Raw genomic sequence first — 72,089 nt, forward strand, 5'->3', positions numbered from 1 at the left:
GGTGGACACTTCGCTCTAGGTCCGTGAAGAGTTTTCGATGTACAATGACCACACAACACATCAGACGACACAATATGCTTTGGTTGGGTAACCACTTGGCACCCTTTTAGTGTTTTTAGCAATTGCAGTAGTGCACATGAAATTACAATATTAAACAATGGTACATTAGCCGGCATAAATGAACAATATTTGTTTTCTCCCGCCGTAGAGATGGTGACATTACATTAAGACAGGGGTTCTCAAACTGTTTAATACCACAACCCCATATTTTGAGGGATTTATTTTGGCGACCCCATCACCTCCCCCCCATTATTAATAATGATAATAATTATTATTATCATTATTGTTATTACTACAATTATTTGAAAACTCTAGTTACTAGTTACTTTGTAGATTTAGATTATTATAACAAAACTTATCACTTCACCCCTACATACATTTTGTCCATTCGAAAATAGGCGATCTACAAGCTCACAGATCTTGTAGATCTGCTATTTTCAAAAGGTGTCATACATTTGAAAACTTGTGAAATGGGACATTCTGCATAATGAGTAGCTATAGCCTACTTTCTAGTTTTTGTACTTTTACTTAAGTACATTTTCATTCCGGACTTTTACTTGTAACAGAGTATTTCTAGATTTTCTACATTGCAGTTGATACTTTTACTTGAGTAAAAAATGTGAACGCTTTTTCCACTGACTATGTCCATGTCCAACCACAAGTTTATTGTCAGGGACCACCATTTAATATTTGTGGTGTTAAAATGTTTGCAAAAACATTCCAAGTTTTTCACATTTTGTCAAAAGTTTTTGAAAATAGCAGATCTACAAGCTCACAACGCGTCATGATGCGACACGTTGTGAGCTTTTAGATCGGATATTTTCATAATAGCTGATGTAGGCTATATAGGGTTAAAGTGGTTGAACTGCTGGGGGCCCCCTGGAACACTCCCAAGGTGAAGGACCCCTGACAGTGATGCACTGGACGTACGCACAAATGTCCCTTATGTTGTAGTAGTAGGAGGTCACTCACTGTATCTATCTACGTTATCGTTTAATGTTCTCTCATGTAACACACACACTCACATTGGATAATATGTTATCCAATTCATTCTTGTTTTTCCTTTGCTGGTATAACGCACTGACTTTTTTCTTATATTGTGCTTTTTTTTTCTTTCTAAGAACCTTAACTAACGTCCATAAATATATCATGCACAGCATTGCTGCTATGCTCACACACCTTTTATATCTTATCTCAGGTACTAGTGTAAATATGTAGATCCCTTTTTTTCTCCTTTTCCACTTGCCCCCCTCCCCTCTTCTTCCCCACCTTCTTCTTTCTATGGAAATAACGTTACGATGGGAATTTTACCCACTTTTTTGCTTCTGTAAGCATGTGATGTGATGTGACAATAAACCTGATTCTGATTCTGATTCTGAAAATGTGATGAGTTTTAGTCTGGCAGAATAAGGATAACGACAAAACGAGTGCCTTCATTTGTGACAGGTAAATGCATGTAAAAACAGCTCAGTCAGTAATCCTCCTACTCTAATTGACGGCCAAACTCATGGAGGCTAAACTGTATGAAAGCACTCTCCAAGCACACACATGGCCCAACTAACTCCACATTTTCCCCCCAAATTCCTCAATATTCTGCCTGTAACACCAGCTGCTTCCCATACCGTTACTCTACTTGCACGATGTACAATTAATATGAAACGCATTATGCCCCAATACTATGCAAATCACTTCGCCAGCTCGCAATTTACTTCCGGATGGTTCGTTTCACCAAACTGAGCACCTTTGCCACATCAGTCAAACGGGAAAGAAACAAGCGCTGCCGTGGTCTATGCAAACGAGCCCAAATGCGCGCCCAAATAAGACCAAAATCGATTATACAAAAGGCAGACCTGGCAACGCAGGCTACGCCAATCATGTGACAGAGATCCACAAGCTATGGGGCAGAGACGTCATGTGCCATACACCGTATCTTAGCAACAACGAAAGCGCTCAATCTCATTGGTCGTGTCATCCTGAGGCCAGTTTCCAGACAATGGCATGGCATCGCAGAGAGCTTGCTTGCTGTCGCCACTCGCCATTACAGGCAGACGGCAGACGCAGCAACAACAGGGCTCAGTGAGAGTAGGGCGAGCTGAACTGGACAGTACAATCACCCTCATTTCTCTAATAAATCGCCCTGTCATTCATATTGTCAAGACTTTTATGTCACTGCAGCCTGCTACTAATGTAACCTTATGTCCACTACTGTGATAGCGTTCGTTGTATTTGAGTGATTAGTGGCTAACGCACTTTTACCGTAGCATGTAGCTAACGCTAACGTGGTTGTCGTGGCTGACGCAGATGTGAAATCACGTTGTCAACAATGACAGTTAGTGTGGTGAATGTTACTATTCCTGTTCAGTTAGTCCATTGTAGATGGTGCGCCCACATAAGCCCTAAATCGCCGTTAGTTGGGTTACATGACTATTAAAGCACTTTGAGCTGCATTTCATGTCATGAAAGGTGCTATACAAATAAAGTTTATTATTATTAGCCAAGCGCGGCTAACGCTAATGCACTTTCACCGTTAGCATGTAGCTAACGTGGTCAACGTGGCCTGATATACTTGGATTCTGTTGCTGCTGGTTGTTGCTAATAGTGTCTAAAGCATGTATGTGAATGCTTATGTCCATTACTGTGTTGGCGTTAGTTGGGTTCAAGGATTATTAGCCAAGAGCTGCCTATAATGGGCCGTTAGCGTGTAACTAAGCCAAGGCACTCAAACGGCTATGTGAAACATCTTATCAACAACCTGTATGAGTGGTCAATGTCATCAATGCTAACATTAGCCTGTTGAACAGTGTTATTTTGGTGTATTTTGTGGGTTTTTGTGACACAATGTCACGTCCAAGGTCCAAATGATCACCAGCCTTGGAGAGACACAGTGCGGCTGCAGAGTTCATGTGCAACCTCTAATAAGTCAACATGTTGAAAAATATTTAGAAAACAGCTGATCTACAAGCTCACAACAACTCGCAAAGCCACGCGTTGTGAGCGTGTACACCGGCTATTTTAAAATAGCCAAAGTATATAGGGATACAGTGGTTAATGCAGGTTTTGTAATAATTATATACATCTACAGTTTACAAAAGGACAATATTTGCCTCTGAGATGTAGTTGAGTAGAAGTACAAGTACTGAAAATTGAAGATAATCCAGTAAAGTTAAAACCCCTCAAATTTGTACAGTACTGAGTACAAACAAATGTACATTATCTATCTACTGTATCTATCTATCCATCAGCATAAAACGAAACGAATATTCTATCTATCTATCTATCTATCTATCTATCTAACTATATAACTATCTATATCTAGCCTGTCTGTCTCTCTGTGAACACATTACTTAATAAGATGTATGATGATTCATTATATTATTCTATGATTATTAGATAATGATTATACGTGCCCCATGATTATTATAAGATCATATATCTTAATCAAATATAATAATCATATGATATAGAGCTGAGGCCGCGCGCAGCGCGGCCGAAGTTCTAGTCTTTATTATAGGCTAAACCTAAGGGAAATATGTTCTGCAGTGACGCCCCCTAGTGTCCAGGTTTGTTCATCTTCTTACACATGCTACAAATACGTGCAATGGTTCAATTTGATATTTTGTTTTTAAAACAAAAAGGTTTTAGTGAAAATGTTAAAGCTCTAATCTCTGATAATCATTGCCATAGAGTGTGTGTTCAGTAACAGGGATCTATCTGTATCTCCAGCGGTTTAATAAACTGAAAATATGCCTTTAGGTTGACAATTTCATCCCATCAGGAGAGAGTATCCTGATTTGATGTAGGCCTACTCAGTGGTGGAAAAAGTACTCAAATGTTTTACTTAAGTAAAAGTATCAATACTGCACTGCAGAAGTACTCTGTTACAAGTAAAAGTCTGGAATTCTAAATTTACTTGAGTAAAAGTACAAAAGTATTGGCATCAAAATGTACTTAAAGCACCAAAAGTAAAAGTACAAAAATGTTTGAAAATAGCCGATCTACAAGCTCACAACGCGTCGCAAAGCGACGCGTTGTGAGCTTGTAGATCGGCTATTTTCAAATAGCCTCGGTATAAAATAGGGCTAAAGTGGTTAATGTATGTTTTGTAATATCATAATTTATATCTGAAAAGTAACTAGTAACTAAAGTTTCCAAGTAATTGTAGTGGATTAAAAGTACAATATTTGCCTCTGAGATGTAGTGGAGTAGAAGTAAAAGTATTGAAAATTGGAAATACTCAAGTAAAGTACAAATATCTCAAAATTGTACTTAAGTACAGTACTTAAGTAAATGTACTTAGTTACTTTCCACCACTGGGCCTACTGTTCAGTGTTCCAGTTCCAATGTTGTGTGCTCACTTGCTGTTTATCCAGTATCCTGTAGTTCTTCCTCTGGATATAAGTGGTATCGTGGATTATCTCTTTACTAAACAGCTTGAGATACAGTGAGACTCTCAAACAAGTACCAAGTATAAAATATCATGAATATATATATTTAACACTTATTTTAAAACCAACACACAACTACAGAACATACAATAATAATTATGTATTTTGATAAAAATCTGTTTATTGTGTTATCTCAAATATCTCCAGTACAGTATATTCAGTGGTGGAAAGTAACTAAGTACATTTACTCAAGCACTGTACTTAAGTACACTTTTCGGGAAGTTTACTTGTTTTCATTTTTCAATACTTGTAATTCTACTCCACTAAATCTCAGAGGCAACAACTGCACTTTAACTCCTCTACAATATTATTTGAGAACTTTACTAATTACTTAAATTTTGATTATTATTACAAAACATACATTAACCACTTCAGCCCATACATTTCAACCATTTGAAAATAGCCGATCTACAAGCTCACGATGCATCACGATGCGACGCATTGTGAGCTTGTAGATCGGCTATTTTCAAAAGAGTTTTATCCATTTATTTGAAAACTTGAAACATTGGGACATTCTGCACATACTTTCCACTTTTGGTACTTAAATACACCTCAAGTAATTTTTTTTGCAGTAGGCCTATTGACACTTTTAGAAATTGAGTACATTCTGTACCGAAGGACAGACAAAATCAATCATTAAAATTTAGAACAGAATATAAAAAGGAACGAATAGCCTTTGATCATGACAGTCATGTATCAGGGCTAGAACCGAGCTCCACAACGCAATATGAGATACACGATGTGTCCTAATTAGTATAGGCCTACGTTGGTTTGTGGTGATTTTCTTATCTGCAATATAAAATACATCAGTTATGTTTTGATATAGGAAGGTGGTACAGCATCCATGGCTGTCAAAAAAAGCCACTTCATCCTTCAGAAAACATAATTTAAACACAAACTGCCTTGTGCACGGTTCACAAAGCAAACCCCAGCTGTGCGCTCTTTTGCTCGTGCATGTATTCGCCCCGCCTGCAGTTCCAGCTTTGGCCAGTAGGGTTCTCACTCCTCCAAGTTCCACACCCAACTGAACAGGCCCCCTGCCCAACCTGGAGGACTAGTGCAGAGATAACCCTCCCCACCTGCCTTCCTGCAAACATGGCCAATTATTTTTGTTGGGCACCAGGCCCAGCTGGAGATCCCCATGGAGGATTTGAAACCCTAGTTAAAAGAGTTGTTCCTGCTAAGTCGTTGTCATGACTACTCCTTACAAGGCAAATCGTGTCAGTCGTCAATATGAATCAAAGAATCGAACTGCATGAAGAATACATTAGATCTACTACTTTAAACTTTGAAGAAATGTAAAAGATTATGAACCATTTGGGACTCATTGAGAAGTACATGGACATGATGCAAAAATTATGAATTAATTTTAATACATGAAACAACTGACTACATAAAAAGGCAAACTCAAATGCAGAGAACCTACATAACTAATGAAATGTGTCTGACCATTAGCACAATACAGTAGTAATACATGACAAGGTTTAGTGTACTCCACAGCCTGTCACTAATGAACTGTAATATGGTTATTACATTTAATGCAAAGAGTGGTTTTGCTGTTGACAACAACTCAATTCAAGACAAGCTCTCACTACAATCCATCAAACATCAACACGATGATGATTTCCTGTGTTTGCTGTTATCTTGTGATCTAACTATAGGTGATAGCAGTAGTTATTTTTTCCGTACGTGTTACAGATTATATATAGCTTTAGCTCTCTCTCTACCTCTCTCTACACACACACACACACACACACACACACACACACACACACACACACACACACACACACACACACACACACACACACACACACACACACACACGCACGTTATATTTCTCATAGATTATTATCAGGAAACTCACATGAGTTCTGCGGTTCTGCTGTTGAACTTGATGATTTACCAGCAGTCTGTGTGAAGAGGAAGGACGTGGTCCCATTTTAAACACATTCTGTCCTATTATTGTATCAACCTCGAAACAACCTATTTACAACTTAACCAGCATACTGTGTAAGTACTCTTTCATTAGACAACTAAACAGATAATTACACTTTTTATTTTAAATTCAAACACAATATTGCACTAAGACTGAGTACAATGACAAGGGTAAAGATAGAGAGCACTGCTGTTATGATCTGGTTAAATTATATTATAATATTTCCTCGTATGTACATTATCCACCAGTTAATGTGTTTTAGTTCCTCTGAAGCCTTCAACAGAAAGGAGAGGCCTAACTATGAATGTCAGAGGAGCAACAAGTGGATTTGTACTCTTCCTTTTGACTCTACCAGGTATTGTACATTTATATTTAATATCTATTTATTTATTTAGAGAATGGTGAACTGATAAAAGGCATGATTATCAGTGTGGCTTATTGTTAGATCACTGAAACCTTCTGAAGGGTGACTGTTATAAGATCTTAAATCAGGTCTCTTTATCTGTTTGTCTGTTTCTTTATGATTAAAAAGGATCCCTATTAGCTGATGCCATGTCAGACAGCTAGTTCTCCTGGGTTCCACCATACATGACACAATACTCCATCATTAGGAGTATTAAAAAGTAGAGGTCTAAAGGTTTCTGACTATTGTACCACTGCACTGCTATTTACAAAATAAATAACCTTTCTTTTTAACTGTTTGTGTACAGAACACAAATATTATGGGTATATCATAAAGCGACACAATTTGTATTTACTTTTACTTTACTTTATTTGTTTATTTGGACAGGACAATGCATATTAATGGACGTTACATGGGCGTAAATACACCAGATTTACATTACATAGGGAATACAGCATAAAAATAAACCTAAAACATGATCACAATGGTTGCAGCTTTGGTTTTCAAGCAACCATATTTTCAGATGGAATTTAAAAGATGGAAATGTAGCACAATCCCTTATATGCAGAGGAAGGCCATTCCATGCAACACAACCCTGTACTGAGAGGACGTTTTGACCGAATGTTGTTTGCCGGTGCGGCACTTCGCAATCCCCTCGAGTGGTTGCTCTGGTACTGATTCCCCTATCAGGCTTCCTTTTAATGAATTCACTTAGGGGGGGCGGGCACAGACCATGTAGGGTCTTGTATATGACCCCAACCTGTTCGAAATTTTTGAAGTTGTCAAAGCTAAAACAAATGAGCCTCCGGAGGATGTTACAATGATGATATGAGTGAGGCTTCCTGTCAAACACTTTGAGCGCACTTTTGTAGAGCTGTTCAATGGTTTTGAGAATCGTCACGCCTGTGCAAGACCAGTTTGTAAAACAGTATTCAATGTGTGATAGATACATACAGTGAAGATACGATCTGGCAGCACCAACTGTCAGGAAGGGTCTAATTTGTTTAAAATTTTGAAGGTTGAATTTAATCGTATTTGTGACTTTCTTCACATGTTTTTTAAAAGTTGGGTTGAGTCTAATATGGAACATATTATATATATATATATATATATATATATATATATATATATATATATATATATATATATATATATATATATATACAAATCAAAATTCATTTGATTTGGATTAAAAATAGCAGCTCTGCCTCAGGATCTTGGCTATCGAAGGTCAAGGTGGATAGAACACGGTCAAATATTAGCTTGTGAGCTAGCTCAGGCAGCTATAGTGGAGAGGTTTACTGTACATGCAAATGCTAATCACTATGTGGGTTATCTAACTGTGATGTGTCAAGCAGCTGAACTAACTGGTGGTTTATTTAAGCTCACCTCATTCTGGTGTTGCTCCTCTCGCTGTCACTGAAGGTTGATATGTGTTGCTTTGCTCCCTCCACCACCCCAGCACCACCAGTGGGCTCTGCTTCCTCTGTGGGTTCTGTCTCCACTGGAGTTGTCTTCTAATTTGCTGAGTAGGGAGTAATATGTAGCAGAGCCTGAATGTCACGATCAAATATAATATTTGCGTGTATTTATTTACATCACAATTGAAATGTTTTTCAATCTATTTTTCAATCTGACTGAACTTATACCTTTTTCTCTACTAGTGTTTGGTCTGTGTGTACAGTGTACAGTATAATGGTGAAAGTTCAATGACAGACAATGCTGCAGGTCAACACTTGGTGTCTTGTCTTGGTATTGGTATTAAGATCCTGTTTGTCTCATTGACTAATAATGGGGGGCACTAACAAGCAAAGAAACATCTCCAGTCCTCTAATAACTTTATGATTATGATTATGATATGTTCTGTGTTACAGTGATACAGGGTCAAGATGGCTGGAAAGCAACCTATAACCCTCATTATAGTATGTGCGCCATTAAGGGATCAACTGTGCAAATAAGCTGCACCTACAGTTACCCACCAAACGCAGGTTACGAAGTCACAGAAGGTTTCTGGTATACTAAACGAAACAAGAATAATGAACCTGTGGATCTCAAACGGGACTCTCAGTATGCAGATCGTGTGGAGGACCATTGTGACCAACAGCACAAATGCACACTGACCATTAGAGACATAAGAGACACTGATTCAACAAAATACATGTTCGGGTTAATAACAAACAACTCAGATGGGACATATAGGAGTACTCGTCACCATGGAGTCAAATTGACTGTCACAGGTAACTTTTTCACGGGGAGTAGCTTACCTGGTACAATTCTTACTGTCACAGGTAGTGTTGAACTTAAACAGAAACACACATCAGAGTAAATGTATTAATCTATTGTGACTATAATCATCATTTGGTTTATTTATTTATTCATGGCACCCTCTAGGCCTGCGGTTGACGATGACTCCTTCGACAGTTACAGAAGGACAGAAGGTGTCACTGAGCTGTGACACCAACTGTTATCTGGCTGGCTTCCCCACCTACATCTGGTATCAGAATGGACAGGTTCTAAGAGAGACTACATGGAGTTCTGAGACTCTAAACTCAGTCAGCAGTCAGCATGAAGGAGAATACTCCTGTGCTGTCAAAGGTCAAGAAGGTCTCAGAAGTCCCAAAAAAACTCTCACCCTCAGATGTGAGTAGATTTTTGTTAAATTATTTTTGTTTATGAATAAAATGTGTGGTATGGCCAGGATCTAAGATATTGAACGTCGAACAGTGTCACAAAATGGTAGCAAGAATAGCCGATCTACAAGCTCACAACGCGTCACGATGCAACACATTGTGAGCTTGTAGATTGGCCATTTTTTGCTATTTTCGTGTCTATGGGTTTTATAAATACTGAACCACCAATAAGAGCCTTTGACTAAATAATACAATACATTGAATCCAATGGAACGCAGATATTTTGTTCCATTTCCATTTCAACGCTTTTGGAAATACAAGGTTTCCACCCGTCAGCAATGATATTATAAATGATGCGTGGCTTGTGTGAGATAGTTCAGGCAGCTATTCTCGAGAGGTTCATACGCACTCGCACCACTATGTGGTTTATATACCTGTCTGTGAAGTGTCAATTAACACTTTTAGGGCCCTATTCTTCTCATCTTAAGTACCAGGTCTTATGACGTAAGACCTGGAGGCGTGGCCAATGCAGTTTCGCTATTTTGATTGGCCAAACAGCAGTTAAGTCATAAGACCTGGTACTTAACACCATCTTGGTACTAAGATCCTGTTTGTCTCATCATTGGCTAATAATGGAGGCATCTAGCACGCAAAGAAACATTACCTATCCTCTAATGACTTTATGATTATGATTATGTTCTGTGTGTTACAGCTGACTGGGGAGTAACCTACAACTCTGATGCTGTGTGTATCAGTAGGGGATCAACTGTGCACATTTACTGCACCTACAGTTACCCATCTGATAAGGATTATAAAGTCACACACAGATTCTGGTTTACTAAATCAGATGCTGGTGAACCTGCGGATCTGAAACAGGACTCTGAGTATGAAGGTCGTGTGCAGTACCATTGTGATGAACTGGACCGCAGCTGTACCCTGACCATTAGTGACCTGAAAGACACTGATTCAGCAGAATACATGTTTAGGTTAATAACAAACATACCAATAGGGAAAATGATTGGTCGACCTGGAGTTACATTAACTGTCAAAGGTAACTTGTACAGAAACACACATCAGAGTAGTAAGTTAATTCATCTACTGTGACTGGAATCATCATGATGATCTTTTATTTTATTTTTATGGTACCTTAGACTACTGTGAAGATACCAGAGCTTACGAAGAAACTCCCGCAGGCAATTGTGAGTATGTTTTTGTTAAGTATTGATGTTTATTTTTTGGATCTCATATCACACTTTTATTTGGTTTGTGACATGTGTCCTGATACTCAGCATACAAAATGTCTCAACTAGCCCCATCTGTGACCTCCCCCTTCACTGTAGCTCTGGAAGTCGGTCACATTGTATGTCCATCCAGAATTGGGGGTACCAGGCAAATTAGTTCCTATGGAAGTAGGCAAAATTGTAGGTCAACACTTAGTGTTCGAAGAAGTCCAATGTAATCTAACACCATCTTGGTACTAAGATCCTGTTTGTTGCATTGACTAATAAACATCTCCTGTAATCTAATAGCTTTATGATCATGATTATGATTATGATATGTTCTGTATTACAGATGAATGGGGAGTAACCTACACCTCTCGTCCTTTGTGCGTCATTAAGAGTTCAACTGTGCAAATAAGATGCACGTACACTTACCCGTCCAGTATCCAATACAATTCATATCATTCTTATCATTATCAAAATGTCAAGGATGTCAAAGTCAACATGATAAACAGTTTATGGTTCACTAAATCGGAGTCTGAAGGACCTGTGGATCTGTACCAGGACTCTCTGTATGCAGGTCGTGTGGGATACCATTGTGTCAAACAACGCAGCAGCTGTACCCTGACCATTAGAGACCTGAGAGAGACTGATTCAGCAGAATACATGTTCAGGTTCATAACCAACATACCAGATGGGAAATATTCTGGTCAACCTGTCACGTTGGTTGTCACAGGTAACCTTTTCATTGGTCGTTTGTTTTCATTTTCGTTTTAAATTATAGGAAATACACACATGAGAGCAGTACATTAATTAATCTATTGTGACTGCAATTTTTTATTTAAAATTATTCTTATTTATGGCACCCTCTAGGCCTGCGGGTGACGATGACTACTTCCACAGCGATAGAAGGACAGAATGTGACACTGACCTGTAAGACCAACTGTAATCTGAATGACAACCCCCTCTACATCTGGTACCAGAATGGACAGGTTCTAAACATCACAGAGAGACAACAGATGGTTGTAGGTCCAGTCTGCGGTCAGCATGTAGGAAGCTACTCCTGTGCTGTCAGAGGCAGAGAGGATGTCAGAGCTCCAGAAAAAACTCTCAAAGTCAGATGTGAGTAGAGTTTTGTTAAGTTGTGCTGTTCATGTATTGAATCTGAAATCATAGTTTTATTTGGCTTGTTGTGACTGTGTCCTGATACTTATATACTTACATACAAATGAATAAAGGCTGTGATTAGTTTATAGATAAACACAAAATTGGTCCTGCATGGGAAATACAGTCGCCAGAAGCAGCACAGCAGTTAAGATATACAGTTACAGGGTAAGAGAGGTAGTTACTGCAAGATACAGCAGGGTAAAAAACAAGCACACAGAAAAGAAACAGCATAACAATAGTATACAACAGTATTATGCACCCTCTACAAAAACCTGCATTATGCAGGAAAGAAATCATAAGAATACATACATTGATTGATTGCATATTTCATTAACTTCATTGAACATCTCATCAGTGACAAAATACAGCTGAAAAGTGAGTTTAGTTTATTAGTTCAACACATCCATCAGTCTGAAAGTTTTAAACATTTACAAAATACGTTTGTTATTGTTTTAGAACAATAATTAAAAATTAAATGTAACAAAGGTTATTTTGTGCTCAATACTAACTGCTTAGACGCCCATCCCGTTTAGTTTAACGCATTTGAATGTCTTGAACTTCAAGTCAAATTCCTCCCTTTGTTTGAGCTGAAGGCAGGCAGGTGTCTGCTGGACAACACATTTTAACATGAAGTTGATTATCAAATCCAACTGTTACTGTAACTGTCTAAAAAAATATTTGTGTCCTCCTCATATTCTTTGCATAGTCAAAAATGCAAGTGCTGTCAAAATATTAGTTTATTTCATAAACCTGTGCATTACTGGGTAACAGGATAGGTGGGCACCAAGGAAGAGTGGGCACCTCCGTGTTAAAGTGGCTATTTCTTTCAAAATGTAATAAAAAAAAAACCTGTATATCCAGTCCCCTTTTCCTACATGTGCACAACCCCAAAACATTGTCATCACATGTCCCAGACAGACAGAAAGATGGAGGCAGGTACAGTAGAGCATGCCTCCTGACAGTGATTTGTACGCTATTGACTGCACCTTTCTAGTTTCAAAATAAATATTCCACAGAACATTGTGACTATAATCATCATGATGTTTCTTTTTTTTTATTCATGGCACCTCATAGGCCTGCTGGTGACGATTACTCCTCCCACAGTGACAGAAGGACAGAATGTGACTCTGACCTGTAAGACCAACTGTTCTCTGCCTATCTACCCCGTCTACATCTGGTACCACAACGGACAGGCTCTAAACCTCACAGAGAGCCAACAGAACTATGTGGTTCTAGACACAGTCAGCAGGGAGGATGCAGGAGAATACTCCTGTGATGTCAAAGATGGTCGCAGAGACCAAGGTCAACGTCCCACAAAAACTCTCAAAATCAGTTGTGAGTAGAATTTGCATGTCTGTAATTACAATTAACCCGGGTGTAAACCTTGTAACCGTAACTTTTCAGGAAATGAAAAAAAAGAAAAGAAAACATAGACACCACTTTCACTTTCAGACATTTAAAAAAATAGCAAAAATGGCAGCAGGCTCACAACTCGTCTTGATACAACGCGTTGTGAGCTTGTAGATCAGCAATTTTTCAATACTTCTGCACAACACTTTTGAATGACTAAGTTGGGCATTAATTTACGAAGGAAAAAAAACACACGTTGATATATGGAGATAAAAGGTTTCTGCCCGACAACGGCAATATACTATGATGCAAGAAGAGATGAACGCTGGAGCAACACGGACAATTTAAGCCTTTTATTTTTCAGGTGCAAGTAATAATTGACTGACGTTTCGGTCTTTCAACGTCAGTCAATTATTACTTGCTCCTGAAAAATAAAAGGCTTAAATTGTCCGTGTTGCTCCAGCGTTCATCTCTTCTTGCATCTATTGTCCCTACCCTTGTGACGCACCGGACTGGCCGTTTAAGGCTGAGGTGCAACAGTAGAATCCCTTTGTTGGCAATATACTATGAGTCTGGTTAGCGGATGCATGTACAACCACAATGCAGCATTCTAGTTTTAACCACATGAACCTTAGTGTTCTGGACATGTCATATTAGCTGAACATTGGGCAAAAAAAGGTGAACATTCTGAAAAAGCATCATAACACAAAGAGTTGTGAGCTTGCAGATCAGATATTTTCACTATTTGACGTACAATCAAGTATACAGGTTTTAAGTGGTTAAAGTTAATCTGTTATGTCTGTTAATATGATGTTTTGCAGATGGTCCAAAGAAGGTTTCGTTATCAGTGAAACCCTCTGCTGTGATAAAGGAGGGTAGTACAGTGATTCTGACTTGTGAAAGTGATGCCAACCCGAAAAAAAATTATACCTGGTACAAGGAGAATGCAACACTGCAGGGGGGAAAAGAGAAAACGTATACATTCTCCTCCATCAGCTCTAATGACAGTGGGACGTACCATTGTCAATCTTCAAATGACTATGGAAACTTAAACTCATCCTTTGTTGTTATAGATGTCCAATGTAAGTACAACAAATATTTCCACTCTACCCAAGGGCCAGTAAATTCTATGCTGACACACTGTTTAACCAAATATAGGAGCAGTATTATGAACCTGTTAAGAATGTTCAGTCAACTATTTATGAGTTGTGTTTGTATATATACCTTGCTCTCCAGATGCCCCGAAGAACCTCTCAGTGTCTGTGAGTCTGTCTGGTGTAATAGAGCAGGGCAGTTCAGTGACTCTGACTTGCAGCAGCAGTGATGCCAACCCACCAGTGGTCAATTATACCTGGTACCACCAGAATGAAACCAAACCAAAATCTACCGGACGGAACTTCACCATCACTAGTATTCAACCTGACCAGAGTGGACATTACTATTGCTTAGTCCAAAACAAAATAGGTGTTACGAATTCCACCTCACTGTCTGTTGTTGTAGCAGGTAACAAATACCCAACTATTCATTCATTCACCCACTTACATACACTTGCTACTATATTTTCATCAGCAAATAGGTTGACTAAATGGGGTTTCTCAGACCATTTTTCAGTATTGTTAACATATTCATAAAGTGTTGTTTGAGTCAGGCTCTCATTTACTGTCAGTGTTTTAAACTGAGTACCTGATCCCCAGTGTCATGGATAAAAATAGCTGCAGCTGCAGGAATCCCCTTAGTCGTTCTCCTCATCGTAGCCGTCTTTGTCTTCCGGTGGGTCAGGTAATGAACTTTTGTTTTCCCATTACACTTGAATCCAAATTAATTTGTTAAATCACAGACCTAAAATGTACTCTTTCAACAATAGGCGAAAGAGGGCCTCCAGGCAGACACCTGACACTGGACCACCAGTACGACCACCGAAAACCACAGTCCAGGTAGGTTATAGCCCAGGAGAGACAAACTGTTTGACACTTACCCTAGAGGGTAGCATGGGTCTGCCCGGGACCGAAGACCCGAGCCCAGAACCAAGAACCGAGCCGGGTTGGATCCAAAATATTGACTTTTAACTGTGGAGCATGTTTATGGTCATTATCAGCGGGGACAGATGGTAGAGGCCTTAAGTTTGCGAAAATGTTCTCTGTCTGTCTGCAACACAGAGCAGAGCGCATGCCGCACTCCTGTCTCTGTGACTATCCTGTTGGGCGGGGGGAGGTGACCGACACACGACACAGCTAATCTGAATGCCATGGTGAAATTAGCATTACATGAGCATCGGGTCCATGTTCTCAAATTCGAATTTTAGGCCCGTTAGGAACTGGGTCCAGTTTTCCCCGCTCCCGCTTCGGCCCGGGTCCAGTTATCCACGGGTCCGATTCGTACCGGGTCCAGAAGGCTAATTTAGAATTTTTCTCGGGTGCGTTCGGACCAGTCCAATAGCCCAAGTCTAACTCACCCGTTACCGTTTGGGTCCTGGAATGAGCAAGCCCGTTTTGGAACTCTGTATACCTTTTTTGATTCTCTCTCTCTCTCTCTCTCGCTCTCTCTCTCGCTCTCTCTCTTTCTCTCTCTCACCCACAGAACAACTCTGACTCTGACTCTGACTCAGACTTTGAGATCTTCTTACCTTTGGCCAGTAGCAGCTCTGCCTCTACAGCGCATGAGGAACCAATGGAACAGCACGCTGATGTTGACTACTCCACCGTCCACTTCACTCGCTATAAGAGGAACCAGGAAGAGGCCTATTTTTCCACCGCCCAACCACCACAGCCCCAGGGACAGAAGGATGGCCACTACTCCACCGTCCACTTCACTCGCTATAAGAGGAACCAGGAAGAGCCCCTCTATTCCACTGTCCAACCACCACGGCCCCAGAGACAGAAGGATGTCCACTATGGTGTGGTCAACTTTAAAAGGTCCAATGCTGCCCCCTGGTGAGATATTGGAGACACTACAACCAAATAAATTAGAGAGGCTGATTAGACCAGATTGATATTTATTCTATTTTGGTGTGTTTCTTTTTTTCAGAGCCAGAGTCGTGGATGAGGAGGATTCCAGATTCTGCAATTATCTATGTGAAACGTTCTCATTTTATCTTCTCCAAGTCATACATTTGGCCCACTCATGCAAAACTAATAGACAGGCAAAACAACCTGATAAATGGGTGTATCAAACTTTTCTCAGTTGATCCAATATATATATTTTTTTAATTTTGCATATTTGAATAAACAAACAGAAATAACGAGTAGAGGTCATCCAACTTGTGTTTTGGTGGTTTTCGGGTAAAATTATGAAGATTCTGTCTCATTCAGGTGTAAGGATATTTACAGTGTTACCATTGGGTACCATGTTTATGGTAGTTAATTAGCATTGTATTATGCATATGTAACGACTCAAAGCAAACACATGGTCATTTTCTGTTCAATGTTATTCCAAGTACTTATTTTTACAAATCTTATTATTCCTGTACATCTGACCATTACTGAAGCAGTACATATCCCAATAAATGCTATTTGTTCAAGTAATAAGCTAATATGCCATAAACGTAATTTCTGTATATCATTTATTATTACTTTTAGATCATATTTTTGTTAAGGTAATTTTCCTTGTAGAATCCATTGGGGGAAATAATTATGTAATTAATTCATGTTGATTATGTGGGTGTAGGTAGACAGAGTAATGTCTTTAGGGCACCAAATATAAAAATGGTTAACAAATATAATATGCGTATATAAAATGTATTTTTAGATGAGATATCGCAGATCAATTATGCAAAATAGATAAATATTTGCATTTATTGTTAATGCAGAGTTCTTCATAAGAACATCTAGCAAAGCAAATTGTTTTGGTAAATTAGCCTAAATATTGTAGTCCAATTCACACACACACACACACACACACACACACACACACACACACACACACACACACACACACACACACACACACACAGTAATTCCATGTGAGACTTGAGTGGGTTGCAGTGAGTCCCGTGCTGCCACGTTAATGAGAGATGTAGAGCCACTCATAATCTGAACATTTATGGAGTGACTGATGAATGAATGCATGAACATTAATGGATGAAGGCTGGTGTGTGTTGGGAGGGTTAAATGTCCGATCTACCGGTGGCCCAAATAAATCCACAGCATGAAGAATCACCTGAGCGGCACAAGTTTGGAGCGTTGGGCTTATATCCTCAACCCAGGTTGTACATAACTCCATAGGACACGCACGCTACTGTAAGTTTGGAGACCTCACTGTCCATGACAAGATTACAGCAGCGCAGCCGCACCAGTCCCGACTCCCGAAAATTCTCTCGCATAAGCGCTTATATATTTTGAAAATAGCAGATCTACAAGCTCACAACACGTCGCGATGCGACGAATTCCGAACATTGCTGGCCCACAATAACCTACCTGACCTGGCGGAGACCTGTGCTCCGAGGAGCACTTTTTCTAGTTTAACAGTACTTCTATTTTGGCAAATACACTCTTATATTGTACTTTGAAACTCTGTTATAATGTAATTTTGACCTCAGTACTATTTTGGCAAATAAACTCTTATATTGTACTTTTGACCTTGTTGTTGTGTCGTGTTTGGGGTTTTTAAAAACTGTGGGTTAAATATCACTTACCAACAACAAAGCAGCATGCTATGTAACAAAGCAGCATGCTAACACAAATCCTAATTCAGGTGCCCACTCTTACAGGTGCCCACATGTCCCTAGTGCCCAGTTGTCCAGGTGCCCACATGTCCCTAGTGCCCATTTGTCCAAGTGCCCACCTCTCCTGGTGCCCACATGTCACTAGTGCCCAGATGTCTCCATCCCTAAGTGCCCACTCATCCAGGTGCCCACATGTCCCTACTGCCCAGATGGTTTTGGTGCACAGTTGTCCCCAGTGCCCAGTTGACCAAGTGCCCACATGTCCCTAGTGCCCAGTTGACCAGGTGCGCACATGTCCCTAGTGCCCACATGTCCCTAATGCCCACATGTCCCTAGTGCCCACATGTCCCTAGTGCCCAGATGGTTTTGGTGCCCAGTTATCCTTAGTGCCCAAATGGTTTTGGTGCCCAGTTATCCTTAGTGCCCAGATGGTTTTGGTGCCCACCTGACCGGTTACCCACCCACCCACACGCACGGTGGTAAACAAAACAGATACATATTACAATATATCTAAATATCTACATTACTAGCCTACTGGGGAGCTAATATTCATAAGGTAAATGACTGGTTATGTATGATATATATATATATATATATTTTTTTAATTGTTTGTATGAATTATGAATGTTATATAAGAAGGATTTTTTTCTTACTCCTTTTTGAACATGTTGGGGATGATCAATGATCGCATTTTTTAATTGTTAGTTCTTGTTTTGTTTGCTTAATTTTTTATATATTATGGCTTTCATTGTTATTTGTTTTCATTTTTTCACCTGCAAGTTCAAAATAAAGATTATCAAATCAAATCAAATTATTATGAACATAAACACAGTTATTATATTATCACATAAACAAAATATTAATACATTTGACCAGCTCTATAGATGGGTTTCCTGTTTGTAAACATGAGAGGATGATGCGCGCGCAGTGGCGGGATGAGCCTGTAGAGGGCGCTATTACCCGCAGCAGCTCTGGCCATTGTACATTCAGAAAATAAATGGTCTTCACCAGGTTTAATGAAAGTAGATTAAATAATGCAGTTTGTAATATCTTCTTTACTCAATAAAAATGATTTGTCGGAAGTTGGATCTGTTTGTATATAATAGCAGCATTATGCCTATTATGCCTATAATAGCAGCATTATGCCTATCTAAATCCCGAAAATAACAATAGAGTGAATGGCGCTTCCGGTTCGTTCTCCCCCGCGCATGCGCAGATTGCGCACTCTGCTCTGTGATGACGTCGCGCGGAAACCCATCTATGGGCTGGCTGGGCTTTTTTTGGTGTTTGATCGCTCTGGGTTTGATTGCTAATGATTGAATAGGCAAGCCACGCCCCCTCATTAACATAACATTTCAGTAAAGCATTTCAATAAATAATTAAATAATTACATAAAAACAAATAAATACATGAATAAATGAATACATAAATATATAAATAAATAAATAGTCACATAAATGAATACATTTCAATATTTAATTGTATATTTCGTTGCACATTTATTCATTTATTTCAGCATTTCTTGCTTTATAAATTAATTTATTTATTTATGTATTTAATTTTAGATATGGCAGCTTCGGTATTCCATAATTAACAGGTTACCAGAGACAGGTCAGTGTTTTCTCTCTGACACTCCTACCAGCCTGTCTCTTCAAAGCCCAGAACACAGAGACAGGCTGCGCCTCATAAAGGTATTGACTTCCCCTGACCACATGGTGTCACTATTTACTCCTCTGAGTGTAGCACCATCATAGGAAACTAGCATAGAAACACAGCATATCTGTCACATCTGTTACACTTGCATGGTTTCCTCTTCCATTGGTGTGTGAATGTGTGTATGAATGTAATGGCCATTGTAAAGCGGTTTGATGAAAGGTGCTATATAAATGCAACATTTATTTAACATTTTTTTTAAGCAAAACAAATAAATCTGTGTTTGATGCAGGGAGACATCAGAATAAAATGGACTCTTTGGCTGTGTCTAACTTTTGTTCATTCCATTAAAACACCGTAAACATTTGTCTGTCTGTAATATGGTTATACTTATTACATACTTTTAATGCAAAGAGTGCAAACATTTGTTTTCAACAAATGTTTGCTGTTGCCATGTTTCAAATCTTGCTATTAATGACAAGCTAGCTCTCACTAGAATCCATCAAACAGCAACACGATGATGATTTCCTGTGTTTGCTGTTATCTTGTGATCCTAATAGGTGACGGCAGTAGTTATTTTATCTGAACGTGTTACAGATTATATATATAGCTCTCTCTCACACACACACACACACACACACACACACACACACACACACACACACACACACACACACACACACACACACACACACACACACACACACACACACACACACACACACACACGTTAATATTTCTCAAAGATTATAATCAGGAAACTCACTAACACAAGTTCTGCGGTTCTGCTGTTGAACTTGGTGATTTACCAGCAGTCTGCTTGCTATGAAGAGGAAGGACGTGGTATGGGCTTAATGCCAATATTATTTTGAACTTGCAAAAATTGTTGGGTGTTTGTAACATGTGTTAAACATAACGTAATTGTAGATATATACTATTGTAAAAATAATCCATACTTAAATTAAATACAAAGACAAGTTAAGAACTGACAATAAAGGAATCTTCAACAAAGGAAGTCTATAAGGTGACAAAAATACAGTCCAAGATTGCAGTCATGGGCAAATCAAAATCTCAAGGCACACCTGTATTCGTATAGCAAAAATAGCTGATCTACAAGCTCACAACGCATCACACGAGAGCTTGTAGATCTGCTATTATCACTATTTGGAAAATGGTGAATAGAAATCAAACAAAAACTAATTCCACCTACTGTATAATGATACGTCAAAAATTGTGATACTAGGTTGAAAGGTGGTTAAAATAAAAAATGTCTAGGGTATGGAATTCACCTCTTGTGAAATGGGTGAACTGCACAAAGTACTGATATAGTAAAAAATAAAGAAAATGTCATAACTTTTTGGATAGTTGTATACAGTACATAGCATAGATATAATATACAGTATACTATACTAAATATATTTACACATTTTAAGGTGTAAGCTTTCGGGAGTTTCTTCTATATTCGACTTCTTCCAGATTTACGCTTTCAGTAACCATTATCATTAGAAAGTTCAGTTCCCTACATTTCTAATCACATTTGAGAGATCATTCACCTCAAAGAATAGGGGGGAAAATTTTCAGTCTATGGCTTTAATTCGATCATTTTGAATTTAACATCAAATAGGCCACTTGTGATACATACAGTAAGTATATTGCGAGCTACTAAGACATTGACTAACGTTTACCGGAGTAACTTTCAAGTAAGATATCTTTACCTTCATGGCTTTTTTATGGCTTTAAAGTACTTTATACACCACCGGTTTTCAGTAAATGTTTTCCTACCCTGTCGCCTCCACAAATCTATATTATCTAACCTAAAATGTCTGGCCACTCTGGATTTCAGGTAATTGTACAGTATGAACAGAGATGTCAAGTCAAACAGGAAAGTCCTTTGCTACAGTAGTTTAGCTGTCTGCATTGCCAAATAAATGCATTATATTCAAGAACACAATATTCTATTATTTAAACTTCCAGTTTACGAGACCAGTCACAAAACAAACTGGAAAAAGTGCTCCTCGGAGCACAGGTCTCCGCCAGGTCAGATAGGTTATTGTGGCCTCCTGGTGGCGCTATAATAGGCCAATGTGAAAAGGGTGCCATTTCTTCTTAGGCCTTTCAATCGGACACTGCATTCATGATTTCAGTTTTGCTAAATTAGACCTGCTGGTGGCGCTATAATAGGCCAATGTGAAAAGGGTGTAATTTATTCCTCGGCCTAGTGGGAATGTGCGTGCAAAATTCCACGCATATTGCACGCTGCGTTCATGTTTTGAGGCATTTTGTTCAAAAAGGACCTCTCCTGCAAACTTTGGAAGCCAATGTTAGCCAATTAGGATGGAATATGAAAAATCGGACAGATCTGTGTTGATCACATGACTATAGAGATACTGTGTACTGATTTGCTTGATTTTTGGACATGTAGGAGTAATATAAAAAAATGTGTTCTCCACAAATCGGCCTCCTGGCGGCGCTTTAAAAGGCAGATGTGGAAAATGCAGGGCAAAGGTTTTTCCTTGGCCTCTAGGGAGTGTGCGTGCAAAGTTTCACGCAGATCGGTGCAGTTATAGGTAAAAACGCAAAACAGCCTGTTATAGCGCCACCATGAGGCTGATTTGAAAGTTTTCAAGTAGCATTTCTTCCTCGGCCTAGTGGGAATGTGCGCGCAAAAGTCAACGGAAACTGCATGCTGCGTTGATGATTTGAGGCATTTTGTTCAAAACGAACTAATCCTGCAAACTTTGGAAGCCAATCAGGATGGAATATGGAACATCGGACAGATCCGTGTTGATCACATGACTATAGAGATACTGTGTACCGATTTGCGTGAGGTTTGGACAAAATCTGTAGGAGTGATATCCAAAAATGTGTTTCGCACAAATCGGCCTCCTGGTGGCGCTATAACAGGCCAATCTGAAAAATTTGGGACAGAGTTTCGACTTTGGCATCCAGGGAGTGTGTGTGCACAGTTTCACAGCGGCCGAAACAACGGTTCTGTTTACAGACAGACACACGGACGGACGGACGGACGGACACACGGACGGACACACGGACGGACGGACAGACAGGGTGCAAAACATACTCTCTCGCCATGCCTTTCGGCCTGGCGGAGACAATAAATGGAAGTCAGCTGGCTTTATCCAGGGTCAAGCTTAATCTAGTTTGTAGTTTGCTTTCGTTGTGTCTGTTAGATGGTAAATAATGTGTACTTCAGTGATACTTTCTTCATGTATCACTGAACCATGTTCTTCATAACATGGTTATAATATACCTTAAAACACCCAGATGACAATCTGAGTTTTAACCTCTCAGTTTTAACCACTAACTTATACATTTTGCTGACCGGGGTCTCCCAGGGGTCTGTACTTGACCAGACTAGATATACTTGGGGTTTACATGGTTAAGTAGCCTACATGTGTTTCACTTCACTCCAAAGGAATACACATACATAATCTAATATCCAAATATGTGCACAGGTCTTTATAAAGGCAAAGATCTAATGTGCAGAACCCTGAAGGAGACTAAAAAAAGTGTAACATTGAAATGTACAGAAAAGTTGGAACCTAAAGAAACATGGAAAAAAGGGTGCAATCATTTCTTTTCCACAACCGTTCCTCTCTTCACATCCAAACAAAACTAACTGCCAGGCTGATCCAGAGACATTGAGACAAAGTCAAAGTGTGCCCCCCTGTGGATGTCGTAGCAACTACAGCTGCCGGGGTAATGGTCTCTGGAGCGGTCGTGCTCGTCTCTGTGCTTCTCGCCTGTGCCACACACGTCCCCACATTTCCCGCTCCGTCAACCGCCACCAGCTCTACGTTCTGTGAACAGCAGGAGGCGGCGTAGGTGGCGAGCGTGACGTTCTCCCCCTCAGCTCCCACGAACTTGCTGGTGTTGAGGGTGCCGTTCCCTTGACGGACGGTGAGGCTTTCGATGCCGGTACCGTTGACTCCATCCGTGATGTTCGCAGAGAATTCCCACTGGGTGGTACTACAGAGCGAGGCACTGGAGGGACAGGCGGCGGCAGACACACTGGCCTTTGCGCACACTGGGCGGGTTATATCTGTCACCTGGAGAGAGAGTATGAGGAAGTGCCGAGTGGGCATACAGAAATAATTTTAAATAAAAGGAATACTGAATGAAAGCTCATTTCATTACCCTGCCTCAGTATATCAGGACCAGTGGTGGAAAAAGTACACATTTATTTTACTTAAAAGGTAGGGTAAGTGATTTACTTTGGTTAAAATAAGTGTTAAATAGCTCTATATTCTGATAGTACTCATTGCTATAGAGTGTTTGTTCAGTAAAAGGAGTCTCCCATGTCTCTGCAGCTCTTTATTAAACAGAATTTTCAGTGCTCTCTCCTGATTGGCTTAAATGTTGTCACCTACCTGAAAATGTCCTATATTCTGTTTACTAAAGAGCTGGAGAAACCCCTCGTGACCGGAAAAAACGCTCTGTAAGCACTGATTACTATCAGAATATAGTACTTAAACCTTTTTAACAAAAGAAATATAATAAATCACTTAGGCCTACCCTACCTTTAAGTAAAAGTATCAATACTGCAATGTAGAAATACTCTGTTACAAGTAAAAGTCCGGAATAAAAAATGAACTTGAGTAAAAGTAAAAAAGTATTGGTATGAAAATATACTTACAAACTACAAAAGTAAAAGTACTCATTATGCAAGTTTTCAAATGTAGCCTATAAAATGTATAAGGATCTTTTGAAAATAGCAGATCTACAAGCTCTGTACTAAATGTACTTAGTTACTTTCCATCACTGATCAGGACCACCCACCCTACCCCGCAAACCGGCTTGCAGTTAGTTACCTCAGCGACCACAGAGAGTCTGAGCATGGCATAGTTGGAGTCAGCTGTGGCAGTGTTTTCCGCCTCGACGATAAGAGTCACATCGGATCCAGACAAGGCGTCGGCCGGGACCGTCAATGCCACCGTGCCGTTCGCTTGGCCGCCTCCGGCTGTGGAGATGGTGGCGGGCGAGACGGAGGCGTAGCTCCGGTCGTTGCTGATGCGCATGGCAAAACTCCCACTTCCGGTGGCGTTGACTACTCCGTTGGTGGTTGTGGATACAGTGAAGGGGATGGAGATGGTGGAGCCTGGTTTTACGGTGGTGCTATTGGTCTGGACCTGCATAGAGAATGAATGATGGGGAGTTAACCCATTTAGACCTGAGGCCGATTCTAAAAACGCCTCCTAAATCCTGTGAAGGATTTCTCAGGATTTTGAAAAACTTCAAATATTCATTCAAAATTTTCAAAAAATGTATGTTGCTATATACTTATACTGTACATAGACGACCCCAAAGGGGGTTCCCGGATTGAAAGGTATAGTTATGTATAGGGGAAAAAGACAAAGTATTTATGCTTTATTTGATCAACTTCATTAGTATCAACATTTGCCCGCAGTGGACGGCAGGATAAAGGTAAGAGCTGAATGAAAAAGACATTTGGTATTTTCTGTTCAATAATTTCCGGTTTAAAGTGATCAACAATAGTAAAAAAAAACTAAAACAAAAAAATAACCCAGATGTGACAGCAGATGTTTAACCACTTAAACATGATGTTTAACCCAGGGCTCTATACCAGGTACTCCTTTTTCCACCTCGACACCAAATCTCTCCGAAAATAGCTGATCTACCAGCTCACAACACGTTGAGTTCCGATGCGGTGGGAGTTTGTAGATTGTTTATTTCCAAATATTCGCCCCCAGAATAGGGATGCACGTATATTTCCAGATGTACAGACAGTACACCTTAAACACTGAAAGTTAAAGATCCTGTTACATGAACGTGAAAGTGCTCACCGTGACAGAGGTGCTGGAGGTCTTCATCTGTGTGGAGGCCTGCCGTTGGAAGCTACCCGATGGTGTTGTTGACCTGGAGGTGGCGCTCTCTCCTCCTTTCAGACGCAGCACAAATTCACCCGCCGGAAGGGCAGAGAACTTAACCAGGAAGTTGCCACCACCCAGCGACTGTAGAGGACAGAATATTTGACTTTATTTCCCTCTTTTTGTTGTGATTCAGATGAAAACACAAGATGAAGACAGCCAGGGCGAGATGCATCTGGACATCCACTCTCATAGCAGGCTCAGGTGACATCTCTGTCTCTGGAGGGCATTTTCTATTGATCGTAATAACCATAACACCAACTTGTACTTAAGACCTAAGCTTACTTTAGTCTCTACTGTTAAAAGTGTATTACTGTACATAGGTCAAATTCAAAGAGACACATTCAAGAAGTGTAGCACAGCGGTTCTCAAAATTCCAGGGGGTCCTCAGCTAAATGAGTAACCATACAGTAGCATCAAAATCAATTTAACCACTTTAACCCTATTTTATACAGCACACAATGGCCCTCATTTATCAACGCGGTGCAGCCCAAATAATGGGTGTAGGGCGAGATCACCGCACCTTTCGGCATTTATCAATATATCCTGACGTGGGCTTCATCCTACCATACGCTGAGATCTCACGTCTGGTCGAGACCAGTTGTTGACGTTGGCTGCGCCCGTTTATTCCATTCTAGACCTGCGGAGCAGCATTGTCTGATGTCTGACAGGCATCTGGACACATAATCCACTCCTAAATGTATATATACACACTAATAAATAATCCCTGTGAAAATATAACATTTTATAAAGTAATTTAAACAAACTGCTTTAACAGTCATTCAGTTGCATTGGCTATTTTAAAATAGCAGATCTGCAAGCTCAAAAACGGGTCGCATCGCGACGCGTTGTGAGCTTGTAGATCTGCTATTTTCAAAATATACAAGCGCTTTTGCGTCGGGACTCGGGAGTCCCGCGGTCGGGACTGCCGACGATCTTTTCATGGACAGTGAGGTGTACAAACTTACAGTAGCTTGTCCTATGTTATGGAGTTATGTCATAGAGAGTTTTGAAGGCTACAACCTGGCTGGGTTAAGGATATAAACCCGACGCTCCAATCTCTTATTAACGTGGCGGACCGAAACCACTGTCGCCCGTCCGAGTCTCACGGGGAATATCTACATGACTGCTTGTGCACTGCTCGGTATGGGTTACATAAATTAATATACAAACGTATTCCATTCATGGCGATGTATCATAATATGTCATTCATGTAGACTACAAGCCTACGTGACAAAGATTGTACCGCTACGGTACGTATTACAATACATGAAAAACACAGCTGGGCGGGCGTGTGTGTGTGTGTGTGTGTGTGTGTGTGTGTGTGTGTGAGAGAGAGAGAGAGAGAGAGAGAGAGAGAGAGAAAGAGAGAGAGAGAGAGGGGGCGTGTGCGTGTGCGTGTGTGGCGAGGCAGGCGGCCTCTTTCTCTTTCTCATTGGCTTTTGATGTCTTTGGTCGTATTCTGGTCCTTCTTCATGTCGTAAAATCGGGGCGTTTTGAGAATATTTAAGGGCGTGTTATTTAAATGACGCTAGGTTTCAGCCGTGACATTTATCAAGCCTGGGACCAAATGTAGGCTCGGATCAGCTGTGTAGGATTCGTTGATAAATGTGACTTGGACGTTGGTGTACGGCCGAATATATGGAAAAATATAAGCCGGTTTATACGCTGCGTTGATAAATGAGGGCCAGTCTGTGTTGTGGTCTGCAAGCTCACATCACATTTCAGAATAATTTGGAAAAAGTTGAATAAAAATGTTCTCTTATGGGTGTCCCTGGCACAAAACCTTTTCAGATGGCGGTCTGCGGCCAAATTCATATGAATTTGGTTATCCTTGACATGAAACTGTTTGGGAACAGTGGTGTAGCATACCTGCACTGATCCGTTGACCTGCGATCCTGACTCTCCCACCAGAGACACCTCTTTGACTTCCGCTGTGTCACTTCCTGTCACAGTGACCAACAGGCTGGCATTACCACCTACAAGGAGAGAGAGAAAAAGGTCAACATAAGTTGAAAATAGAAATATTAGCATTTTTACAACAGTGCCTCTCAAAAGTTTTCATGTCAAGGACGCCCAAATTCATATACTTGGCCACGGAGCAGAATCTGAAATATTTTTTGAAAATAGTCAAAAATAGACATATTATTAAATAGTTTCGCTGGGCACCTCACTTCACAAGACTTTACTTTTGAGAACTTACCGGTGAGAGGACGCCCCTCTTTCAGACCGAAGTCACCGTGGGCTCCCTCATGTGCCTCCACAAGGTTATAGATGAAGTTCACTGAACTTTGACCTGCAACACACAAACCCAGATCCTCAGCCCTGCTGTTTGTATAGTTCATGAAACAGTCACTGGCAACAGAATGCTCAGCAGCAAATATGCAGCCTACTCTGCTTGTTTATTGGCAGATGAAAATGTCTGTTATCAATGGTTGAGTCAACACACTTTAAGCAGAGTGATACATTAATGTCCCAGTGCTGCATTAGTGGAAATCCGCTTGTCCAATATCTTTTTTTGACCATAATTAACTGTTCTATTATCTAGCAGTGGTTCTCAAACTTTTCTTAAATTTCAAGGATCGCCATGACTCTCAGAGTTACGGACCTGTAAGGGCCCATATGGAACCCCCTCAAGGACCCCTGACGGTCCCTGGACCCCACTTTGAGAACCACTGTATCTTCCACTAAGACGGTTCATTCAGTAATATTTATTTAACATCTTTCTCCAGAAATAGGCTATCACGCGCACGCACGCACGCACGCACGCACACACACACACACACACACACACACACACACACACACACACACACACACACACACACACACACACACACACACACACACACACACACACACACACACACACACACACACACACACACACACACACACACACACAGCCTGAAAAACATTACTGCAATAGCATCTACTGTACAACACATACACATGTAAACAATATGATACAACTGACCTATGACCTTGAGAGAGTATCTGTCATTAGAGTTGACACTAATATCCCATGATCCTGTTATGTTGTCAGCGCTGACGCGGAAGCGACGCAGGTTACCCACTGTGGTGAAAGAGCCCAGAGGGCCACTGGACTCCGTGGAGGCCTGAGATACACCTGTTGGGGAGACGAGAGGAGAAACACTTTGAAATGCTTCTGTTGAAATTAATCAGATGGCCATTCCTTATGCACCATTCCATGTCCATCCATAATGTATAAATGTTGTCTGTGGGAGGAATTGAGGCGAAGTGTATGGTGACATAACATGACAGAGCAAAAAAATAGTTCTGGATGTTTAATGTCTAATCATAATATATAGAATTACAATATTTCATTTTTATTGCTGCTGGCATTTCTGTTGTTGGCCTAATCACATTCTGTAAGTCTTTCCCTATGCCTTTGGTAGAGGTGGGGACTGCTTCCAGCAAATATGCAAAATGGAAAATACCCATGACATGACCACCATCACCACACACCACTACAATGTTTTTTTCCCAATTCTAGTTTTAGTTATTTCATTAGTTTTGGTTAACTATAATAACCCTGAAAGGTTAAAACAATAACATAATTTATTCCATTCGTATGAATTTAACAATTGTTTAGGCCTACATAGAATTTAAAGGGATAATTCACCCAAAACAAATATTTGAATTCATGGATATTGTTTTGTTTTTGTCGCATTTTGTTTTGTCGCATTCCTAAGCCAATAATTTGATGACCAGCGGACCGGTAGCGGGCGGTTCCGAGGAGACTCTTTGTGTCTCCTACCGGAACCGTTGCCGGTCATCAAATTGCATGCGACAAAAACAAAAAATATACACAAATTCAAATCTCCATGGGGTGACTAATCAATAGAAAAAAAGTCATTTTGGGGATGAACTATCCCTTAATTAAGAGCGTTTAAGGATACAACATGCATTGTTGTGTTGCTGATAACCTCTCGTACACATACGAACATAGTCGTACCTGTGGGGCTTGTGAGACTGAAGGTGAGTGAGGAAGCTCCTGTGATGTAAGCGGTTATGTTTCTCATTGAGCCGTCAACTTCAAAAGTAAAGCTATCAGGCTTTCCGGGATTTCTTACTGCCTGGAAAACTGTAACCTGTAGAAGAGAAAGAAATTGACAGCACACCGAACATTTTTTTTTGTTGAAAGCTTGCAATTAATTGTATTGAAAAATACATCTGACCACTTTGCTAAATACATGTAATAAAACAATTGAAGGAATTATAGTAGCTAAACATTTTATTCCAACCTAACAGTTTGTAATTCAGTCAGTGGGATAGTTATAGTCTCACCACAGCACCGGCTGAAGAATCCTCTATAACACTGGTAGCCTGTGTAAGGGCAGACTTTGTGACCTCGATGGCTTGACCCCCAGAGGCCCGAGCAAGGTCACGGTACAGGTTGGCGTCTGTTTGACTCATGCTGCGTGGAGCTGCTCCCCGCTGAAGCGTTCTCCTGCGTCGGCGACTGGACAAGACATCTGTCAACATGAAGGTCACCTAAATGATGGATGGAAGGGCAGGACAACAGAAAAAGTAAAAAATTAGGTAAAGTAAAGCACAGTGCAAAAACAGGGTTCAGCATAGGGATTATATTTGTATTTTAACTAAGCTTGGGTGGCAATGTAACATTTAGTTTGTTAAATAGAAGGAAATGGACAGATGCAGTTCTTATAGAAGTCTTGTCAATATGTAAATAGAACATTTAACCATTATGAATGCTGAGGGGAGAGGAACAGGGGGGACGGGGGAGAAAAATGAATGCCCTACTTTGTCATACTACAGTACAGTGTCACAAAGAAATACCAAAAATTGCCCATCTACAAGCTCACAACACGTCCTTGAGCAGATTGCCTCCACATCAGCCTCGCTACTGTATATGCTAAACGTCTAACAGCCCCTTAGGGCTCTATGCTAGTGTCTTTTCGGTTTTCGCTCTGCACACCAGTATTACTGCTACCAAATGCAATTTTACTTGGTAGCGTTTCGAGCCACCTCAGACCTAACTTAACTCACCGACGTCTTGGTGCTTTCTATGAGGGCAGTCACAGCACTTTTCAGATGTTCGTCTTTAGCCGCAGCATCGGTGAAGACGAAGATTTCAGAGGAGGGTGGAGCCGCCGTCAGGGCAAGCTTTGTGTCACACAGCAAAGAACAAACTGCCTTTAGAACAGTGTTGATTTTGTCGACTAAAACAATGACGAATGTTTGTCGACTACCTTTTTTCACTGACGAAAATTAGATAAAAACTAAATAAAACTAAAATGTGATGACTAAAGCTATGACAAAATATATTGACAATTTAGTCAACCAATACAAACTAGACTAAAATGTTAATGAGGGACTAGTGGAGAAGAGATCCAGAGAACTAAAAGACAAGTAATTTTATGCTTGGTTGCGCTCGGGTGTTGCACTCTGAAAATAGCAGATCTACAAGCTCACAACGCGTCGCGTTGTGAGCTGGCAGATCTGCTATTTTCAACACGCAAGCAAGTGTAAAATCAGCCATTACGTTGCCAATCACTTAAACCCTCCAGTCTTGTAACCTGTAAGACTGCATCTGCGCACGCAAGAGCAGACGCACACGCACACGCGCACACGCACACGCACACACACACACACACACACACACACACACACACACACACACACACACACACACACACACACACACCTGGAGACCAGATAAGCACATCTCTGGAAGGTCCCCTCCTCCTGACGCTTTGAGCTCATTGATGCGGGCTTTGAAGACGTCTGAATCAGTTGTCACTATCACAGGTCCAAATTCTGAACACACAAGATAGAATTGCTCATTTATGACAGAAATTAATTTAAATAGTGATACCAGTGAGGGTTCTGGCCTCTACGAGCTTGTAGATCGGCTATTTTCTGTTTTTTTTTCCCCGGTATAAAATATTATATAAACGTATTTTTGGTATGCATTTAACAAAAAACATCTTAGAAATAAATGATGGCTAAGATGTTTGAGCTCATGAGCAAACAGTCAGTCTTTAGCCTCTATACATTTCTGAATGTTTGCGATAAGACACATCTCTACTACCTGGGTCGTTGAAAGGGACCAATATGTAGGCTGAAGGCTCTTGTGGGGTTCCCTTCTTCCTGTCGATGATATCGAAGGAGACTCTCTTAGCCTCGTCTATGTCGTCACTCATACTGCCTGTGGTGTCGATGACAAAACACAGCACAGAAGCCTGGGAGAGGCCCATAAGTCTGGGAAAGCAAGAGAGTGGAAGTTAGTGTTGATTTCGTCAACTAAAACTATGACGAAAAATGTTCGTCGACTACCTTTTTTCACTGACGAAAACTAAATAAAAACTAGATATAAACTAAGCTATGATGACTAAAACTAAGACTAAATATATTGACAATTTCGTCAACAAATAAAAACTAGACAAAGATCTTAGTGAGGGACTAGTGGAGAAGAGATCCAGTAGAACTAAAAGTCAAGTCATTTTATGTTTGGTTGCGCTCATGTGTTGCGCTCTGAAAATAGCAGATCTACAACAAGCTCACAACGCGTCGCGCTGCAACGCGTTGTGAGCTTGTAGATCGGCTATTTTCAGCATGCAACCAAGTGTAAAATCAGCCATTATGACGCCATCAAGGCACCGCCAAAATACATTTTAGTCGACTAAATGAACTGTAGATTTAGTCGACTATAATCTTATGACATTTAGTCGACTAAAACTAAAAACAATCAGATGACTAAAATATGACTAAAACTAAATCAAAATTTGTTGTCAAAATCAACACTGGTGGAAGTCAGACTGAAGTCAGAATGTCTCTACAATTTTTGCTAACATTTCTGGATACATCTCATCTATGGCCATTGGAACTGGCTCATCTTTATTGTAATGTATTGTTGTGGATGCAAAGTAGCTCAAATTAAAGAACTCTTATACCGTAGGAAGCTCTTGTCACCAACAGCCACTCTGATATCCTCCAGTAGCTCCATCGTGGCATCAACAGCTAGGTTAGCTGCTGTATGGTGGAGGTAGCCATGACTGGACGAGATGGTATCCTTATTGATGCCCCCAATTGGGTCCTGTCGGCTGGTCTGATCAAACGTGCCACCATGGCTACATTTACCTTAGAGGGGGAGAAAAGCTCTCCAAAATTAGGCATTACCGTCATTATGATATCTTGATAGATCAAACTAGAACGGTGAAGTACTTTTCCATTCAATTATTTGAAGAAGAAGAAAATTATACATCGTTAAGGTATTTTTTTCCCAAACAAGATTTCAACTGGGCACCTTCGTCGCCCAATCATAGCGCTGCGTCTGCGTCGTAGGCTGACTGGAAGTCCATATTTGGGAAGCGGTTTCGGCTACATTTGTGTTACGTCACACCCATGCCTATGACATCGGGCAAATCCGAACAAATGTATCGATACCAGCAGTTCTCCACTCTACAGCATATGCTTAGCAAGCACATAGAAAATGTATAGGCCCACATTTCAGAGTGGGTTATTGTCCATCTTATATAGTGTTGGCAGCAAACCTCTTCAGTTTTGGTCTAAAAAGACCAGTTATGGTCACGTCAAAAGAATTGTAGACGAGGACATCCATTCACTTGTGGTGGAGGTAGAGGGGACCAATGTCAGTACCACATATATAACATGTCCTGGAGATCCCACAAAGACACTGGGCATCAAACTTCCCTTTCTGATCTTAGTCGTCAAGAATCTCAATAAGTATTTCAGCTTTGAAGTCCAGATAATGGACCATAAAAATACACGTCGACGGATTCGGGCAAGCAACTACCAGACCATGATGCGGGTGACGCCGTTCCTCTGTACCATGCCCATGGAGCTGGATGATGGCTGGAATCAGATTCAGTTCAATCTGATAGACTTCACCCGGGCAACCTACGGTACCAACTACATTGAAACGCTAAGCGTACAGATCCATGCTAACTGTCGCGTAAGGAGGGTGTATTTCTCAGACAGACTGTACACAGAAGCTGAGCTTCCAGATGAGTTTAAACTATATCTCCCTGTTCAGAAAAAGGCAAAAAAAAAAGGCACAGATATAGGGTTAGGGTTAACCCTAGAATTGCCCAAGGATGCTCCCCAGGATCAGCCGCCAGAGGGTGAGGGTGCGGGTGCGGGTGCGGGTGAGGGTGAGGGTGAGGGTGAGAGTGAGACATCCAGTGTTGCACCTGAGGAAGGTGAACCTGAGGAATAAGTTCAAGCCTCATGACCCAGGGATCAAAAGTCAAGGAGGCAGAGAATGCAAGTCTCCAAAAGCAGCAGACGAAGCAGGTCAGACGAGCCGTCCAGTATGATTAGCAGACCTTTGGCAGATGAAGAAACCGAAGCCTCATGACCCAAGGGATCAAAAGTCAAGGAGGCAGAGAATGGAAGGTCTCCAAGAGCTGCAGAAGCAGCAGCCACAGGCAGACCTGAAGAATTCCTGGGGGAACAGGTAAATCTAGTCCTTACCAATGATGAACCGTAAAGAAACAGTGGCTGCTTCAAGAGTTGTCGCACAGTCCATCAGGTTCCCACTACACACCTGCCCCAGCATTTCCTCCACACATGGAGACAGCCCCACACCCCTGATCATCACAGTCAGGCAAAGGAAAGGAGGCAGGATTGGTGTGAACAAGGCCAGGGGTCCGGACAAACAATCCTAAGCATCCTAAGCAATCAAAGCATGCACCATGGCCAGCAAAAGTCCAGCACCTCTTCAACCTCTCCCCAAGGCTGAAGAGCAGGTTAAACTTTGTCTATTTTATTCTAATTTGTATTGTTATTTGTGTTGCTATTTTTGTTATTTTAATTTGTATTAGTGGGCTCAATCTCTTGAGAAGAGCTCAATTGTTATGTTCACTATGTATTATTAATTTTTCTCCTAAAACTTTGGCACAATCTAGCTCCGTCATACTTTCACCTTAGGGAAAAGAGACTTTTAGATTTTTTTGAAAACACATATTTTGTGACATTCCATTTTTTTAACTTTTTATTTTAGGCTATAACTTCTGGGTTATATTTGGGGCAAGCCGGGCAACGCTCGCCGCAACAACACAACGACTTGCAGGAATGGATGACTTTATCAGTTTTTACATGGAGCATCCTGTGTTAGACAAGCTCACAATGTTTCTCCATGAACAGTACCTGTCCAGTTGTAACTAATCTTTTATTTGTGGGTTCCAGCTCTTGAGATATGTTATTGCCACTGTTCTTTATTGTAACTTTATTTTACATGTTTTTATCCTTGGTTTTCAAAGTGTTCGTCTCCTTTGGGAATAGCCGGGTATTTTTTTAATTATTTTACACTTTTTATTTTAGGCTGTGATATGCGTCATGTTTGTCACAGTATGTCCACCACAATATCGCACCAACTTGTGAGAGTAATTCCATGTCAGACATCAAGAGATCAAGCCCACAGAGTACTCGTCTAGTTTATTCATTAATTTTTTTCTCCTCGAAACTTTGGAACGTACACTCCACAGCTCCACCCTACTTTAACCACAAAGCTTCGTTCAGACTTCCAAATGTTCATCTCCTTGGAGAATAGATGGTAACTTTTATTTTGATTTCTTTATACTTTAAAAAAAAATATATTTATCTTTTAAAATGTGTATGTAAGGCTATAATGTTGCCACGTTGTCCGCTGCAAAAATGCACCAACCTGAAAGAGTTAATGGATTTTTACATCCTTTTTTACATGGTCACACACGTCACACGTCACACGTCAAGAGCTCGACTTTTAATGCAACATACTTTTCACTTTTACTCAAGAAGGCTATATTTCTGAACAAGAAATTATACCTTTACTCTTGAATTTGGGCTAAATATAAAGTCGTAAAAGTATAAAATAAAAACAAAAACATCTTTTGTTTTTACATATTTTCTTTCATTTTTGTTTAATTCCCTTGCTGTGTTCACACACATACAGTCCACCATTCATTTTCAATGGAAGCCAGTGACATGTAGATACAAAGATACAAAGCGACAGATAATGCTGTGTAACCTTGTACCTTTGTATCTTTTGTAGCTGCCAGTGTTAACGCAGCATCAGAGAGACTTCAGCCAAGTCAAAGAGGATGACTGGTATTTGCATTGGCTCTGTCACATGACTGCGTTTCACCAATCAAATGAAGTCACTCACAGCTCTCTGAGCTGGCAGATGACACAGGGTTTCACAAAGGCTTAAGAAGAATGATTGGACAGCCCAAACAGTAATTATGCACTGCCTTTGTCTGCCTGAATTATTTGTTATTTTGTAAAGACTTCATTTATTTTTGTGTTTGTGTTTTATTTAAAGTGAAATTGTTTAGGCCATATTTGAACTTGTACATGGCTATTTTATATGTAGTGTATTTATATTAGACAAGCATAGACATTTCAGTCACTACTTGAACAGTCTTCACTAGTAGATACTAACTCTTAGTCAAGTAGTTATTTGGACTACTCTTCTACCCGAGTTATACTTTTACAGTACTTGAGTACAGTTTTAGCTACTCTACCCACCCCTGGGTTCATTTTTTATTTATTGTATTCTCAAACTTTTAGCACACACTAGCTCTGCCATACTTTCACCTAGTTTCGTGGAAACTTTTTATTTTGAGCTACGAGGTGCTTGCTATATCTGTCGTCGCAACAACGCACCAACCTTTTTCTCCTCAAAACTATGGCACACTCTAGCTCCTAATACAAGAGCTAAAATGAGTAGTACAACATATTTTCTATCAATTACATACTGTACCACATGAAGCCTTGAATTCATTTTTCATTTCATTTTTGTTTTTGTTGCAATCCCGAGCCAATCATTTGATGACCAGGTCATCGGTCCGTAGGAGATTCAGTACCGGAGACTCCGCCGGTCATCAAATTATTGGTTTAGGAATGTGACAAAAAAAATTAAAGTCTCCATGAATTCAAGGCTTAATTCAAGGTGTAATTGATAGAGAATACGTAGTTTTTTTGGGTGAACTACTCCTTTAACCTAGAAGCTTCATTCAGGCTTCAAAATGTGAATCTCCTTTGGGAATAGCCACTACATTTTTCTTTTTCATAATTTTGAAAGTTTTTATACTATCCAACCCTGTGCACTGCAACAGTGCACTAACGAAGATGGGAGAGTTTGGAAAAGGATAATCATCAGTCATTTGTTTTTACATGGAACAACCTGTGTCGGATGTGAAGCCCACATAGTTTAATCACAAATAGTACCAATCTAGTTTATTTTTTTACATTTTACTTTAATGTTTAATCCTGGTTGTATGTCTCTACTCTTACCTGTATCTGTCCTGTGTTTCATGCCTACCGGTGCTGCTACGCCTGAGTGTCCACAAATTGGAAGCTGTTATACTGTTCTGATGAAACTGAAGAGCACGGTCACACTCCCACACATTACCTTAAAGGTAGGGTAAGTGATTTGCGTTGGTTAAAATAATTGTTAAATAGCTCTATATTCTGATAGTACTCATTGCTATAGAGTGTTTGTTCAGTATCAGGAGTCTCCTTGTCTCTCCACCTCTTTATTAAACAGAAAATGCATTTTCGTTTCAGTTTCAGTTTCTTTTCCAATTTATCCAACCAGGACAGAGAACTCAATCAGGATACAGATTAAACAAGTGAAATTGGAAGTGATGACACTAAGAAATGAGCATGCACAATTGGAACTGGAACACTATACAAATTAAGCTTAAAAATGGGTACTTTCTCCTGATTGGCTGAGATTTTGACACCTACCGAAAAATGTATTTTCTGTTTATTAAAGAGCTGGAGAGACAGGGAGACATCTGTTACTGAAAAAACACTCTATAGCAATGATTACAATCAGAATATAGTATTTTAACGTTTTAACAATATCACTTACCCTACCTTTAAGTATCTTTTTTGAATAAATTGTACATAAGAGAGGTCGTTTTAATGCAACAGATACTTTAAACTATTAATCAAGTACAGTATATTTGTGTAGTCTTTTCCCCCTCCCCATTACTCCTTTACAGCAGAGGCTCTGGCCTCAGCTGCGTCCACATCCTCTGGACCAAAGCTCTCTCTCCGATAGAGCCATATTGCAATGTCCATCATGCCCTGACCCGTCTATCCATGTCCCACAGCGGGTCCCTAGTGAATCAGAGGCCCACAGATTGTGGTGCGTACGTGCGTACGTGCGTGCGTGCGTGGGAGCATAATGTGTTGTGTAATGTGTGCAATACCTGCTGGTTTTGTTGAGGAAAATACATTGAAGTATCCTGATGTGAGAAGTCCTTGCTGCATAGGCAGGAGGTTGTCCTTGCAACTCTCTCCTGTACAGTTCCTACAGGTTGGCGTGTCTTGGCCTACAAAACATATCAACAGTAAGTTTAAATATAGATGGAATACGGTCATCTGGTTACATCAGTGATGCGACATGTATCAGAATATTTGATTGTTAGATCACTCAGAAACGTTTCAAAATAAAATGGACAGAGTCAGATACATCCCACTGAGCATTTTTCAGGCGTCTAACGGCTAGGCTAAAACCGGGTTATAACTGGTCTAAAAGTTAAAGTCTATTCTTAGCCTAGACGTTGATTAGCTGTTTTTTAAGCGTCTATCGTCTATATTATAGCCGTTGAAATGACATCTATAATATAGACTTATATATATAGACACTTAAAAAATACAACTTTAAAACTTTAAAACTTAAAACAGCTAATCAACGTTGAAAAAACCTTCTAAGGTCTACATTTTTTTTAATCAAACCTTTCCATGACTGATTGATTATAGGTTTACTATCAAACATGGAATCAAATAAAATAAAATGTCATATGCCAATATATCTTGAAGTAATACAATATTGCTGAGGACATACAATATCTGATTGCATTACTGAGTGGATGCAAACTAGTTGTTTGTGCAACTGATCACAAAATCAATCAACAAATGGTAATCACAGATTTGTAATGGATTACAGTTTGAAAGTAACCTTGCATATCCTTCTTTACTCTGGAGCAGGTCAAGCATCGCAGGGTGGAACATTTTTGTGTGGGTGTTCGCGTGTGTGGTTTGTGTTGCATTGTTCGATCAAGTTACAAGACAAAAAAAACAAAGAGAACACGGGTGCACCAGTATGTGATTGCAGATGTAGCAGGTGGGATAAGATTAAGAAGGCGTGGTGAGAGAAGAATATGTGTGTGTGTGTGTGTGTGTGCGTGTGTGTGTGTGTGTGTGTGTGTGTGTGTGTGTGTGTGTGTGTGTGTGTGTGTGTGTGTGTGTGTGTGTGTGTGTGTGTGTGTGTGAGAGAGAGAGTGTGTGTGCGTGTGTGAGAGAGAGATAGAGAGGCACATATTGTGAGTCAGTGCAAGGTGTGTTTATTTATTTTGATAGCAGGGGCATGACTGGGATTTATTATCTATGATGAGTCCAATGACATGTCTCATGAGTTGAGATAAGATCTACTGCAAATGACTGACTGGTACCAAGGACAAAAACCTAAGAGAATGTGGGTGCACCAGTGTGTGTTTCGATGTAGCATGTGGGAGAGGTGTGGTGTGTGTGTGTGTGTGTGTGTGTGTGTGTGTGTGTGTGTGTGTGTGTGTGTGTGTGTGTGTGTGTGTGTGTGTGTGTGTGTGTGTGTGTGTGTGTGTGTCTGAGAGTATTTGTTTTGATAATAGGGCATAACATAATTGTGTCCAGTGACATCTCTCATGAGTTGAGATAAGATATTGCAGCTGATTGACTTGTTCACAAAGGCCTCAAGACAACAGCTGCAAATACTTAAGCGATCAGACGTGGCTGTGGGCGTGTGTCTGTCAGCTGTCAGCTGTCAGTTTCTTTGTCCCACTCTCTCAAAAGAAGGGAGGACCCTTCCCTCTCCAACCACACCACTTTCCCTCTGTGACAATTCATACGGTAAAGTCTAAACAGAATGGCCTCCCTGTCAAATCTTTAGCTATTGATAGTAAGTTACTATGTGCACAGTTTGAGCCAGAACAAATGATACAGAAGAGGGCTGGTGGGTTAGATGGAGAGAATTTGAAGGGGAGAATTTAGCCTCAACACCCACAAAATATGGTTATCTCAAGAGGATATTCATACTGCTACACAACCTATTTCCGTCATTGGACACACACACGTGCGCACACGCACACGCACACGCACGCACACGCACACGCACACGCACACGCACACGCATACATATGCATGCACATACATGCACACATGCGTACATGCATATGCACATACTGTATACACATACACATGCACGTATGCATGTACAGTATGCATGCACACACACACACCCACACACACAGACACACACACACACACGCACACGCACACGCAGTGTGTTACCTGCCAGGTTCTCCAGAGCTTGGTCAGGCTTGACCAGAGCGCCGTAGGGAGCACTGTTGCCCAGCTCCACCCAGTTACTGTGGCTGTAGAAGTCCTAAAGATAGATACGATATGGCAGAAATATCTGTCATCCATTTCAACAGCAAAAGTAACTTTCACAGCAAGGCCGCACTGTAGTCTGAAGCACTGGTAACATCAGCAGTAGCAAAAGCATCACCATAAGCCCAGTCTGCACCGATGATTTGCAATGCGATGAAACCGTTGCAATATATTGCAGAGAGAAATTTGATTTATTCATCTCTACAGTATGTCTATTTGTCTCACCTGTAGGGTATGACATACTAGTCCCAGGATCAGTCTCCCTCCAAGGAAGTTCTCCCGCTTCACGCTGCCTTTAATAGCTGACACACCTAAAGAGTACCACATAATTTGAGAAACATTGGAATTGTTCACTTGGCTTCAAAGTTCAAATCAGTCTATGGGGGAAAGCACAGACTTAACAATTGACTTGACTTGACTGTCATCAATCAAAATCTCTTAAAGATTGACCTACATTATATCATCCTGCCTCCAAATGTATGAATTCAAATAAACTGATTGACAGGTGGGCAGTAATGAATTAGAACATTTACTTCAGTACAGTGCACTACTTAAGTACATCTGTGGTTTTGTCTCATCTGTTTATGAAAGTAGGTAGCTGATATGTTGCACTTTTACTTTAGCGCTAGGTATACTCTTGTTGCTTGTTTTAGAAGAGAATGCACTTAATGCTTCTGGTGATTAGTAGTTTTGTTCCCTACCTATGTTGAATGCACTTATTGTCTCCGCCAGGCCGAAAGGCATGGCGAGAGAGTATGTTTTACCCCCTGTCCGTCCTTCCGTCCGTCCGTCCGTGTGTCCGTCCGCTCTATTCTGTGGCAGTTTTTTCCCCGTTATATCGGGATAATGGACCTGCGCCGCCCCAATAGGTTATTCTAGCACCTGCTCTACCCGTCACCATTATGCCGACACCGTTATTTGCGCATGGAGGTGTGCCCGTGGGCGTGTTGTTGCTATATCCCCCACATTGCAATTCTACAGACACACATGGGTACGGGTTTCGGGGGGGGATAGTGGAATCTAATACCACCCGCTGGTTTATAAAATCAACCGCCAAGTGCACACAGACACTACAATGGCTTTGTGCGTTGGACCATGAGCCGTGTTGCCAGCCTTGGCGAGAAATCAGCAACCGCAGTCCGCAGGTCTATGAAAACAAAAAGAAGCAACTATAAGGCCACATGAGCACTTCAAACTACTAACTAGAGCTTTCATATCCCCTAAATATTTCAGCCCGGCTCGACTAATAATTGACAAATTAGACCCAGCCCAGCCCGTCAGTCATTTTTCTAAAGAAGCCTTATTTCTCATTAAATCTTGGTAATTCGTTAATTCTTCCAACAGTCTATATTTTATTTAAAAAACAGCTTGGAGCAAATAGGGCTATATAAATATATACACTGCCCCATAACCATTTTGAAAATGATTATGGTTATTCTATGAAATATATGTTTCATAGAATAACCGTAATCATTTTTGCGATGGAGAAATCACATCCAATGTTACCTTCTAGGCTACTGCCGCTGCCTGTGCTGTCATTTGAAGAAATAATCCAACATTTACTTTGAGGTGAAAAAGACATGAAGAAAGCTCAATAGTCTGAAGATGTCATGTTATGGTTTAAACTTTAAAGGGAGCTCGATCTGCTGCTGCGTCATGACAAGACAGCTGAGTGATTTGACCTACTTTTGAGTTGCGCTGCCCTGTTGATTAATTATTTGGCATCAGCTGTGTAAGAAATGAATATATAACTACCGTAATTTTCGCACTATAAGCCGCACCTGAATATAAGCCGCAGCAGCTAAATTGAATGATTTGTACATATATAAGCCGCACTGGACTATAAGCCGCGGGTGTAAAATCCATAGATTTAGGAGGTCCCCTAGTGGCCGTTAGCTGTAAAAATCCATAGATAAGCCGCACCGTTATATAAGCCGCAGGGTCGAAAAATTGGAAAAAAGTCGCGGCTTATAGTTTGAAATTTACGGTATTTTAAATGTCTTTCATATACTCTTGGGGATCTGACTAATATGACAAGTTGCTTATTGTGAACACAATAGCCTACGCTACAAATTAATTAATATGTGAATTTATTTGGATGTCATGTAAAAAAAACGTAGACCCGGCTCAGCCGGTGCCGACGGGCCGGGTCGGGTCCCGTTGGGTTTGGGCTAAAATCTTAAGCACTTATATTTTTTATAAGATGATAGTATCATCTACTGTGATTTTCATTTTGGCTACTGTCTCATTAAACCCATGCTGCGGGTGAATATTATATTATAGCCTATATTATATATATTAGCCTATATTATTATTATATTCCCCGCGTAAACGCTACGTTCATGACCCCCCAAAATAACCATATTTGAACTGGGGACCCCCCCATTTTGTTTGACTCGGTTCCACAGATAAATATTGTGAAAATAGCAGATCTACAAGCTCGCCAGGCGTTGGGTGCTCCATTGTGGTCTCGACCCACAGGTTGAGAACCACTGCATTAAAAGCTCCAAGCAAGTTACATGTCTAGTATGTTGTTGACCACGTAATGTAATATTTTTGGTTTAGTGTTAGGCTTCTCCATGGCGCGCGCGCCTCATTGCATGCTGTCCAAAATAACAGATCTGTAAGCTGTCGACAGACATGACGCAGCGCCGTTGATAGCTTGTATGTCTGTTATTTTGGGTAGGTAGGCGACGCACATACGCATCGCAGCAATGTGTCTGGGTTTGAGAGGCTTTGATTGATGTAAACTTAAAGTTTAGCTCTGTTCGGGATTACTGAACAAAGGTGGATGATGAAAGATAACTGGGACAATATGGATGTAAGTTAACTTTAACTGCGTCACTTCAGAGGAAACTATGGAGCTACTACAGAGATGTTTACACACCCCTGGAATCCATTAGAATGGTGGAAATAGAACAATACAGCCAACGTGAGTACATAGGCTATAGACCTTTCCTAAAACTGTCCAATTTAGTATACCCATGTGCTACTGTTTGTCTGTGTACCATGTAGGAGCGTTGTCGCAACATGATGTAATTAATTATTTGGGAGCAGCTGGTGTGTACCAATAGTATACATATTTTAAATGGCTTTCATATACTATTCCGGATCTGACTAATGAGACAAGCTTATTGTGAACACAATAGGCTACAAATTAATATAAAAATGTATTTGGATAAAATAAAAAAAGAAGAAGGAAAAACAAGCCCAATGTGGCTTATAATAATCAGACCAGGCAACAGTGCAGACAGGTAGATAGGCTAGAGCATATATTGGATCGGGATGACGGCTAGCGCAGTCTTCTCTTAAAGGCAATGGCTTCTGGCACGGTGATTGGTTTTATCATTGTAACGCCCAAACCACACCTATGCATAATGTAACGGGTAGCTCAGGTGTTTGGCGGGTGAGGGGGGTGCCATAGAATACCGAATTTTGCGGGGAAACGCCTCTTGCCTAGACCGAAATCCGAAATTAGTGGTTTGTTCAAATTTCACCTGGAATAGGGCCCCGTGTGTCCTGTCCGTGTGTTACCAGCTAATCTCCGGCACCGTTGGCCCGGTTGCTGCGAAACTGTGCACACACACTCCCTGGATGCCAATTCAGAACCTCTGCCTCAAATTTTTCACATGGGCCTGTTATAGCGCCACCTGGAGGCCGATTTGTGCAAAACCCATTTTTTTTATATTACTCCTACAGATTTTATCCAAACGTCATGCAAATCGGTACACAGTATCTCTATAGTCATGTGATCAACACGGATCTGTCCGGATATGTCCCCATATTCCATCCTCATTGGCTAAGGTTGCCTTCCAAAATTTGCAGGATTGGTCCGTTTTGAACAAAATGCCTCAAATCATGAACGCAGCTTGTGATTTCCGTGAAATTTCACAAACACATTCCCACTAGGCCGAGGAAGAAATGCCACCTGACATTTTTCACATCAGCCTCATGGTGGCGCTATAAAAGGCTGATTTGTGTTTTTAACAATAACTGCACCGATTTGCGTGAAACTTTGTACGCACACTCCCTAGAGGCCAAGGAAAAATATCCGCCCTGCATTTTTCACATTTGCCTTTTATAGCGCCACCAAGAGGCCGACTTATGTAAAACACATTTTTGGATATTAAGCCTTCACATTTTATCCAAATTTCACACAAATCGGTACACATGATCTCTATAGTCATGTGATCAAGATGGAACTGTTTGATTTTTCATATTTCATCCTGATTGGCTAACAATGACATCTAAAGTTTGCAGAAGTGGCCCGTTTTGAACAAAATGCCACAAATCATGAACGCAGCGTCCGATTGAGGTGACACTTTACAAGCACATTCGCACTAAGTTGAAGAACAAATGCCACCCTTTAACATTGCCCTATTATAGCGCCACCAGGAGGCCGATTTTTTCAAAACTTTTCTTTGTTGTATTACTCCTACAAATGTTGTCCAATCATCATGCAAATCGGTACCCATTATCTCTATAGTCAAGTGATCAAGATGGTTCTGTCCGATTTTTCATATTCCATCCTGATTGGCAAATTCCGAACATTGTTGGCCCACAATAACCTACCTGACCTGGCGGAGACCTGTGCTCCGAGGAGCACTTTTTATAGTTGTAAGTCGCTTTGGATAAAAGCGTCTGCTAAATGACTGTAATGTATTGTAAAATGTGGTAGGTCCAGGGGTCTGGGGCATGAGAATAGTCACACCAGGGCTAGTCAGTAAGGGACAGGCACGTTTCTCCAATCCATACCAAACTAGACACAGACACTGTTCAGGGTTGTGCCAGAGTCACACCAAAAACCCTAAATTTCACATATAGAACACTACAGCAGTGTCACAGCAGCGTGAACACTTCAAATGACCATAGCTCAGTGACCATTGCTCTGATCAGTAAAAAATTTATGAAAATAGAAGATCTGCAAGCTCACATTGCGTAGATCAGCTATTTTCACTATTATTAATATGTTTTTAACATTTCTGGAAAATCTTAGAATTTTGGGGCAAATTCAAAACTTGAATACAGCAATGCAAGCAACTTTTACTAGTTGAGTAATATTTGTATCTAAACTTTAATAGTACTTTGTCCACCACTGCTGATTGAGTTGCTACAGGAAATGTGTACCTTGTGTGATGATGTCCCTTCCTGCCGAGAAGGACTCGTCATCAAAGTGGTGCTCTTTCTTCAGTGCTAGCAACACGTCCACGGCGGCGTTGCTGAGGTAGATCTTAGCGATGGAGGTCTGGAACATGACGGTGGAGAGGAGTGTGTCGGTGGGCCCGTCAGAGGAACATGCCTGCTGCACCGTAAACGCTGTCAGGCTGTCATCAATCTAAAGATAAGAGACAAAGCGATGAGAAAATGCGGTAGTATTTGTATGCATGATTGGGGGGGGGGGGGTGACCAGTGTTGATTTTGTCGACTAAAACTATGATGAAAAATGTTCGTCGACTACCTTTTTTCACTGACAAAAACTAAATAAAAACTAAATAAGACTAAGCTACGACGACTAAAACTAAGACTAAATATATTGACAATTTCGATAACAAATAAAAAGACTAAAATGACTAGTGGATGATTTTATGTTTGGTTGCTTGGGTGTTTCGCTCTGAAAATAGCAGATCTACAAGCTCACAACACGTCACGCTGCGATGCGTTGTGAGCTTGTAGATCGTCTATTTTCAGCATGCAAACAACTTTAAAATCAGCCATTACGTTACGACGCCATCAAGGCCCGCCAATATACATTTTAGTCGACTAAATCAACTGTAGATTTAGTCGACTAAAACTAGACAAAAAATAAAACATTTCAGATGACTAAAACTAAATGATTTTTTTTCCAAAAGACTATGACTAAAACTGAATAAAAATTAGCTGTCAAAATCAACACTGGGGTGTACAAAGAGGAAGGTATGGAACCAGGGTAGCAGAGCATGATGGTTTGACAAAATGGAATGGATGGATATTCAGCCATCAGACGACATAAGATCATGAAGGGTCTGTATATCCACTACCTCCACACATCATTTTCTTGATATACGTATATTTTTTTCTTATACTTATATCAACATATTGACACAAAGAAATACCTAAAAAAAAAATCTGACAAAAAACAAACAAACACTTAAATGGATAGTTCACCCAAAAACAAAGAAGTTTTCTATCGATTAGTCACCCCATGGAGACTTGAATTCATGGTATTTTTTTGGTTTTTGTTGCATTCCTAAGTCAATATCGTGGTGTTGATTTGAAGTCGTATTGGCCAGCCCTAGATTCAGGCATACAGTAATAGTATCTCTGTATCATGTGTATCTCACCGTCAGGCTGAAGTCTCGGCCCTCGGCGGCAGCGCAGCTTTGACAGACTTGTGCTGTCTTTCTGAGGAGGGCTCTCTGTGTGATGTCACGATGAGTGGTGGTATTGCCATCAAATACAAACAGTGGTTGGAAGCTGTGGGTGAAGCTCGGCAGGCAAAGCAACAGCGCCACCAGGAGGACAGATGTCTGTTTTGCAGCCATGTCGCGGAGAATGAGGAGGGTGCTGTCTTGAAATGGAGCAGTGAAAAATGTCATTACGAATTCCTCTGGTCAAATAAATGAGTAAATAAATAACATCCCGTATTCCTTCCTCCTCCCCTCTCTCTGTCTCTCTCTCGATGATCGAGCTCTGGTCTGACATCACTCACAACAGAAACCGTTGCCTAACAAGGGCAATTTGTGCTGAAGTTAACCATTGCCAGTCCATGTAAAATGTATAATTAGGGCCTGGGCCGTAGTGTGACGGTCCAGGCACCCTAGGCTGCAATGCCAGCCTGACAGCATGTCAGCTCCTGACGACCTTTTCTGCGTGTCATCCCCCCCCTATCTCTCTCCCCATTTCCTGTCAGCCTATACTTTCCCTATCCCTCTCTAAAAAAAAGTCATAAAAACCCCCCAAAAAAAAAAAAAAAAAAAAAGTATCAATAGGCATATTTGCCGATATGCACTGACATTGGTCATGTCCAGTCCATTAGTATGGGTATATAATATGCAGATTTGCACTGACATTGGGCATGTCCAGTCCATATACTATAGGCATATCTGCGCAAGTGCTCAGACAAACAGCTTTACCTTTACTGTAAATATGCAATTAAGCAATAAGCACATCACTTGTACAAGCACATATTTGGCTGGCACATGGCCCATGACAAAAAAATATATAAACAGCTTACATTTGGGGAAATATTTTTAAAGAATGCTTCAATCGATTAAAGATCGATACAAACCCACTGAGGAGAAAATTTTATGAAAACAGCCGTGCAACTGTATCAAAGTCCCCACCCGCCGATATAATTTTGCCACAGAGTTGTTAAGCTTCTGTAGGCTACTTACTGACTAGTACTACACATGCACATTTTGGTGCACTGAGCTGCTTGCTGTGTGCTTAAACCAAAGTCCTTTATAACTTTGTGCCACTGAGCCAGCTCTCTCTCTCTCTGTTGGCGTTCTCTCTGGTGTTTTGTGTGTATGTCCCTGAGTCCACCTGAGCATACCTGCGGATCAATTAACCCTGACATAGCTCTGGTCCATAGCGTAGGAGAACTCCTTCTAACGCTGGACCAGAGCTAACCCTTGCACTGCTCCCATGAGTCACTGTTCCCTTCTCCATCCACTATAGTCTGAGTGAGAGTTGACTGAAATGCTAATAGACAGCTTAAATTTGGGAAAAGTGAAGTGGGAGACGGAAAGGTAAGGGACCAGGGCCATCCACGCTGACTATAAGTTCACCACGGTCGACGTTAATAGTTTAGGTGTAGACTCTGCCATGTTGTCTTAGATTGTTGTTTAAACAATACAGTATCTCTATGGTTATAGATCCGACCCAACTCCTAACCCTTAACTGAGGAATAAGTCAGAGGGAACATAGGCGTGACCCCATAATGCAGATAGAGAGAGAGAGAGAGAGCCTATTTCACCCGGACAATAACCCGGCCAATGCGGGGTACCGAAACCTGAACACAGATGTTTCAGTTTCTTCAAAACACCTGTTGCACAGGTGGATGCACAGGACAGGTGGATGCCACGAGTGCGTAACATTCACAGAGGGTCTAATCCTGCCAAGCGTAACAAGTTAATGAGAGACACTTAAGTGGCAACACCTGTTGCTTCTCTCAACAGAGCGTGAAAGAGAGAGAGAGAGCATTTTTATTATGAAAACAATAAGCTTCAAAATATGTAAAAGACTAAAGGAAATACATAAGTTATAAAGACTTGATTTACCTTTCCTTTCAAATGATTGTTTGAGGCAGATAAAAAAGCCTGTAAGTGAGACAAGTATGATGGGTTAAAAAAGGCAACATAGCACAGAAAAAGTACAACTAATTGTGGTTCACATGTTTTTCTGGAACAGACTGAAACCTCTACCAATGTGTATCTATTGCATATGTGGGAAGAGAGTTAAGGAGGTGCACAGTAGGACATGAGAGTATGTTGTTGATATAGCAACTAGGGAGTACTGATGGAAATTGGTGCCTCTACTTTCCCCAAACAATAGAGTTTTTAAGACTTTAATAGATCACTTAAGTGTGTGAGTGGGTAGGCTCTCAAACCAGTTTTTTACTCTATTAACTGCTAAGTACAGAAAGTTACATGCACACCATGTGATTCAATTATCGGAAAATGTTCAAAAACGTTTTCTTTTTTTTTGCACAACCCTGACAATCACCTCCAAAAAGTGGTTTACTGATATTTATAATACTTACTGCTCCCACATAAATAACGCAATACACAATAATAAAGCACATTCCAAAGAAACGTTGCAACACTCTTGTCTTACCTTATACTTTCCTAGTAATCCAGTCCCTGAAAGAATGAGAGAATGTGTTTCTATGAACCAATGTGTACTTTTCAATGTCAAAATCTCTCACATCTCTCACAGTACACTCAGTTATGTATGTCACATGTGAGACAAAGAGAGAGCGAGTGCCCTCTTATACGTGGTTACACCTTGCTGGAGTGATAAGGGGACACTTCACCACTTAGGCATGATGATGACAAAGAATTCCGATCTCTTTCTCTCTCTCTTTGTGTGTGTGTGTGTGTGTGTGTGTGTGTGTGTGTGTGTGTGTGTGTGTGTGTGTGTGTGTGTGTGTGTGTGTGTGTGTGTGTGTGTGTGTGTGGGTTGTGTGTGTGTGGGTGCAAAATGTGCGTGAATCTGCTTAAGTGCTGTTTTTGTAGTACTGTGGGCACTTTGCATTGCACAAGCCCAGAGCCTTTTTTTTTCTTTTTTTCTTTTTTTAACAAATTGATTACAAAATGTTCTCCACACTGAGCCCACCTTTTAAAAACTGGTCATACTGTTGTCTGTACCACCATACAGCTTGAGGGCGTCAATAGCTGAGTGGTTAGGCGCATCACATGGGTCTCTGATGCCTGACAGTGAGTTCTTCAGTTCGATTCCTGGGCCTGGCGGACCTTGGCTGCATGTCCCTCCCTGACTCTCTCTCCCTGCTTCCTGTCTTTATATAACTATCAATAACTATCAAGGAAAGCCTGGGAAAAAGAACATGCAGCTTGGCACAACAGTTAATATTTTCATCCAAAACTCACAAAAACACTGCATAATGTGTCAAATAATTCTACCAAAGTACCCAGCACTATATGTAAAAGGCATTGGTAGAAATGTGTAGATCCACATCTTATTTTACAGTGAATGATACAGTAAGAATGGTACATTTATAGAATATACACCAATAAAGTAGCCTATACTACAGGCAGTCATAGAAATGCAACAGGGAAACCTATAAAGCTCCAATGTGCTATATGTTTGCTAGGATATTCTTTTTCATTTATGGCATAAAGTATTCAGAAATAAACTATGGTAAATTGAAATTGCCGTTAGGAAAACAATAGTCAATACTGTAATAGTTTGCTAAAAACAAACCATGGCCGGCGACCTCTGGTCTCCTACATTTGGCCGCATGTTTTTGTTCACATCACACCTAATGTTCTCCTTCACCAAACACCAGGGAAAAACATATGTTGGTATGCTGGAGCTGGCAGTCCTCTGCGGATATGTCCTCACTTCCAGAATTCATTGGATTGAAAAGTGACATCTGATTGTGTGGGTTGTGGTCATAATCCTTCTACCTTTCTTTCTTCAATGGGGTTGATAAATGGTGAGAACAGTGGCCGGAACAGTGACAGCATAGTAGGATGGGCTGCAAACCAGCCAGACCACAAGCCTGCCATGGAGCTCATCAATAAACAGCACAAGGGCACTCTGTATTGTATGGCCTAATAAGCGGTCTGTGTAGCAGCAATCCATCTGAGGATATTGCTGCGCACATGGTGATGCTGGCACTCCTCTGGCTTGGGACACCCACTGCACCTAATTTGATGATCAAGCTCTGTCCTCACCAGCGTGTTTTGGCCGAGATTAATCTCTCAAGACAGATTCTGCTAACAGCAAAATCAGCACCACTGCCTTAAACATGTAGTGTTGTTGTTAGTAGGAATAAACCCAGAAGCACTCATGATATCGTACAAGATCAGAAATGTTTTTTGGCCCTAAACCATTTAAAGAGTAAAATGATTGTTAAACATCTGCATTACTTAATTAAATAATTGTTATTTTGATCAACATTTGCCTGATATCTCTCCTAATGGTACCACATCAATACAGAATGGAATTGTGGACAAAATCGTATCCAACGATAACAAAATATTCTACGTTTTGGGTCTGAAGAGAGGCTAAATCTCGTCAAACTTGATATGAAAAGGGATGAAAACCACTGCTCTTGATGATACGTTGAGCATTGACAAAGCACCGCCTCTCATAAAATTCCTGGACAGAGGGAAACTCATGTCCCACGATGCGTTGGGCCGTCCGCAGCACCCGCTGTAGGATTTCCCGTTATCGGGCGGGGTAACACACGTATGATGTATGTACAGTACGTGAAAACTCTCACATCACACCCCCGAGTCTCTGCCTTCAGGTATCACATACTCATCATGATTGTCACGTCCGGTTGTCTTTCCGGCCTCTCCCAGGTCACTCCCACGCCTATCCTTCACATGACAATTCAGCCATGAAGAAACACTCGTGAGAAATCATGAGCCACTGCTGTCTTGGGGGTGGCAGTGGCTCAGGAGGTAGATCGGCTGCTTGGGAATCGGAAAGGTTCTCGGTTCGATCCCCACCTCACCTGGGTTAGTGTCAATGTGTCCTTGAGCAAGACACTGAACCGTTAACTGCTCCCGATGAGGAGGTGGGTGCTTTCCATGGCTTCCTCTGCTGTTTGAGTGTGAATGTGTGAGTGAATGGGTGAATATAATGCATATTGTAAAGCTTTGGATAAAGGCACTATGAATGCACCATTTACCATTACAAATACTTGGCTTAATTGACAAAAAAAAATTGACATAGAAATTCAGGCCACTTTTGGCAGATAATGTAGAAAGGATATAGAAACACATTCTAAAATTACATTTGCTATTGACTGCAAAGAGGGACATTGCCTCGCATGAAGTTAGAGAACGACGAACGCTTCTGAAAAAAAATTGTCTTTAATCATAATAATAATCATAACTGGTTCAAGATTACCTATATGTAGCCTGGTCACCTGTGGTGCAGGCAGGTGTCAGTTGCATAACTCATGTTTAGTCAGAAAGAAAGAGACAGTGAAAGAAAGGATTAGTAAGAGTGACAGAGAGTATGTAGTTCAGGTTCACTTCACCTTAGTGTTAGTCAGTGTCACCTATGAAGCATTAAATCATGGTAGGCCCTCACACTGTGAGGGCTCATTTCAATAGAAAATGCTGTACCAATGAATTTACTGATGAACCTGACTGTATTGTAAAATAGTGCTAAAATGACAAAGTCAGATTTAAAAAATAAAGTTAGTGTACATATAACACATTTTTGTTATCCATCTATCAATATATCAAGAACTGACTCATCGAGTCATTCGAATCTGAGTAAATGTTGTTATAAACAGGATGACAGCAGGGTTAACAAAAGGTCACTGATAACATACTGTACATTATTTTATGTTTGTTATCCATCTGTGCTATCAATATATCAAGAACTGACTCATCAGTCTTTGACAAAAAATATTATAATCTCTCTCTCTGTGTGTGTGTGTGTGTGTGTGTGTGTGTGTGTGTGTGTGTGTGTGTGTGTGTGTTTTCATTGAAAAAAAAATATTTTTTTCAGAAAGGACAAAATTCAGGCATTAGGGGTAAATTATTGTATGTTTGTTATCCATCTGTGCTATCAATATATCAAGAACTGACTCATCCGAGTCATTCGAATCTGAGTAAATGTTACTAAACAGGATGACAGCAGGGTTATCAAAAGGTCACTGATAACATACTGTACATTCTATTCTGTAACATAACTATTAATATGTTTTTATATATTATAATTATGATGACATTGCTGGTAAGTTCACATATTCAAGTGAACAAGGAACTAAGTATTTAGGGCAGGCATTTTCCATGGAAGCTGATTGTGCAAGGGACGGGAAATTGAACTCCACCAACATAATACAATGAGCCAGTGTTTGTCATCTTTCTAGTTAACTGCTTTAGTGTTGTTCTGCCAACACATTTCGGCAGTAACCAGAAACAATTTGGACAATAGCCAATGTAACCAAACCACATATCCTCTCCAAACACAGTAATTCACAGCTTAGCTATTTAGTATTTAGTGATCCTAAAACTATTTTTAATTGTATTGATCAGCACCTCACATTTTAAGTCCTACGAAAACATTCCTGACGTTCTCCCTGTGGAGGTAATCTTTTGAGTGGCAACATGAGCACATAGTGTTCCTTCATTCATGCATGTTAGCAACTGAGTGATGCTAAAATGTTCCACCACCCAGTTCCACCGCATATTTTGAAAACGCAAAACCCACTGTCAAGTTGCGCCCAAAGTAAGATAACGTGTGTATGTGGTCGAGGAGAAAGAATTGCATTGTTTATGTGAGGAATGAGATACTGTACGTTGGCTGACATATTTACTTTTACCCTTACACAAACCACTGTGTCAATATGGTTTGTTGACATTTTAAAGCAACAGAACTTTTGAGCAGTGCATGGCGCCTTTCACAAAGCTATTGTGAAGTAGCGACAAAAAAATATTATAATCTCCCTCTCTCTCTCTGTGTGCGTGTGCGTGTGTTCATTGAAAAACAAAAAATAAATCGTTTTTTCAGAAAGGACACGATTCAGGCATTAGGGGTAAATTATTTTATGTTTTAAGATACATTTAACAATGTTCAACAAATATTAAAGAGCAACATGTGAGAAAATATATCTTACTCAATGGAGAACAAAATAATTGCCTAAAAGCCTGCCCCATTTTGTGTTTGACAGGGAAACCCCCAAAAATGAAAATAGTATAGTGAACGGCAACTAAACAAAGTATAGGGTTTCATTCTAGCTTATATGAGATGAGAGGAGCATTTATATACACCAAAAACAGTCTACAAACTGTTGCTCCAACTGTTTATTGCAAGGTCAATGTGAGTATAACTGCCAATTGCCACAGAGAATAACAGGTCAGGTGTAATCACTTAACACAATAATAATTAAACGGTAAGAATAATATACACTTTGTGTTTGTAAGCCTATATCACCGCTGTGAGGCAGAAACATTTTAGGTGCATATTTCATGTTTTTATGTTTTTCATAAATGAATGCCCTTGTAATACCATTTTTTATGCTAAACTTCTGTTTGTTCTGCACCTCATTATCAGTGTGGATGTGCTGTTGCTTATCAACTACAGTAGCATTGTGGTGATCAAAATCAACAGTAGCTGTAACATCAAATCTTTGTTTTACATAAAGGTATTTAAATTGTTTTCTCATTAATTGAGGAATATGAGGTTGAAACAACATCTATAGAAAATAACAGACAATCATTTGTTATATAGTGAACAAGGAGTCCTTAGAGAAGTCTTAGCTTAGTGGACATTTTCCCCTTTTGTGGTTCTGTTTCTCTCCCCTGACCCCACGCAGGAGATTACAGGTTGCAATATCAAGATATCCTCACCAGAGGGCGATCTTCAAGGAATACTGGAGGACTGAATTCAGCAAAGATACTGATAGTGTTCATCATTTTCACATTTTGCCACATTTTGAAAATAAAGGGGAAGACTTACAGCCTTTATCCTCCAATATTCTCACGCATGTACACACACACACACACACACACACACACACACACACACACACACACACACACACAGGAATTGGAGGGAGGATCGCCTACCATGTTGAGTTTCTTTTATTATTTTTTATTTTGATCAGTAACTATTAATATAACTGCCTGTGTTAATTTGAATGTGTCATGGAATGCAGGCTGGTGGAGGGGTACAAAAACACAAGGAAACAGAGCACACAGGCAACTAACACAGAGGTAACTAACCCTAACCCTGTTTAAATGTACAAATAAATACAATTTCCCCTGAGGTGTGCACGCTGCCTCTAGGGGGTGTGTGACATCAGTCATGGTAGTGCTGGTGTTATAATAAAACAATCACACATACATTTGTCTTTTGTTGTCTGTTTTTTTTTTTTTTTACTTTGACCTTTCCAAACAAATAACCAAACTAACCACCAAAAAAAATCCTCATTGATTGATTGATTGATTGATTGATTGAATACTTTAACAGTTTGCAAATAGTACAGTGGTACGATTATACAATAGTAGGTCAGTAGGTCAGTTCACTTTTTCTTTTAAAACCATGTGAAAAGGCCACTTACTGTCTCTCCAGCTCTTTGATAAGTGAGAAAATGCATTGATTGATTGATTGATGTACTTTATTTAGTAAGACATGAGAACAACAGTACATGGAAGTACAAATTCACAATACAAGGTCTACTAAACTGGAAGACTCATAAAGCACTAAGCTTGTTTAAAATGAGATCCCCATGCACACAAATCATGATGACATATAAGAGACAGACAGATATACACACTACTATACAGAACGTCGTACAATCAGCTTACAGGTCGGTATGAAGAGTGAAAAATATGTACAAGAGAAGAAACAATCGGGGAGGGGGGGTTGGGGGGGGTGCATAAGACTTAGACAGGGGCCATTTTCGAATTGCAGCCTCCTGAAGGTGTATCTTTAGGGTCAGGATACCAACTTGATCCAAGTTAGATATAACTTGGATACAATTGGTGTCACACTTGAATATTTATTTTCTGTTTACTAAAGAGCTGGAGAGATGGGGAGACCTGTGTTACTGAACAAACACCATAACAATGATTACTATCAGAGCTTTAACATTTTTTTCAACAAAAACACTTTTTGTTAAAACCCAAAAATATCACTTACTGCCAATTATTTTCACCCTTTTTTATCTCTCCTAATTTTATTATTATGCCAATTAACGCTCCCCACACATTTCTGTCTTGCCACTGCTATTGCACCCTACTTGAGGAGGAGCCCCCACCACACCAGAAGGATGTAGCGCCTCCGTCCTATACTCCTCCCGCTCAACACCCTGTGCTGACAGGCAACGCCCCAGCCTGGAGGAGTCTGGCTTCCCTCCCTCGAACACAACAAATTGTGTTCGAGGGAGTCGACATTCGGCCAAGCCAGATGCACCACAGTGGATTCAAACCCCTAGCCTAGACCACTGGTTCTCAACCTTTTCAGGCTGTAACACCCCAAAATAACCCAGACAAGCACTTGGAATTGTAAGTTGAGGCATTACATTTAGTTTGACTCGGTTCCACAGATGAATATTGTGAAAATAGCAGATCTACAAGCTCACAACGCCTCGCAGCGCGAGGCATTGTGAGCTTGTAGATCAGCTATTTTCAAAATGTTTAGCCTCTTTCTTATATTTATTTGACAATTTGGCCAATGTTTGACCAGTTTTTATAGTTTTTTGATTACTTTTGGTGCAGTAATGGTCTTTTTTTAGGTATTAAAAAGGTCTCAAAAGTTCTTAACCACACATTTACAGTTTTTACAATTACAATTTACAGTTCCACACCGATGGAACTGTAATAGCCATCCACGTCTGAACTGTTGAAGGTTGTAACTTTCTTGTGAACTTTCAACATTTTCACAATGACAATGATCGACAGCAAGGAACTTGCGACAATGACACCGATAACCACAGTGACCAGAATCACTTTCGATACATGCTTTGGTATAGATATTTGATGCAATGTATCCTCCTCTCTATCATAAACACAATCCATGTTACTTCTGAGTGTATAGAGCACTTCGCACCCCTGGTTATTTGTCTCAATGCTGGTGACTTTGAAAGCCTCGTAGGGAGGAATCAGCACTTGCCCCGTGCGATTTAAGGTGGAGTAATATGTTATGTCGGCACTAAAGCATGTGTAGATGTCAAAACAGGAAGTGTCCCTTGCCGGGTCCGTGCTCCGCTCTGCGAAGTTCAATATGAAGGTGCCAAAGTGTACGTCCTTGTTGGAGATATTCTGATTCCAAATTGCCTGTGTTCTGAGGTGCGTGTAACGGCAGGACACTTGATCATGTCTCAGGATCTGAATGGCCTTGCTCAGGTAAAAATAAAGGGAGTGGTGGTTAAATATTTCCTCGTGAACATTTATGTCTGCTGTTCTCGTGGCTGTTTTGATATCCTGGCCTATGTCAGGTGTTGTGGCATTGGTGTACAAGTATATGGAGGTGGAATGTTCTCTCTCCATGTGACTGTGTACGGGTTCCTTTGCTTTACGCCCTGCAATGCTCCATGCTTGACTCAAATTTGCACCAGCATTCCACCCCTGTGTGACGGGTATTTCGACAACTTCAGAGTCGCAGCCATCGTACATGCTGTCACCAGCGCTGTTGTTGATGCCCTACAGCAAGATATACATTAAAAGTCAATTCTTACCACTTTTACAACATTGTCAGAGAATGAAGAACACTTATGTCAAGAGGAAGGTTTTAAATATTGTTTCTTTCCTGTTTTCGTTATCTTAAACTATATTAAAAAGTACCTTTTCAGGACACCTGATGAAGGTCAGAAATATGAAGATGAATAATCCTGATCCCACCAAGAGAAGAAGTGAGGCGATGGTACAGACATGGAAGGTTTTTAATTGAAATGCTTGCCTTTCCGAGCAGGGCATAGAACATCTGTAAAGGTTGAGCAGGGTCCATGACAAACACAAGAATCAATTCAACAATTTAACAATTCAAAATATTAAAATGTTTATGACTCTTGTGACTTTTGTAATATCACATGAAATACACACCAACCCCTAATGCTAATGATGAAGAAAGATGATCTCGTAAGTATGATGACAACGCTTATCAGCTGTTCATGTTTAGCCTACCTGTATATACTGTACCAACTCAATGTTGATAAACCAGGATTTATAATTCAATACATGGTAACTTACAATGTCATTGGCATCATTGTGACTGCTATAGCCGTTGTATTCCATGTGAAAAGAAAGTCCCCTACTGCTCAACTATACGACAGGAAAATAGATTTTTAGCAGAAACTGTCTTCAGCATTTTGTCTTTTTCTGTTTGTTTTCTATACTGCTCCAGTTGACTACATGGATGAGTGCGTTGTTTAGTTTTGCTGGTGTAGTTTCCTGTCAAACAGGATTTACTGGTGTAACCACACATGTGCAGTGCTTTCTCCTGCATGCACAGGGAAATGACACCTGTTTTATTTGGGATTAAAATAAGTCTGTACCCCCACCTTTAACCTTTCCTGCCAACACACCACTCAAAGGGATATGATGTGTTAATGTTTTGACCAAAACACACGCCAGCTCGGACGGACGGACGGACGGACGGACGGACGCACACACACACACACACACACACACACACACACACACACACACACGTGGTGCAGAAAAAAACAGACATAACAACCTCTGACATGATTGTGTTCAGAGGGCTTGCCTTTAGGTCTGAATGCATTCTTATCAAATATAGATTTGTTTTAATGACACATGCAAGATAAGATATGTGCTATACTGTAGCTCTGCTGTTCAGCGATCTCACAGCTTTAGTGTTAGCCAAAGGCACGGCACTCTTTCTCATACTGTGTTGTTGTACCTGTATACCCAGTTGCCCAAACCCTGGCTGGGACTCACTTGGTCACTAGCTGTGCTTTAAACAGTTCATAGTTTAGAATCTCTAAGGCATACCACCATCCTGATGATTGCATTTGGTTGTCAAAAGGTAAGCCCAAAAACATAAACATCACATTTATTATGTTTGTGGGAAAATACGAGGGTATTTTGATTCATGTAAACAGCATATGTGTGTTTATAGCATGTTCATTAATAGTATTGGCAAATCTTGTGCGTACGTGAATGCGTCCGTGTGTATGTTTTTGTTACTATTCATGTGGGAAGAGAAAAACATTTCTTTTGACATCCTCAGAAGTCTAAATACAAACTCTGTCTGTCTGTCTGTCTGTCTGTGTGTGTGTGTGTGTGTGTGTGTGTGTGTGTGTGTGTGTGTGCGCGCGCGCGTGTATGTCATAAACACACTCACACAATAGAAAATTCCAATGAGTCATTGCAAATATGCAGGAATGAAGAAATGCAAGGAACAAGTTTAAGATGCTAAGAACCCATGGTAGTGGTTTGCTTCAATATTTACTTAATACTGTTAATGACTTAAAAGCAAACAATTGCTCCTATTCAGACATGGAGCTGTGCAAGAGACAAATGTACGAAGAGCAAGTCAATGGCAAACTGGGCAACGCTTGTGACTTTTGCCTTGCTGGTTGTGGTACTGGTATTGTATCATGACCCATTTCTGATACTCTGGTGGCCTGTTCAGGTGAGATAACACATGCACACACACAAGCACATGCAAACGTGCGCATGCATGCACACTCACACGCACGCACACACACACACACACACACAAACAGTTATAACAGACATTATTGTGGCTGACAGGCGAAAACCTTTTATGTCCAAACTGTTACTTTTCAGGAAATGGAAAAAGGAACTTGTGATTCAATGGATGCAATGTTGTTATTATTATGTCACAAGCTCTTAATGCACTTAACCGCTTTCATTTTAATATTGTCATATGACAATAGCTTCGCGTGGCCAGACAATAATATCACTAATCTGCCGACCAGGAACCAGGCTAATACGACCTAGTATTAAATAGAGAATTCCTTTATGAAAAAATACAAAATAAAAAAAAATATGAAATATGGAGAATTCGAGATTCTGCCTGACAACGATGAAATAATAAACGGCATAATAATGTTATAACAGACATTAATTTTCACTTCACTGAGCCATTTTCTGTTTCTAATTGCAGCAGAGTGATTCTTTGCCCCTGGATATGGCCACTGACTCCATCGATGACATGTACAGCGGATGCCGACCAGAAGCAGCAACTAAGATTCATGAGCTTGGTGTATTCGAGTGGCACGTCAATAGGAACTTCAGTGAGGCTTGGGCTCTAGTTGAACAAAAAGCAAATAAACCCGTCCACAAGGATTTGGAAGAAGACCATTCCACGGCGATATACATGCACACTAACGATGAACTCCAACATTTCCAGCATGACTTCAACAAAGCCGTGAAAACAAAGAAGCACAAGTATGGGACGTATGGATTTAAGTACCACTATCTCTACTTCTACCTCTCTGATGCAATCCGAGTACTCAGGGCAAATCGAACACCGTGCATGACCACCTATTACTGGAGTAAAGCTTCCTTTGATCAGAATGTTCTGGACAAAAATATGCGTTTTGGTAGCTTCATCTTGACTTCTACAAACAGGGACTTGCTGGATTCTTTTGGTAGTGTTTCTTGCTTTGAGATCTATACTTGTTTCGGAGCTGATATAACGCATTACTCAGCCATAGACCGAGAGGGGCAGGTGCTGATTCCTCCCTACGAGGTTTTCAATGTCGCCAAAATTCGGCATTCAGGCGACCAGTGGTGTAGAGTGGTCTACACACTCCGGAGTACCAGAATGCCAAGGAGCACGTTAAACTGTAAATTTGGTGCAAGCGCCCTGAAAAAGATTTCCAGAACTTTTTCCAGGGACCAGGATGGTGTCCGTCTCGTGATCACATTGGCAGGCTTAGTGCTGTTGGCTTTAAGCTCTGCAGTGCTCATAAGACGGAGGCAGAAAAGATTTGTGGCTGTGGTGCTGGGAGCACTGCTGGTACTGATGGTTATTGTAGCCATTTGGACAATGAGCTCATAAGCTGCTCTATAGCAACAAGAGATCACTGGAAAAGGTGTAGAAGATATCAAATGAGATGACAGTGAAAATGTTTGGCTATTTAACGTGGATCCATTCAATATTAATGGGGACCCAATCTGGAATGTTCTTTGAAGTGAACATACAATTATGTGCTTTGAAGTGAACATGCAATTATAACTGTATAACAACAATACAATATAGAAAGTGTGCGTGCAAGTGCGCGCATGTGTGTGTATGTGTGTGTACACCTGCGCAAATATGCATTTTTACCTATTAGTATTATCATTGCTATTGCCCTCGCTCACAGGTCGTTTTATCTAGCTCTTCGCGGATCTTCTGGTTGGACAATGATCCTGCACGCTCAGCTAATATTAGCAAGGGGCTCTCTTTGATGATGTTGGGACAGGGACAAGTCCAGTTTGTCTTCGCAAGGGTGACCTCAAGTGTTTACTGTTGAAGAAAGTCTAACGCCTCACCTCAGTAACACTCCAGTATAAACTGGGCACCATTTTCCCTCTGACCCTACAGGTCTTATACAGGGCAGTTTGCCTCATACTCCTTTTCAGTGCAAATGCTGTTGGGGTTCACATGACAACAATTATAATCATGTATATTCATGCCAACGTTAAATAAAACAAAGGAAATGAGGTTAGTCTTGCTGCATTTTTAACATGCATGTTTTTCTAATTCTATTCCTTAGCTAATGACAATTTCTACACATCATCACATGCAAGACATGCATGTCATCTATCAGTGAGCACCGCTTAAAGGGATATTTCACTTTCAAAAAAACTTTTGGTGATTTTATCGTCTACTCAGGCTTTTGTGAGCCCCGCAGACAGTTTTTAAGTTGCTTGATTCAATATTTAGATATTAGATATTCATTTTATCAGACACGCCCCCTTCCTATACAAACCCATTTTTTGGAAAATGAAAAAAATAAAATACAATAAAAAAATAAAATAAAATAAATGAAAAAAAGTCTCGGAAAAACACGGCCCCCTCACGTATTAGGAGGGCAGGGTGAGTCACCAGAACCAAGGACTGGTGTTTTTGATGAATCTAACATGGTTAAAATGGAGTTTGAAGTTACAATGGGTTTGTATAGGAAGGGGGCGTGTCTGATAAAATGAATATCAAATATCTAAATACTGAATCGAGCAACTTAAAAACTGTCTGGGGGGCTCACAAAGGCCTGAGTAGATGATAAAATCACCAAAAGTTTTTTTGAAAGTGAAATATCCCCCCCCCCCCAGGCCATGCTGTAGAGGGAGTCTGCCAGCTTTGATTTGATTTGATTTGAGTGCACTCTCTCTTTTCACCATTCAGCAAATCTTTTGGAGAGACAGACAAATGAACAGACAATGGAGAGTCAAGGAGAAAAGGACAAAGACAAAGACAAGTTATTTTACCATTGTAAAACATATAGGAACATATATTGATAAGAGTTGCCACCACCACACAATTCTATTTCAGAGAAACTTTAAATAGAAACCACCATAGACCAGAATACTAATCAAAACAACTGTACAACATAACACTAAATAAATTAGACCTCTATGAATAATCGAACCCCTTGGCTAGATGACAACTGGCCTGATTTCAAACAGGGCTAACACAAAAGATGTATGTCCTCTGAAGTGTAGTTTGTACAGCCCCAAGCTATCACTGGTCACATGCCCTGTCAGTATTTACTCCTAAGCCGAAGGCATGGCGAGAGAGTATGTTTTACCCCCTGTCCGTCCGTCCGTCCGTGTGTCCGTCTGTCGCCAGCTTATCTCCGGCACCGTTGGCCCGGTCGCTCCGAAACTGTGCACACACACTCCCTGGATGCCAATTCAGAACCTCTGCCCCAAATCTTTCACATGGGCCTGTTATAGCGCCACCAGGAGGCCGATTTTTGCAATATTACTCCTACAAATTTTATCCAAACGTCATGCAAATCGGTACACAGTATCAATATAGTCATGTGATCAACACGGATCTGTCCGATTTCCCATATTCCATCCTCATTGCCTAAGGTTGGCTTCCAAAGTTTGCAGGATTGGTCCGTTTTGAACAAAAAGCCTCAAAGTATACACAGCTTGCGATTTCCGTGAAAATTCAAACGCACATTCCCACTAGGCCGAGGAAGAAATGCCACCCTTCTCACATTGGCCTGTTATAGCGCCACCAGCAGGTCTAATTTAGAACAAAATGCCTCAAATCATGAATGCAGTGTCAATGCAAGAATGAATGGCACGGTTGGCACCCTTTTCACATTGGCCTATTATAGCGCCACCAGGAGGCCAGAATAACGTACCTGACCTGGCGGAGACCTGTGCTCCGAGGAGCACTTTTTCTAGTTCTCCTCTCTCTTCTGTTCATGTCCTGTGTATGTATGTTTAATGTGTTTTGGAGTTTCTTATTATTATCTGCTGTAACATAAATTGCCCAGTTTGGGACATAATAAACTTGAACTTGATCATACAACTAATCAAAACACCACTACACCATAATACAAATCAAAACACCTCTACATCATAATAATCAAAATATCTGTACACCTTAATACTCTTAATACCCTTCTACACACATGTAATGTTTAATATAACTAATATAATATTGGCATCAGACCTTCACCTGTGAAGTCCTCTTGTCTGCTCTCCACACATGCATTACACCACCTGTTAATTTGGCTCAATATGCAAATAGTTCTGACAGGGCATCGATGTTCATCCATCATCAGAACACAATGTGAAAACTCTGCACCACAAAGAACGTATTGCTATCAATCACGCCATGATGGAGAAAGTCGCCGCAAGATGATGAGTTTAGTGACTTGGATGAACTGATACAGTGAATGTGCAGATACAATGGTAAAATAATTTGAAATGGAAAGTGATGCCTCTTGACTTGACTATACATATTGTAAAAAAAATACTGAATATATACATATTTTATACTACAGTAGCTACTTCTTTGGTCTCCGGGTAGCACAGTCGGTAGAGCACTCGTCAGAACCAAATGGTCCTGAGTTCGATCCGGGCACTGCCATCTCAGTGTATGAGTATCACGGTTTTGGGAACTAAGATGTGCGGTAAGTACTGGGGAGTGAGAGTAGGTGTTGCACTACAGCAATCCATCCATCCATTTTTTTTTGTTAAAAAGGTTAAAGTACTATATTCTGATAGTAATCATTGCTACAGAGCGTTTGTTTGGTCACAGGGGTCTCTCCAGCTCTTTAGTAAACAGAATATAGTACATTTTCAGATAGGTGACAAAGTTTAAGCCAATCAGGAGAGAGCACTGAAAATGCATTTTCTGTTTAATAAAGAGCTGGAGAGACATGGGACACTCCTTTTACTGAACAAACACTCTATAGCAATGAGCCCTATCAGAATATAGAGCTATTTAACACTATTTTAACAAATGCAAATCACTTACCCTACCTTTAATAATTGATACCCAGATGTTCAACATGAACTATACAAATTAGTTATAAAAAACAATAATATGCTAAATTATAGAAAACAGATTTCACAGGCAAAGAAGCAATATAGATAAATATTTCACTGACTGAAAACATGAAAGACAGTTTCTAAATTGCTACCAAGCAAAGTGAATAAGCAGAAGCCCAACACAAGCAACCAGACTGCACAGCAACAAGCTATTCTGTCCTATACGGGTTTGTACTTGAGTGAAGTTTATCTTGTGACTCTAGCTTTGATCAATTTCTGGAAAAAGTTGTATTGGAAAATATTGGAAACTCCCACATTATTCAACATTCAGATTTTGGTTAAATGTTCTTGCTTCCACAGTGCACAGAATATAATGCAGATTGTGCCATTAATGATGGTAAGAGGTAGTGCAGTAACTTTATTTGAATCTGTTCATGAGCTACTTTAACTTGTCTTTCTAAATGGTTATGTATTTAGTGAAAAGATATATAGTAACAGCCCAACAAGTCACCCCTGACCCCTGTACACATCTCTGTGAGTATTAGGCCAGCTGACACAAAAAAACAAACAGAAAGGGACCACTAAATAATTTAATCAAATGGAGGTGAACGTGTAGATGTCCCTGTCGACACAGTGTGTGAACTTTATGTAAATTAATAAAGATTGATAAGCAAATTAGGCTTCAACCTGGGATTTGTGTGAGTTCAGAAGGCTCTCAACCCATGACAGCCTATTCAGGACATCGTTATTCCGTACATGATGCATGTGACCACACAATCTTTATAAATTCAAGTTTTTGCCAGTGATGATTAAAATCCATAAGTGTGTTAACCTGAAAATAAATATCACTTCTCCCTTAGACACGCGCCCCCCCCCCCCCCTTTTGTTTACCCCCATTCCCCCCCTTTTCCTACTCTGTACATATAATGTTTTATATTTGTGATGATATTGAATGTTTGGTGCTATTTTCTATATGTTGATGAATTGAATACCTATAGAACCCCAATGGAAACAAGACCGCAAGGACTTTTTTGGTGTTATCCTTTTAGACAGTGTTTGACCGTACTCGTGCTGTTTTACATTTCTGTCTAATAAAATAATCAATCAATGTAATTTTGTCCAATCTGTATGCTAGAGTATGTTAATACAATTTATTACACGGCTTGGTTGAATGCTCGATTCTGATTGGTCAGTCATCGGTCATTATTTATGGTTAATGACCGATGATAATGACCGGTGAGACCGACGAGGAAACTGTGTAATCAAAGACTCAGAACACCTGCTCATATCAACCTGCACTGCTTGGTTTTATGCTTTATCCAACATGACAGCCATGTAAACAAACAACCAATGTCATTTACAACTAAACGTTGCTCTCAAGAATGTTTTTGAAAACATTTGAAATGAGAAATAGACGATGCAATAACCGAAAAGTGATTCTATTTGATCCACTGCACTTCCTTGTTTATCGTGGCTCAACAACGGGGGAAATACCAAAACGCTCGCCCCATTGGTAAAATCAATGTAGTAAAAATGAATATTTTGCCCAAATTTATTTTTCTTTTTCAATGTGTCCCTCTGTTCTTACCTAAACATGTTTTCAAAACAATGGACGGGAAAGCACCCAGGGTGAGAAAATCACTACTCCAACAATTCAAATTCAATGGAGGTCTCGCGGTACCAAATCTCCTCTTTTATTATTGGTCATCTCACATTCACAAATTAACATACTGGCTTCACTCCCCAGAGTTACCATGGTGCAGGCTGGAAGCACAGTCATGTCCATCATCCTCCCTTAGGGCCCTACTCACCTCTTCATTACCAGTTAATCCCTCTACCTTTACAACCAACCCAGTGGTACGATCCACCATCCAAAATCTGGCTTCAATTCAGATGCCATTTCAAGTTCAAGTCAGCCTCCACTTTGATGCCCTTAGTGCGCAACCACCAGTTCCCCCCATCACTAATTGATACATTCTATACATTTTGGCACAACAAAGGTATTACGTTTTTTAGAGACCTTTATAAAAACGGATGCTTTTATAGTTTTTCAGAACTAGCTTCAGATTATAACCTACCTACATCACATCTGTTTAGTTATTTTCAAGTTAGACACAGTGCTACAGCTCTTTTTCCTTCCTACCCTTCGCTACCGCCTAAACAGTGTTGGGATGACTTTCTTACATTTAAACCCCACCAGGATTCACTTATCTCTAAAATATACGACAAACTTATGACCTTCGACGATCAACCTATAGTTAAGGCACGGAGAGCCTGGGAAGAGGAGCTGGGAGCACACCTAATAAACTTTGGAGACCAGTGGTGGGACAAAGCAATACACAAAATCGGATCAAGCACACCATGCGCAAGGCTAGAACTTATACAGTTTAAGGTATTACATAGGGTTCACTTTTCCAAAATTCCAAAAAAAAATTTTTAATACATTTTGGAACGATTACTTCGACACTCTGTCCAAGGTTTTGGCCTCGAAATACATAAGAACCCCCTAACAGCCATATTTGGGGTCACAAGTGGTTGTGGCACTCGGACCAATTCCATACAATCAGATGTCCTACTGTAGCTTTCACATCTTTATTGGCGAGACGTTGTATTTTACTATTATGGAAATCGTCTAAAGCTCCATCCACGTCCATGTGGCTCAGAGACGTTATGTATTATATTAAGTTGGAAAAGATAAAATATTCCGTAAAAGGCAAATCCGCTACGTTTTCCCATAAATGGGACCCATTTATTACTTATTTCAACGCACTACAAACTCTGCCCCCTGACTGAGTCCCCCCCCCACCCTACCTACCTTCCCCTCCCCCTGTTCCTCCCCCCTTTCTCTCCCCTTTTTCTTCTTTTCCCCCTTTCTCTCTTTAACTTTCTTTCAATCTTTTTGCTAAATTTAACTTATTATAACAGTGTAGACACTCCCTAGTAATTTTCATAGCTACTTTTTTTAATTTTTTTATATATACTTTATTTTTTAAAATTACATTTCAAGTCTGTGAGTATCTGTACGATTATATAAATACATTATTTTTCTTTTCTTTTCTTCTCTTCTCTAAATATAACTGTACATGCATATATTATGCACCTGTCTGTATACCTGAACTGAATTCCCCAATAAAAATTATTATAAAAAAAAACAAAAAACGCTCGCCCCAAAACACAGTCGCCCCGGGGCAAATCCGGCGGTATTACAGGCAAATCGGCAGTATATAGAATGGGGGGCGAGTGTGTTTTGGGGCGAGTTTTTTTTTATAATAATTTTTATTGGGGAATTCAGTTCAGGTATACAGACAGGTGCATAATATATGCGAGTCATTTGTTTTCCGAGGCGAACTTGTCCGCCCAGGCCAATACTTATGGAATACTTTCATTGCCGTAAGCAAGGAAATACTTTGTTTTGTTGTTACTTTTGGGTAAATTTATTTATGTATTTATTAAGTAGCCGTGTAATAAGCGGGATAATGCATGGGGAGGTAGTCATTATTGAAATTTATAGCCCTTCAGGGCGATTAACCACCTCGGCTTCGCCTCTGGCTTTAAATTTCAATAATGACTACCTCCCCATGCATTATCCCTTGCATAACTTATACAATTGGGGCGGGGTGTAATTGGTCTCCCTGCTCTTCTATTGAGACATTTAGATCCAGCGTTTAGGTGACACATGACCTTTGACACCATCCGGTTTCTGGTTTTACAAAAATTGTGACCTGAAGGTCAATATTAAATGCAGTGGCGTCAGTTCAGCAAAAGCTAAGGTATGGCAAGGTTAGGGTTGCCAACTCCCAGGGATTAGAATAAGGGACACCAATCCTGGGTGCGCGGCCGAAATCTTTTTTGGGGGTCAAACCCCCCAAAAACGCCCGAAACGCATAGAAAACTATGCATTATACCTATAACACAATACAAACACAATAGTCTTACACCTGCATTAGGCTACAATTCATGATTTTTTTTATTAAAAAAAATAAAATACAATTATTATTTTTATTTTTATTTTTTTGGAGCCAAGGTATGGCACCTTGCCAAACCCAATTGACGCCCCTGATTAAATGTATCCACTGATCAGGCAGGCAGGCTCTATTAGCTCAATGGTACAAATGTCAGTACTTGAGCAGGAAACCCGAGTTCAAATCTGGGGTAGAACAGGAAAGTTACATGCAGCTTTAAGTTGATAAATAATCAAATATTTTTGATCTTTTGGGTCTCAGCTGAAAATATTTGGGAATCCCTGATCTATAGGTGGTACCATGCTAGTAAGTTGTTGCTCAGCAGTTGCTGAAGTTATGCTCGGGGGGTTTGATTGTTCTTCCATTGAAAGATTAGAGGAAACATTGAGATGTAATATAATATAATTGAGTTGAATTACGGCCATTAAAATGTGTATTTGTGGAAACAAACATAGATGTACAACATTCTTCTTTCTCAAGAGACTAGCCGAAGCCACTTTACTTGTGAAGGTTATAGGTTAGTACCCACTGCAGTAATAAAAACACACTTCATTAGTGCTTTTTGAAACAAAGACACAAAATGCTTTACAAAACAATATAAAACTACAGCAGAACAAGGCAAGAAACATAACATAGAAGAGAAGATAAGAAGTGAATAAACTAAATAAAATAGACAATAAATTAACATAAAATAGGCTTGCATACGTAACAAAATAGGTTACCTTATACTAGCCATGACCCCCCACTGTACTATGAATGAATATGAACAAATATATAATTCTTGGGAGTTTACTGTGTGATTATCTATGTATCTTGTACAGGTTTAAAGCAGGGCAGTTTGCCAGTCTTTTGGCAGAGGTACAGCAGTGGCTGAACAAACCCAGTCACCACAGTAACACAAAAAAATATGGTATCAACTAATTGCATTTTAGCTGACGTCAAGAGTCCTTGATTGGCAAAAATTGGAACAACAATGCTCCAAGTAAAGTAAGTTCCCACAAATGTCACCATGGTCAGGCAGATGATAGTGAAGGCTCTCCTCTTCTTGCTGTTGTCTCTCTCCCTCCCTATCTCCCCTGGCACGGGCTGTTTCAGAACCCTGAGAATGGCGAGGCTGCACAACAGCATCACCGACATGAAAAGTAGGCATTGGCCCAAATAGAAATAATCCGCTATTATAGAACTCACACCCAACACCATGTATAATAGCGAAACCCCAAAGATGACCAACCAGGCCAGCACAGAGCAAGCCACCCTGTACCTGAGTGGTTTGTACTTGAGGAAAAGCACTGGGTGAACCACTGCCAGAAATCGCTCTACGCAGATATAGCTCTGGAAGAAGGGACGCCCAGTGTACAGGAAACCAGCAGTGAATGAGTAGAAAAGGTGCTTGTAATTCAAGTTAATGATCAAGTTGATGAGAGAAAACAAGATGAAGAGGATCTCACAGACACTCAGATTGAGTGCGAAGAAGTCTGAGGCCACAGTACCAGCTGGTCCTGTTAATATCAGCCACAGAATGAAGCTGTTGATGGGCATTCCCAGGATCAGGTTGACTGATGTGGCGGCGATGTGCACCGTGCTATAGAGGGAGGACTCGTTTGATGTGTTCATTTTTTCTGGCAGCTTTGATCTGCGTGCGCTCTCTCTTTTCACAGTCAGCAAAGTCTTTTGAAGAGACAGACAAAGACAAAGAGAGAGGAACATATTGAAGAGTGTTGCCACCACCACACTATTTTTACCTGCATAATCAGAGATGCTTTTAAAACACCACTAAACAATAATACATACATACATAAATAAAGTAATGAATGAATAAATACATTAATAATAATAATAATAATAATAATAATAATAATAATAATCAAAACACCACTACACCATAAACGACACTACATCATAATATAAATCAAAACATCGCCACACCATGATACTAATCAAAATACAATACTAATAAAAACACCTCTACACACACATAATGTTTGATATATTATTTGTAATCAGACCTTGACTGGTGAGGTCCTCTTGCCTGTATGCTCTGCTCTCCACACATGCAGTGTAACACATGTTGATTTTCTGCAATGGCTGAATATATAAACATTTGCATATTCTGACAGGGAATGAATGTTCATCCATCATCAGCTGTATGAAAACTCCACACCACAAAGACAATATAGTCGCCCCATGATTATGAGTTGAAATATCAGATTTAAGTCTGATAAAGTGGAGAAAAACGGAGATGAATTGAAACAGTTAATGGCCAGGTTTCCCAAAGCGATTTCAGGTCGCTTTACAGCACAGCACATAACCCAAAGCCTGTTCATACTTTGACTGCACACATCCCCGGGTATGGACTAGTTTAACTATAATTAAGAAAAATAAGGCACTAACTGAACAAAAAAAACATAAATGGGTATAAACTTTGTGTGAATAAATCAGTAGTCCGTCATGTCTGCTGTGTGTGGATGTGTGGAATCTGCTGTGTCAGAGTGTGTATAAAAAGCGCATTCAACAAAATAGACACAAGTGCTTAGGCCCTATCAGGCCAGGTGTAAGCCTAAGACCAGCACTATGGAGTGGAAAAAGAGAGAATGAGGCCTGCAAAGTAAACCCTTAATACACTCCCCCAGACCCCTCAACCCAGCTGTAACGAGTTGGCTAAACTCTACAAATCACTGAGGTAACATGTATAGTATACCAACGTCCAGTTGGTCCGACTGGCCCAATTTTAACTAACCCTATCCCTAACCTAACGGTCGGAATAATGGGATGTTGGAATTATGAGCGGTCCCCATTACTGAAGGCTGTCTAGCCAACGGTGAGGCAGAGGATCAGGGCCGTCACCTACTTTAAGTCAAATGAAGGTTATCACCGCAGGAAGGTTCTTTGCCCAAGCACAAGGTTGCCAATGGATTATGTATTTCAGGAACTCTGGGACAACCCTGTCCTCTAACAGCTCCTATAGAGAGTATGCACATGCATCACTTTTCCACCGGGACACGCCCCCCCTCTCATCTAGACTGAGTGGCAAAACATTGAGCAGCATGGAGCATTGGAGTTTGGAAAATCAGCTCGTTGGAAATCACTCAACGGTCCTGCGTACCACCTGTTTCTAAATTGCACATAATGCAGGAGGCAGCAGGACGTTGCGTTATGGAAAACGAGCACTTCCATGCTCTTCCGTGACACTTAGAAAAATAATCACCTGTACAGAATTTAATGCCAGAAAGCAGCTCATAACATGTCGACGGTGGATTTTTATGAAACAAAAACTTTGCAGATAGAAAGAGGATAATTCAAGCTTTCCGTACAGCTGCCATGTTGGCGAGTTTAACGTTGTTTAATCCAATCAGATAGGACTTTTCTGTTTGGCTGTATGGGCTGTCAAGGCCAGAAAGTAGTTTTTTGCCACTCAGTAGGCGTTCCTGCATAACTTCCAGGTACGATGATGTCACGCGCATAGCCTCTATTTCACCCTTGTGCACACCTGTGTGAGTATTAGGCCAGCTGACACAAACAAAAGCTGACACCACAGAATAACTTAATCAAAAGATGTACGTAGTGTACCCTGCAATGCAAAAATGGAATAATTCAAAAACTTGGTGAATGATTTATGTCCCTGTCAACTGATGTTTGTGCATTGTGTAAACTTTATGTAGATGAATGAATATTGGGGCAGCAAATGTGTGTGTGTGCGTCTGTGACCCGTTTAAAATGACAGTGACACAACTCATAATGCAATGATTAAATCAGTGTGAGTTGTGTGATTGTTCTTGTCGCCTTGTTAAGACCAGAAATTCTATCAAGCACACTGAATATGCATAAACTCACACGCACTAACATGCACTCCAACACACATGCAGTACAGTAGACTGAGTTAGAGAATCTAGGAGGAGCTCTAAACGATGCTATGTTCTGTGTCATATAAACATCTCATTCCCTGGTATCAGTCAGTATTTGCATTGCACTGAAGATTTTTGGGCGGTGAAACCGCCCCTATATGTGAGGTTTGGACATCGACATTCGCTGCACTGTGATTGGCCACCATTGTACCCCCCCCCCACCTATTGTACCCCCCCAACCCTGCGCTGTGATTGGCCACCATTGTACCCCCCTAACCCTGCACCGTGATTGGCCACCATTGTACACCATGGTGGCCAATTCAGGACTATTCAGGACTGTGATTGGCTAGTGAACACATGACACAAAAAAAAACACATATATGTTTTTTTTAAAGTTAGGGGTGTGCAATGGTTGGTCCACAATATTACTTTTCTTTAAGTGAACTTCCATCACTGTGATGACCACTGTGACCACACCGCCCACTTCACACTGGGTGTGATTTTTTAATTACTTTGAGGGGAATCGTTCTTGTTCTTTTCGTCATGATTTTTTACACAGTTTACTGTAATTGAACTAATGTACACATGTGAGGCTGAACTGACAAACAAATGACCCAGTACAGATCTACAAGCTCATAGCGCGGCACTCGCGTGGGTCTTTGAATATATATATATTTTAAAGCAAACATTTGTTACTCAAATCTTTGCTTCTAGGGATTCTACAAATGTCTTCTAAATCGAACAGTTTTTTGAAAAAAAAACATATGTTGCTATAATTTCTCAAAAATG

General features: G+C 40.4%; 5 protein-coding genes across 9 annotated transcripts; 3 read left to right on the plus strand and 2 right to left on the minus strand.

Annotated features, from left to right (window-relative positions):
• Window positions 1-11,201: 11,201 nt before the first annotated feature.
• Window positions 11,202-16,330, plus strand: LOC308095796 (B-cell receptor CD22-like; the record flags this gene model as incomplete). The annotated part of the gene is made up of 9 exons (XM_080442866.1): window positions 11,202-11,433; window positions 11,571-11,819; window positions 12,939-13,199; window positions 14,036-14,296; window positions 14,451-14,717; window positions 14,909-14,993; window positions 15,079-15,148; window positions 15,792-16,144; window positions 16,239-16,330. Coding segments are annotated over 9 exons (1,779 nt in total). The 3' UTR covers window positions 16,240-16,330.
• Window positions 16,331-19,465: 3,135 nt separating this feature from the next.
• Window positions 19,466-48,778, minus strand: LOC308097448 (von Willebrand factor A domain-containing protein 7-like). Of its 2 annotated transcripts, XM_080445206.1 has the most exons (19): window positions 48,681-48,778; window positions 48,125-48,163; window positions 46,184-46,410; window positions 44,991-45,198; window positions 40,089-40,174; window positions 39,765-39,858; window positions 37,646-37,768; window positions 32,375-32,561; window positions 31,513-31,682; window positions 31,126-31,238; window positions 30,468-30,584; window positions 29,745-29,951; window positions 29,413-29,548; window positions 28,411-28,563; window positions 27,637-27,729; window positions 27,306-27,412; window positions 25,350-25,517; window positions 24,357-24,674; window positions 19,466-23,594 (listed from the first exon to the last, which is right to left on the minus strand). In XM_080445206.1, exons 3-19 carry the CDS (start codon window positions 46,382-46,384, stop codon window positions 23,145-23,147), a joined length of 2,931 nt encoding a protein of 976 aa, XP_080301332.1. In that variant the 5' UTR covers window positions 46,385-46,410; window positions 48,125-48,163; window positions 48,681-48,778; the 3' UTR covers window positions 19,466-23,144. The 2 variants fall into 2 exon arrangements, with proteins under 2 accessions (XP_080301332.1, XP_080301333.1); XM_080445207.1 differs by lacking the exon at window positions 48,125-48,163 and having other exon boundaries at window positions 48,681-48,700.
• On the plus strand, window positions 32,914-33,660 carry LOC308106083 (cilia- and flagella-associated protein 20-like; the record flags this gene model as incomplete). Its single annotated transcript, XM_080457099.1, has 1 exon — window positions 32,914-33,660. The coding sequence occupies one exon, from the start codon at window positions 32,914-32,916 to the stop codon at window positions 33,658-33,660; it is 747 nt and encodes a 248-aa protein (XP_080313225.1).
• A 5,413-nt stretch (window positions 48,779-54,191) lies between the features above and the next one.
• LOC308103021 (ecto-ADP-ribosyltransferase 4-like) lies at window positions 54,192-57,455 on the minus strand. Its single transcript, XM_080452873.1, has 3 exons — window positions 57,248-57,455; window positions 56,843-56,981; window positions 54,192-56,701 (listed from the first exon to the last, which is right to left on the minus strand). The coding sequence occupies exons 1-3, from the start codon at window positions 57,262-57,264 to the stop codon at window positions 55,853-55,855; spliced, it is 1,005 nt and encodes a 334-aa protein (XP_080308999.1). The 5' UTR covers window positions 57,265-57,455; the 3' UTR covers window positions 54,192-55,852.
• Window positions 56,298-60,938, plus strand: LOC308102989 (T-cell ecto-ADP-ribosyltransferase 1-like). Of its 4 annotated transcripts, none has more exons than XM_080452842.1 (3): window positions 56,303-56,404; window positions 58,521-58,658; window positions 59,157-60,938. In XM_080452842.1, exons 1-3 carry the CDS (start codon window positions 56,375-56,377, stop codon window positions 60,054-60,056), a joined length of 1,068 nt encoding a protein of 355 aa, XP_080308968.1. In that variant the 5' UTR covers window positions 56,303-56,374; the 3' UTR covers window positions 60,057-60,938. The 4 variants fall into 4 exon arrangements, with proteins under 4 accessions (XP_080308970.1, XP_080308968.1, XP_080308969.1 ...); XM_080452843.1 differs by lacking the exon at window positions 56,303-56,404 and adding an exon at window positions 57,760-58,049; XM_080452844.1 differs by lacking the exon at window positions 58,521-58,658 and having other exon boundaries at window positions 56,298-56,404.
• The last annotated feature ends 11,151 nt before the right edge of the window (window positions 60,939-72,089 follow it).

The sequence above is a fragment of the Gymnoscopelus braueri genome (genome assembly GCF_963280865.1).
Source record: "Gymnoscopelus braueri genome assembly, chromosome: 2".
Classification (NCBI taxonomy): Eukaryota; Metazoa; Chordata; class Actinopteri; order Myctophiformes; family Myctophidae; genus Gymnoscopelus; species Gymnoscopelus braueri.

Excerpts from the sequence above, each read along its gene's own strand:
- LOC308102989 (XM_080452842.1), top strand. The coding sequence starts at position 56,375 with ATGTCTCAGGATCTGAATGGCCTTGCTCAG. Across the intron at positions 56,405-58,520 it reads ATCTGAATGGCCTTGCTCAG|ACATGGAGCTGTGCAAGAGA; the intron begins GTAAAAATAAAG and ends GCTCCTATTCAG. Across the intron at positions 58,659-59,156 it reads TACTCTGGTGGCCTGTTCAG|CAGAGTGATTCTTTGCCCCT; the intron begins GTGAGATAACAC and ends TTCTAATTGCAG.
- LOC308097448 (XM_080445206.1), bottom strand. The coding sequence starts at position 46,384 with ATGGCTGCAAAACAGACATCTGTCCTCCTGGTGGCGCTGTTGCTTTGC. Across the intron at positions 45,199-46,183 it reads GCCGAGACTTCAGCCTGACG|ATTGATGACAGCCTGACAGC; the intron begins GTGAGATACACA and ends TCTTATCTTTAG. Across the intron at positions 29,952-30,467 it reads TAGAAAGCACCAAGACGTCG|GTGACCTTCATGTTGACAGA; the intron begins GTGAGTTAAGTT and ends TCCATCATTTAG.
- LOC308103021 (XM_080452873.1), bottom strand. Across the intron at positions 56,702-56,842 it reads TCATCAGGTGTCCTGAAAAG|GGCATCAACAACAGCGCTGG; the intron begins GTACTTTTTAAT and ends ATCTTGCTGTAG.